This window comes from Sphaeramia orbicularis, chromosome 10, assembly GCF_902148855.1.
Source record: "Sphaeramia orbicularis chromosome 10, fSphaOr1.1, whole genome shotgun sequence".
Classification (NCBI taxonomy): Eukaryota; Metazoa; Chordata; class Actinopteri; order Kurtiformes; family Apogonidae; genus Sphaeramia; species Sphaeramia orbicularis.
In genome coordinates, this window is record NC_043966.1 from 39,942,319 (window position 1) to 40,014,407 (window position 72,089).

General features: G+C 37.5%; 1 long non-coding RNA gene across 1 annotated transcript; it reads right to left on the bottom strand.

Moving 5' to 3' along the window:
• Positions 1–22,934: 22,934 nt before the first annotated feature.
• LOC115427321 (uncharacterized) lies at positions 22,935–32,441 on the bottom strand. Its single transcript, XR_003936477.1, has 3 exons — positions 32,431–32,441; positions 28,608–28,614; positions 22,935–23,054 (listed from the first exon to the last, which is right to left on the bottom strand). It is a non-coding gene; the product is annotated as an uncharacterized LOC115427321 (long non-coding RNA).
• Positions 32,442–72,089: the final 39,648 nt, after the last annotated feature.

Sequence of the window (72,089 nt, forward strand, 5' to 3'; positions counted from 1 at the left end):
ATAAAATACTAATTATTATTAAATATAGAGTAATTACAGTATAATACATAATAAATAATGTGCTAAGCCTAATGTTTGAACTATAATTAATCCTACTGTTCAGTTCTCCTAGCCTATAGCCTATTCTCATGGTCTACACACATTTTTTAATGCTGCAGGGTACCTTATAGTATAAATTTGTACTTAAAATAACTTTGTACCCTTTTTCATATTCTAAAGGTGCAATTCTGGCCTCCTAAAGACCAATATTGTACTTTTGAGAGAACATTCTTAAAAAGTGTACTTATAGGTACACAAATGTTCTGATCTCGTACCTCTATTTTTGAGACTGTATGTTACATATAATGTTAACATGCATAGAATCACTTTTGCATTTAAATTGTGATAAGGATAATTTTAGGTTAAAATATGCTGTCTGGTGAAAAAAAAAAAAAAAGTCAACCTGGATTTAACACAGCAAATACTTCAGAACCTGCCATTGTTGCAGTGAGTAATTGCTACAACCCAAAGGTGAAATATATTTACAAAGGACACCGGAGTCGAAGGGTGTAATTCAAAAGAACATATTTTATTATATTTGATTTATTTTTGTTTCAGTCTTCGTCAATTCACTTCTTTTGTTGAAAACAAGCTGCTTTTAATTGAGCAGCATCCAAACCCCTTTTAAACCCTGTGCCTAAAGTAACAAACAAAAAGACCAGAGTAGACCGGCAAAATAAACATAAGGACAGGCCAATACTATACAGGGGTGTAGAAGCTGCCAGTACACCACTACCCTATCAAAAAAAATCAAACCACAAAATAAGTCCTAACAAAAGAAAAGTGAAAACAGAACATCCGGATCCACCTGGCCAAACAAAAAGAGGAAAGCTAACAAAAGGCTAACAAAACCCCGCTGGCGTGTAGCAACTTGTGTGGAATGGAGTGGAGCGGATACCCGCCTTGACGTGTGCACTCTGGACGCTACATCGCTGGAGGAGGAGAGAGAGTGAGAGCCCAGCACCGGTCCAATTTATTGGCAGGAAAACCAATTGGCCACCTATTAAAAAAACACACTAAATACATAATATTTTACAAAAATGTTATCAAGGCAAAAAAATAACAGAGAGAGCAATAATCACCCAAAAGAGTAAAGTAAGAATTATAACAAAAATCCCGCAATAGATAAAGGGGGGAAAAATAAAGGTATGTCAGAACATAACAATAATATATTTTAGTTCGTTAACTCTAACTGATGCAATAGCCCCTTGTACACAGCACTTCTGTTCTGGGAATATTTCACCTTTATTCCGGAACAACGTCTGTGGAAACGAAATGGTGGGATCATTTGGTCCTAGCTCTGTTATGGCTCTGGAGGTAGTAACAAAGCCGTGATAAAGGTGGGATCATGATTCTGGAACGCTATGTAAAAGCAGGGTTTCTGCGGGTCATTAAAAAGCATTAAAAGTCATTAAATAGATTTTGTGAAAATTTAGTCCTTAAATGGCATTAAAAAGCATTAAATTCAATGTCCATAGGCATTAAAAAATTAAATACACTTGATGGAAAGAAAAACATTGTTATTCATGATTTATTTCGATTCTATAAACATTTAATAATTTTGATCGGAAGTATAGCGTGATGATTGACAGGCGGAACCCTTTAACTTGCTTTTGTTTATGGGCGATACACAAAGCTACCAACAGCAGAAGCTTGGAATGCAATGTGCTGTGAGTGTGCTCATGCTATGGCAAAAGAGCGGAAGGAATTTTAGTAAATGTCGGAAAAATGGGAAACTGCAAATTTCTGCAGAAGTGATTGGAGGAGGAACTATTCAGAACCTGGCTAAAGCCTGTCGACGGTGAACTGTCATAGAACTACCGTAATTTCCGGTGTATAAGATGCTACTTTTTTCCACATACAGTGAACCCATGGCTCTAAAATGATGCGACTAAATTATATTTTCTGGGCTAATGATTGATCCGGCTGACAAAGAAGGAAATAGAGCTGCTTGGCATTAATGAAGCAATGGTGAGACGCTGAAGACAGGATGAGTGCGGCTTATAGTCCGGTATATATAAAACTGTATCTACAGTTGAACATGGGCATTAAATGTGTTTAAAGTGGCATTAAAAAGCACTAAATTAGATTTGCTGATACCTGCAGAAACCCTGAAAAGGAACACCTCTCGTTCCACAACCAAGGTGTGACGTTTTGATGAGATATTGCATGTGCGACCCCTGTGCCAGGGGGATTTAAAAATGAGTGCGGGCCGTGTACAGTAAACAAACATATCAACGTGACCAGAAAGATGTGGAACTGGGGGGACTCTGAGATCTGTGAGCTGTTGTCACTTCGGGCGGAGGACTCTATCCATGCTAACATTTGTGGAATGTGAGCCAACACTGCTATGCTCAGGGTATTTCTGACACACAAGTTATACATCACGCTACACACTGTGCTGCGTCACCGCCCCTTTGATTCTGGAACGCAGGTCCGCTGTGTAAAAGTCCAGCCTGTCTCACCTCTGTTAAGGTGGCCATACACTGTGCGATTTTAGAGACGATTTCTCACTCATGCGACTAATTCTGGGATCGGGCCAGATGTGCCTCTAATTGTGTGTCGTGCTTCGTGCAGTGTACATGGGGTAAGGAGAAGCCATTAACACCTCAAGACCACCTCACGACCAGCCATCATGTGTTCACAAGGAAAACGGAGCTGTTTGAAATCCTGCTCGCTCCTCGTGAGGGTATCGCACTGTCAAAGCAGTGCCACGAGCCGATGTGCCTCAAATTCTCACACTGTGCATGCGCAAATACAATAATATCCAGCTACTGTAAGCTAATTCTAAGCTAACAGTAGCTGGTTACTGGCCTAGTGCAATTTAGCTTTTGCAGCTTACCTCTAGTTCCCTTTGCTGTAGGATTGACAGCCCATACTGTCCACATCTGGCCAACCAATTCCTGCACCAAACACGTCGTCGTCTTTTCTTCTGTTTTGATTCCCCGCAGATAATGGCACATATTGCCAAAGCAGCTCGTTGGTTTTTGTTTAGCACTACCATTTCGTGCCTCACGCCAATACACAATCGTCTACGCACTTCCAGGTTCCTTGGTATTTTAACGTTGTACTTCCGGATACAACACCCAAACGTGTGGTGCATCCTCTGGTGTATGGTCCGACAGTGTGAGCAGTCAGGTCGTATATGAGAATCGGTCCGTACAGTGTGAGAACATGAATCGTGAGCCTGACTTTACGATTGATTTGCACAGTTTGAGATGGAGCTGCGTGCAACAATCGAAATAATCGCACAGTGTATGGCCGCCTTTACTCCTTTGGCTTGGCTGTGGAAATCGGTCAATGGTGGAAAAAGGTGGTATCAGCATCTCACCTTTTTTCCAGGATCTCTGTGTAAAAGTGGCTATTGAGTAGCTTCTCATTCCTGAAACAACCATCAGTTTGATAGAAGCATAAAGACTGGACTGTGTGTCAATGGAAAGAGGTCATGTGGTCTGATGAGTCCAGATTGACCCTGTTCCAGAGTGATGGATCAGGGTGAGAAGAGAGGTGGATGAAGCGATTACCCATCATGCCTTGTGCCTTTGGGACAGTGTTATGATCTGGGACTGTTTCAGATGGTCAGGTCTAGGTTCAGCAGTGTCATGTTTCAATAAAATGGCGTTAGCTGAATGTCTGAATATACTGAATGACCAGGTCTGAACATTAATGTTTTTTTCTTCGTCCTTGATCATACAGGCATATTACAAGATGACAATGCCACGATTCATCAGAGATCAGACCTGAACCCCACAGAGAATGTGAGGGATGTGCCGGAGAAGACTTTACATCGATCTGTCTGTCCCATCATCAAAACAAACTATTTGCCAAAAACAAATGCGTCTCTGAGCAGTATTAAATGTTGTGACATTTATTATGGGATTACATCAGCACTGCTTCGCATGAACGATGCCACTGAGGTCAATGATGGCTAATGTGTCACACAATCAAAGCCATAATGTGTGCGGGACTTTTTTGGGCTCGACAGTGTAAGAAACTACCCTTCGTGAAAGTTCCATCAGGAGGACTTCCTCCTTCTACATGTCTTCAAAATCACAAGCACAATTTTCCACTTCATCTAAGGCTGAACGATCTGATTCCTAATATGTCTTCATTGAGCTGTCATGACTTGAACAGTTCTTGTTTGGACTGTGTTATGTGTAGGGATGAGAATCGAGAGCCAGTTCTTTTTGAGAACTGGTTCCCAGTAGCTCAGTTCTTTGGAATCGTTTGTCTGCCTGCTTGACGATTCTATTTATTGATTCCGCCTTCGTTGCAAATGCTTGATGACATCACAGGTACACTGAATTGTTTTGGTTTAGAATGTAGCCAACATGGCGTTGAGGCAGAAACGCTCCAAAGTATGGTTATATTTCAGGTGTAAAGATAACATCAGTGCCACTTGTAACACTGTCAATGCTTCTGTTTCTTCAAAGGGGGAAATCCCCTCAATATGCTGAAACATTTGTCCACACAGCAATTCATTTACAGGTATGTCATATGTAACCCTGATTACGATATAGTAATAGAGTGCAGGTAAATAATGATCAATAATAGTAACTGGACCAGTATCAGAAGGTTCTAAGTTTTTAAGAGCCAGGAATTTGAACATCAATGACACAGACTCTATTGGTTTGTGTTTTTCTTATGACACTTGTATTATAATTTTATTCATTCATTCGTTTTCTGAACCCGCTTTATTCTCACTAGGGTCACGGGGGTCGCTTGGAGCCTATCCCAGCTACATAGGGGCGAAGGCGGGGTTCACCCTGGACATTTTGCCAGTTCATCACAGGGCTGAACATATAGAGACAATCACTCTCACATTCACACCTATGGGCAATTTAGATTAACCAATTAACCTATTAGTGCATGTCTTTGGATGGTGGGAGGAAGCCGGAGTACCCGGAGAGAACCCACGCAGACACAGGGAGAACATGCAAACTCCACACAGAAAGGTCCCACCCCCATCGACTGGTGTTGGAATCGAACCCAGGACCTCCTTGCTGTGAGGCATGAGTGCTAACCACTGCACCACCGTGTCACCATTTTATAATTTTATAACACAATTTAAATTTACAACATTGTTAGAAAAATAACATTTGTATGGAAAATAAACTAAAATAAATAAGGTCGGCAAAATAAAACCTTTTTTTTTCCCCACAGTTATTAATCCTTGTGTTTGGGCCCTTTTTCCATATTTACAACTACTAACATTCTCATTATCAACAACAGCAAAACCCCCTCCGTCATCACAATGTTTGTTATTATTGACTTTCTTCTTCTTCAGTCTTCTTCTTGGTAGTTAGCCAATATGTTAATTCACAGCTGTGCCCTCTGGTACATTGATTACCAAATGCTCATTCCAATGCAATGGATGCATGGAAGCTTAAAAGTAGTCATGTTTATGCCGCTTGAAATGTGCATATTTATTTAGGTGCAAACAAGTGAACATAAATGGGTCAAACAGGCCAAAAACAATGAAGTTTTGGCAGTCAAATGGAAGGGAGTAGGCAGAGACAGGGTCAAAAGACCTGGAGAAAAAGTTATGCACTGAGAACAAAACACCAGAGAATGATGGAACACATGCTACAAAGAACAAAGACAAACTGACATAAGGAATGGGAAGAACACACACTAAATACACAAGAAGAGGCGGGGGGGGGCTAAATAGTCATGTGTGATCCTGTCCTTTTGGTCCTGCTTTGAGTTGTGACAGAACTGTACATGCACTTTTAACCCCTTATAGAACACTCACATAAATATTAAAATTCAACATTTCAGCCTTAGTGTGTTATTGGAGGACATAACAAGATAACAAGACTGTATTACTTTTGTGTAATTTTTCAAGATTTTTTATTTTTCATGTAGAAAATCAAGGGCCGTGACGTTACCATATTTGGCTCCATACCTGTAAGTGGCAAAAAAAAAAAAAAAAAAAAAAAAAGAAGTATAGATAAGTATATATATTTGAAAAAAATACGAGAAAAACACATGTAAGGTGAAAAGAACATCACTTTTAGAACATTAGAACGTGACTTTTAGAACATTAGACCAACGTAAGTGCTGATCCAGACCCCTGTCCACATCCACATTATCCCTTTGAACATCATTCCTTACATTAGTACCTATTCTTCATGGTACCTAACAAAGCAGGTACACTCACTCAGGGGCGTAGAATTGCGTAGGGATGTTAAGGACACATCCCTACCAATATCCAGCCACTACTGTGTTGTCCCTACCAGTCCAACTGCTGTCTGTACACTGAAAAAAATTTTTTTTGGCCCTGCAATTATTACCTAGATTATTTGTTTAAAATCTACAAGAAATTATCAATTAATTATTTTTACTTTAAAATGTCTCTTTTTATTTAATGTGTTACTTGGTATTTGATCTTAATTATAAATTCTCTATTTGTTTTGTAAATTTTACAACTAATACTAATTAATATTTACTTAACTCCTGAATTGACTGCACAACCTGACAAAACTAAGTGAAATTTGCTCAGATAACAGAAGTAACCCTGGGAGTGACGTCAGAGGAAACTTTGCGCCCTTTTTCTTTTTCTACTTTCAGTCTGAGATTTGAAAAACCCGAAGAACCACAGGACAGACTGTGACCGGTTTTGTTGCTGATTTACGGCTAATTCGTGGATGTGGAGCCATAGAGGTGAGTTATGTGCATAATTTACTCTTTAGTGTCTTGTTTGATGAGATACAATCTGTGTGAATAACGAATACTTACTTATTAGCAATAGCTGACCAGTTTAGCCTGCTAGCTAGTTACCGAAAATACACCTGGTGCTTGTGGCGACAAGTTTGAATGTTTGTGGCTAGGTTTTCAGTTTTAATTATGATAACATAACCACAGTTGTTCTTTTTGCTTACAAAAATATGCTGCATTACTAGTCTATAAAATAATGTGCTGCTAATGCCGCTCGGCCAGAATGGACGGACAGACAACAAAAATGATTACAATACCCCTTTGGCCGAGGAGTAAAAACTAATATATTAATGACATATTAATAAAAATATGATATTATGATTTAAAAAAACTAATAATAATCATCATCATCATATGTGCATAAAGTACATCAACCTTGTAATGACCACCAGTGTGTTTAACCACTTGTTTATTGCGATATTTGACTTGCATTTACATTTACCTTAGATTTACTTGACTGGAGTGAAGTCAGTGAACACATCATCAATAGTCCGTCTTGTTTACCGTGAGCCGTGGAATCAGTGACCCGATTTAGCCGACTGGACGGAGTTCATGCAAGTCTGAGTCAGGAAACTGTTTCATCCGAACCATCTAAATGCGCTGTCTTTCCGTGAGTCCGCTAACTCGCGTTGTGTTCACAGTTGTGTTAGCATCATCTAGCGAGAGGACTCATCCAGATTAATGGAGACCTCGGTCTCCTGATTTCATGATTCAATACGAAGATTTTAATCATTAACCCGGGTGATTCAGGAACCGACTAGTTCTATTTTGTTATCATACAAGTTGTTTTCAGTTGCTACTTGCTAGGTTTAGTCTCAGTTGTGTTCAATGCCTGTGCCTCTGCATGTTACTGTAAAGTAGTGGTCTCATGTCGGTCCAGGGGACACCTGCTGCCCAATTAGATTTCAAGTGAGTGGGATCGTAAAATAACAACTTAATAAGCCCAGAATCACAACAAATCTACAAACATGTGTCTGACAGCATTTTTTTCAGGAATTCGTCCAACTCACTGTTTAATTCACTCTTTTTTAATGTTGATTTGGAAGAGATTGCTAGATGTTAAAATAGTGGTGTGATAGAGTAGACTAATTATCAGAAGTATGACACACAATTATTTTATTTGTTGGTTATTCTGCTATGTTTTGCTTTGTGTGGTTAACAAAAGCAGGGGAAAACTAATTTCCCAAAGCCAAAGTTGACATTTTCATGTGCTTGTTTTATATAACAAATTCTCTCTATATTTCACAGATTAAAGAACGCTGAATAGCCAACAATTTGATCTCAACAGTTTACCCAAGGTATGATTTTAGGGGTTTATCTTAATGTTAAAATTTTCATGTACACTATCATGGTTTAATTTTACATGTTGAATTTATTTTCCAGGTGCTATGGCATGGGATGGAAATGTAAACTATGTACTTTTGAATCAGACAATAGAATAGGATTATTAAAACACTACAGGCTAAAACATGGAAATTGTGGTCGTAGCCAGTCAGTCCCTTGTCTTTACGCTGATTGCCCATGTTCATTCAACACATTTAATGCCCTTCGGACTCATTTATCTAGACAGCATTTGGAATTGTTGCCCCAAAGGGAAGTCATGTCATTTAGTTGTCTACTGTGCAGTTCTAATTATTTAACTTCAGAGAGGCAATATTTTGAGCATCTTGGCAGCCACCTAAGAAGATTTGAAATGGTTACATGTGTCTTTAAAAACTGTGACTTTAGCACAAACATTTATTCTACATTTGCTACTCATAGACACAGAAAACACACTCCTCATTCACACGAAGACTTTAAAAATGAAGTCTTACAAAAGCACTCTGAGCTAGCTGGTCCTCAGGCTGAGACCTATGTACAGAATGGCCCTGAGCCTTTGGATGAGCAACCACAGGACTTATCTCCAGACATAAAGAAATTGTTTGGTCAGCTCTTTTTGAAGTTGGAAAGTACTTTCAATGTGCCAAATAAGTGTATTGATGAAATAGTTGACGAGCTTCAGTTCATATGCAACAGTGCATCTGGTCCAGTGTTAAGAGATGTGGTTGAGTCCACCTTGAAAAGCCATAACTGTCAACTGGATTCAGCTGTTCTCTCAGATTTGGTAAAAAATCTTTGTGAGACACACCCAGTAAGTACAGCTTTGGGGTTACATGGGCCTTTTACTACATCATACAAGAGACGAGAATACATGAAGAAACATTTTTCTGTTGTCGAACCTGAGGAGTACATACTTGATAAAAACGAGGGTAAAACGTTCCAGTATGTGCCAATATTGCAGTCCTTGTTGCAGGTTTTGAACAATAAGACTCAGCAAATGGCATTTGGATGTGAAAGAAATACTAAAAAGTTTCCACAGTACCAGACATTTCATGATGGAGCTCACTATCAGAGCAATGAGTTTTTTTCTGCAGGTGATGACAGAATTGGTCTCATTCTGTACATTGATGACTTTGAGGTGTGTAATCCCCTTGGGACATCGCGAAAAAAGCACAAAGTTACAGCTGTGTATTGGGTGTTGGAAAACATTCCAGCACAACTGCGATCAGCATTGACATCTATTTATCTTGCTGTTCTGTGTAAAGCAGAAGACACAAAGCAGTTTGGATTCCAGAGAGTTTTAGAGCCACTGTTAACTGACCTTCAAAGCTTGGAGAAAGATGGTCTTTTTTTCCCAGGTTTTGGAAAAGTCATTAAAGGCACTGTGGTTAGTGTGGTAGCTGATAATTTGGGTGCCCATTCTGTGGCAGGATTTGTCGAAAGCTTTACAGGATCATACATCTGCCGGTTTTGTCTTGGGGATCGATCTGAGTTTCAGTTAAAAGAAGTAAGATGTGGGTTCTTCCCACGGAGAACTAAAGAACAGCATACCCTCCATGTTCAGACAGCTCTGTCCAGTCCAAATCTAACTCACTGCTATGGTGTGAAAAAACAGTGTCCACTGTCTGAAAAACTTGATTACTTTCATGTAACATCTGGTTACCCTCCAGATGTTTTACATGACCTTCTTGAAGGCATTATTCCAGTTGAGTTGGCATTGTCATTTGATGTCATGATCAAAAAGAAATATTTTTCTCTTATGGAACTCAATAATGCCATTTGTGAGTTCCCCTACAAGTGGAGTGACAAAACAAATCGCCCTCATCTAGTTCCAGCTAATTTTGCCACACGGAGATCAATAGGAGGCAATGCACATGAGAACTGGTGCTTGTTGCGTCTGTTGCCTCTGATAATAGGTTTAAAAGTACCTGAACATGAGCCTGTATGGCAGATGCTGATGACATTGAAAGACACTGTTGATCTTGTCATGTCCCCAGTCCATACGATGGAAAGCGTTTGTCATCTTGACAGTGTCATTTCAGAGCATCGAAGCAGGTTCCTTGAAGCTTTCCCTGAAGAAAAGCTCCTACCAAAGCATCACTTCCTTGAGCACTACCCTCAGCTGATTGAAGAATTTGGCCCTGTAGCTGCCTGCTGGACAATGAGATTTGAGGCTAAACATAGCTTTTTCAAAAGAGTTGTCAGGCAAACTGGCTGTTTCAGGAACATTTTGCTGTCGCTTGCAAACAAGCACCAGCTCATGATTGCATACCATCAATCGCATGCTCCCAAACCATCACTCTGGGTCACAAAAACAACTAAGGTCTCTTTAGATGTACTTAAGGATGACCTGCAAGACTTGGTGAGGTGTAGGTTCCCAGCTGTTACAGCACTACATATTACAAATAATGTTAGCTTTTTAGGCACTAGCTATGCAGTAGGAATGCTGATATGTTGTGGATCCACCGCAGGATTGCCTGACTTTGCAGAGGTGTTACAGATATTGTTGGTTTGTGACAAGCTGATCTTTTTTGTCAGACAACAAAACGCATGGTACCATGAGCACTTTAGGAGCTATGAGTTGGAGAACACAGGCAGTGTGCAGTTACTTGAACAAAGAAATCTTCCAGATACTTATCCTTTGGCTGCTTATACCCTAGCAGGAAGACGACTAGTAACCTTGAAGCACCATATTTGCCTTCCTTTTTAGGAATGGCATGACGACAACAATTGTTGCATTAATTTGAGCAGTATTTACTTCAAGCTGATTCATTCTTTATTTCTATATTTCAGAGACAGCTTCTGCCTGCAGAGATGGCTATTCCTGCAAAGCTTCGTATCATTTTGGGAGATGATGACATTCGCAAACTGATTTTACCATCAGGCATCCCTAGTAAACTTGAGGACCTTCATGATCATATTCAAGAGACATTTCATATTCCAGGAAAATTTACGTTGATGTATGAAGACATGGACTTTGGTGGCCAGTTTGTCACTCTGGGATCCACTGAGGAAGTACAGGACAAGGCTACACTAAAGCTTGTAATGACTGAACCAGTTGTCCTAACTCTAAGTGAATGTCCAGAACTTGAATCACCTTATGCAAGTTCCTCCCACTCATCTGGATCTCACGACACACTCCTGTTGTCCTCCTCAGATGAAAGCTCACCATCACACAGGTCTCAGCCATGGCCAGCTAAGTTTGAAATACCTTCATTTTCATATGATGTTGCCCTTGTGCTGGAAGCAGGAAATCAAGCTTATGAAAGGATGGTACGCTGCTGAACAGTACAAAAGTGACAAGTAGCATACTTGAGAGGCTAGCAGAGGCAATATTTTGCTATACCGCATACCCAACTGGGCTTCAAGTTTTAGCTGTGGTAGAAGCCTTAGTAGAGAAGTACCCATGCCTCAAAGAGCCAGGTTCTTTTAATGGATTATATGGTTGGCAACAGAGGATCAAATATAAGATGGGCAATTATCGAACAAAATTAAGAAGTCGACCATTAGCCATTCCAGAGCTGGAGATAAACTCACTCAAAAGAAGGTCTAATGATGAGCCATCCCAAAAAGGCATCAAAAGGCCGAAGAAAGCTGAAGTCAACTACCTGCCACCACTGCCATTAGGTGAGACTGAAGACACATTAGAGAAAGAGAGACTGGAGTTGCTGAAAGAAGTAAAAAAGAAGAACAATGACAGTGTCATTGCTACAAAAATGGAAAAGTCTTTTTCCTATCGAAGGATAGAAATTGTCAAGAAATGCCCTGCAGTTCAAGACCTTATGGAGCGATGGCCTACTCTGTTCTGTGAAAATCAGGTAAATCCAGTTCTTATTTCTTTACCCCATTGTTGGAATATTGTCATTTTGCAGGCTGAAAGATAATTAACAAGTTTTTGCAACCTGTAGTATGAAAACATTTTTGAACAAATGGTTAAACTAAATACATTTTGAATGTTGTCGCTTGTTTTGCTGCTCAGTATTACATACTGAGAGAATTATTGTACTATTGTGTCTCAGTCATATTGTATTTTTGTCGTCTTGTTTCAGATCAAAGAGGAGTTCAGAAGGATAACAACAATTCCTCTGGAGCGCACATTTTTGTCAGCATTGGACATGTACACTGCCAAACTCCTGGAAGTATTTCAGACAAAGGGTGGGGTTGCAGGCACCAAAATGAGACTCATGCTGAACTCAGTCAGCCAGGTAAAATGTATAATTGTTTTAAAGTATGTTTTAGAAACTCAACAGAAGTGTCTCTATTCAAAAAAATCATGACTGTTTCTTCTTACTTCCTTATAAAAAAAACATTTTCTGTTGAATTTTTTAGATTTGCAGTTTTCCAAAATCAATAGCTATCAATTTGTGTAAGAAGACACATTAATATCTGCAATATACTTATGTCTCTCAGCAAGACACAGAAGGCAGAAGAGAGGTCATCATCCGCTGCTTGATGGAGTTCCTTGGAGAGTCCGGGGAGGAACTCGTCAAAGATTACCAGGTAAATTTCCTGATGATTACCCTGACTCTAGATGTGTGTCTTTTTATCTAATTCAGTAATCTAATCTATGTATGCTAAGCTTTTACAGATACATCACTCATGCCCTTCATGCAGGATTTTTTTTTTTATGTCAGTTTAATTAACCCATAAAGACTCAAACAGCCACTATCGACAACAAAATATCTGCTGATTTAAAATCTTAATTCTATCAATGCATGTAAATAATTGGTGTAATATACAGTTATTCCTCTTTTCATGGTCATCAGATATGACCATATTTGGACGTTCAGAGGCTCCGTAGTTACCGTGGAAACACCGCCATCTTCTACAGCATTGATTCACCAGTAAAGCCCATGGAGTTGGATCAATGACAGTGGATGGACACACTGGGTTCAGTTAATGAGAGATTTTGCTGCAAAACTAATTTTTTCTTCTGTTTTTTTTTTTTTTTTCATATATATATATATAACCTTTTAATTTACTCTTAGATTTAATGAACGTGATTTACATATAGAAAAATACATGATTTGCACAAAAAAAGCAAAATACAGAGGATAGTATAATAAATGGTGATAAATAACTTTACAAAGGTTATATTTGCAGAAAAAATTCTTTGGAAGTTGATACAAAAGTTGCTCTGGGTCTTTATGGGTTAATATTAAGTTAATATTAAAATGTGTGAAATTGGCATTTAAATTACAGTAACAGTGACATTTTGACTGGTATTGTATCTTGAATGTTAAAACGCAAACCTTTACCTCTATATACTTTTTTCATGTTGAGGTTGAGTAAAAGACAGTCTTATGTTTCATTTTACTCTACCCTGACTAGCAAGGTATATAGCAACATTTATCCTTTATATAAGCTGACTACCTTTATATTATGCCGTCACACATAGCCAGAGCCATATGTTTTACTTTTCCATCCAGTCATAGGTGTGTTTTGTTTAATGCATAATTAAATGGCTGTGTTTAAAATGATTGCCCTCTTGGGTTTTCACACAGTCGCAGATTACAGGGTGGGGAAGCAAAATTTACAATATTTTGAAGCAGGGATTGAAAGACAGTGTATGACCACTTAGTTTATTGAAAGTCATGAGAATTTATTTGCCACAAGAAAATTTACATAATAGAAAATGCTTTTATTCTATGTGTCCTCCTCCTTTCTCAATAACTGCTTTCACACGCTTCCTGAAACTTGCGCAAGTGTTCCTCAAATATTCGGGTGACAACTTCTCCCATTCTTCTTTAATAGTATCTTCCAGACTTTCTGGTAATAGTTTTGCTCATAGTCATTCTCTTCTTTCCATTCTAAACAGTCTTTATGGACACTCCAACTATTTTTGAAATCTCCTTTGGTGTGACGAGTGCATTCAGCAAATCACACACTCTTTGACGTTTGCTTTCCTGATTACTCATATGGGCAAAAGTTTCTGAAAAGGTATGGATAATAGTGTTAGGTATGATTATGACATAAATATATGTTTGGTTTCAAAACAATTAACGTAGTGCCTGCTGAGAAAAAACAACTAAATATTCATTGTAAATTTTGCCTTCCCACCCTGTATTTTCATTATCAATTTTTTTTTTTTTCCAATTATCACTACATCATAACTTATCTTTAGATAAACTAATTAGAATCATTAGTTATGTAAATACTTTATCAGTGTCTTGCTCTGACCATTTTATTTGTGCATTAGCCTAATTTGCCACTTCATCCTTGTAACTGACTGACCTATTGTATATTGAGGAACTGTTTAAATAAATGTGTCACAGATTGATGTTTGACCACTTATTCACATGATTTGACAGGATGTCGGCAAAGAAGTCATTAAAGAGGACTCCGATCATCATGTCATGAAGATCGTTGTCATCCACACACCAAAGGAAGACTACACCAGTCCGAATGTTCTGATCATCATCGAGGGAGAAGAGGTTTTGGACAACTGCAGAAGTGTGGTAAAGGCTTGCGTTCTACTCATGGGGTTTATCTATGCCATGAACTTGAGTTATCCACCTAAGTTAAAATACACATTTGAAGTTTTTCAGAAGGTCTTTCTTGAGCTTGATGTCCTGAAGATGTCTCCCAGAGTTCAGGCTTTACACAAAAAACTTTTAAGATAAATGTTTCCATGTGAGTGGGTTTAACTTGTATTTCACTGTAAATACATGTTAGCTAATAATGAGAAGAGGTTAATACGACACACAACATGAAACACAACATACAACACAACACACAACACAGCATGACGCAAAACACAACATACAAATGAGACCACATCACATGACGCACAACACAATATGAAACACAACATACAAATGAGACAACACAACATGATCTACAACAACATGAAACACAACATACAAATGAGACAACACAACAATATGACGCACAACATGGCATGAAACGCAACCTGACACCCAACTCACAGGACACGACACAGGAAGTGTTATGGGTGTTTACTTAAACATTTTCAGGATGCGCCATTTTACAAAATGACTCCCCTTTTCTAGTTACTATGTGCAATATCATTAAGCAGTGTCTGGAGCTTGCTATAACATAAGCCCTCATCATAATTGATCCATAGTGGGTTGAAAGCTTAAATGATAACATAATTAACTATTTGTAAAAGTAGTATTGTTGTGAAGTGGAAACGTACAACTGTTATCTTCTGTTGTTCAGTTTTCAGTGGACACATGTTCTGCCCAACATCTTCTGAAATTAAAAAGATGAACAAAAAAAGTTCAAATATCTTAATTAAAATGTAAAAGTTTATAATTTTTGTGGCACTTTTATGCCTGAGACAGCTTTGAAAAAGTGTATGTTTTGTTATGGCAGCAATTACCAGACTGCGGGGATTGTGTAATAATTGTACTTTATGAAGTGTTACATTGAACTGTTGAAAGTTAACTTTAAAATACTAAAAGAATATGTAATCATTCCAATGATGTGTAGTGCCACTCTAAAGTGTGGATACACTTTCTCCCTCAATACATCAGCACATGGCTGCTGCAGAGGACTGTGCTCACTCCTGGGGGCCCTTTCTGATCCATGCACATCCTCACACAAGAGCTCCGATTCTACCTCCAGGGATCATTACTTTACGTGTTCTCATGTGAGTGGGGACAGGGCCCGGAACAGTTTCTGTCCTGACCTATTGAATAAGAAAGTCTGTCCACACTTCTGATAGACACTGTAACTGCACTTAAAAGTTACATTTCCAGGGTTTGTATGTTCTCTTCAGACCTTGAGAGGTTAAATAAATTAGGTCAAATGTAATAAAAAAAAATAAAAAATAACTAACTTTTAATTGTTTTTCAAGTCCATTTGGAAACACAGTTTTTACTACCTCTTGCAGGAGGTTATGTTAAATAAAAGATGCTGTTTTTTAAAAAAAAAAGTTATTTTGTGTTTTATTTCATGATTTGTTAAAGCCCTCAATTAAGAAAATTAAAGTAAAAAAGTAGACAAATTAAGAGTGAAATATAATTAAATTTTTAAGAGGTAAAAACTTTGAATATTGTGTTAATGTTACTTAAATAATTCATGAAATAAGGTAAATAAAAGCAAGGTAAATAAACTGAAATACATTATTATAATTTACTGGGGTTTTGTAATAACATGCAAAGGTGTTCTAAAGTGAAATTTACTAGCAAAGGATCTGTGTTAAAGGAATATATATTCAAGTAAAATTTACTTGAGTATGTTTGATTAATTAATTGTTACTAGTAAGTAACTTTTACTTAGGAATTTCCAAAGTAAAATTTACTAAGGATTTTTATGTGGAAATTGTTGCCTAGGTTTTTTCAAGTAAATGGCACTCCATTTTTTTTTCAGTGTAGTGTTTAGTCAATGATTATGGCACACAAAGGGTTAACAGTCGGTCTCTGCTAGAAGTCCCGCCTCTAACGTAAATATCGCTCTCCGATTGGCTCTGCGGTTTTGCTAACGTACATGTGATTGGCCGTCCCCACTGTCACTCCATCTACTTGTAAAAGGAACCTGCTAGTTGGACCACTAACGTAAGTTTTCAATATGTTTGGCTTTTTTTCTGCCTGAGTCACATCAGCAAGACGGATCTGAATGTCAGTGGTGTCATTTACATGTACATTTGTGCATGTGTTTGTTTGCCTGTGTGTGTGTGTGTGTGTGTGTGTGTGTGTGTGTGTGTGTGTGTGTGTGTGTGTGTGTGTGTGTGTGTGTGTGCTTGGTAATTTGGATTTGAAGAATGTCAAAGTATAGAAAACTGGAAAGAAGACACTTCTATAGGAGTCAGAGTGTAAGTTAGTTCAAGGGAATAGAACTGTAGAGGCTCAACAATACAGATATTGAATAAAACAGTTTTTAATGCCAAACAGATACACTTTTTAAAAGTTATTTTACTTATTATTTTCATGTATTTCTATGGAAGAGAGCTACTGTTTAAAAAACACAAATCAACCTTGATTTACAAAAATAAAATCAAATTAGAACAGAAAAATAAATCAATATATAATATTTAATAGTTTGAGTTATAGGTGTGCATTTTACGCACACTTGGTGACAGATGCTAGTATTTTTGAACATTTGACCTATCGCCAAAAATAATAATGCAAATTAACCGATGTTGGAGTTAATCATTGACATATGCAAGGATGAAAAAATCAAATAATATGTGATCCACTTTTTATGTAGTATATTGACGAAAAATTATTTTTTGTGTTTTTTGAGTCCAAAAAAATAGTTTGTTTACATTACAAACACGTCATTTAAAGGGTTAAAAAATATGACAATTATTGAGTATTTGGTATTTTTATTTACGGCTCAAGTTGATGAAATAGAAAAAAGTGTAAAAGAATTAAAAACACTGAATGAAAATTTTTTTGACATTATTCCACAAGTGTGCGAAAAAGGCACACTTGGTGCTTAGTAAGGGCCTTTTTGGACGGGATACCAGAGGGTTAACCTTTATTTAACCAGGAAGTCCCATTGAGATTAGGAATCTCTTTTGCAAGGGAGACCTGGTATGGTAGCAGCCATACAAAGTCCAAACAACATAAAACACATACATGATACACAATTAACAATAAAACATAATAACAACTATTCAACCATAATGGCATCAAGAAAAACAGTGGCATTCTTCCTTCACTGCATAATATGTTCAGTGTAATTTTTGCATGTACCAAATTCATCCCACAGGTCGGATTTGACCCCTTGGTGGGGTGGAAGCGTTTCATGTGGAAGCGTTTCAACCTCCAGCTGCACTCCTCATCACCACCACCAGTGTTTAAGCTGTGGGAGTGGGGCTCATTCTCAGGTAAAAAGAACATGATTTCAATTTTCAGGTCATTATGCACTGATGAAAACATAATCAGAAATACTATATTCTATTTCAGCCACTAGATTACTCTAAATCTTACATACTGTAACTGATTGTAACACGTATCACATTGGTTAAAACGGGGCACATTCTGTAGATGTGATGCTATAGAATGGTATGTAATTATGAGCAGCAATAGAGCGTGTACATGAAGTATGAAAAGTGTGCTAGAAACAGAGCAACGCAGACATGAAACAACAAAGTCCTGAAGCAATAAAGCACATCTGATCAGAACATTGGGGGGGGGGGGGGCAGAATGCAGGGAATGAGGTTTCAGTTTTGACAAAGACACATTGACCAGCCTGCTCCTAACTCAGCCTTCACAGATGCAACTTGGACTCCACATCATCTCTCTCTTTCTGCCTCTCTCCTACTTCCAAACTATTTTTCTCTGTTGACAAATAGCCAATCTGTGCAGTGTAGCTCTGCACAGACCTAGAAAGAAAAAAAAGTCAGAAATATGAGTTTAGACGCAGACTCAGGTGTGTCTGGACACATCTGCACAATGTCATAATGTGAACCTGACATACAAACATATACACACACATACTATACAAAACGTTTTAGTACACCTTTAGCTTTGTTATTTTTCCAAGTTTATAATGGACACATCATTATCACCCCACCCCCCAAAGGGGAGGACAGGGGTATTGTTTTTGGTTTGGTTTCTTTGTTTGATGTTAACACTCTAGCAGCAAAACTACTGGTTGAATTCATACCAAATTGGGTTTATAGATTGCCAGTGACCCAGATTAGATCTGATTACATTTTGGGAACAGGAGGTCAAAGTTCACATTTTTTATGAATTTTTAAAATCTTTTTTTTTTCTCCCCATTTACTTATAATGGGCAAAAATTCACATGTCTATAGTAGCAAAACTATTGGTTGAATTCATACTAAATTGGGTTTATAGATTGCCAGTGACCCAGAATACATGTCAAAACGTTTTGGGAACAGTTGGTCAAAGTTCACATTTTTTAATGAATTTTAACCCCCACCCCCATTTACTTATAATGAGCAAAATTTCTTGTGTCTGTAGTATCAGAACTATTGGTTGAATTCATACCAAATTGGGTTTATAGATTGCCAGTAACCCAGAATAGATGTGACTACATTTTGGGAACAGTAGGTCAAAATTTAAATTTTTTTAATGAATTTTTTACATCTTTTTTTTGTTTTCTCCTATTTACTTATAATTGGCAACATTTTTTATTGTCATGTAGACAATAAAAACCCTAACCCCAAAAGTAGGTCAAAGTTCAAATTTTTAATGAATTTTTAAAATCTTTTTTTTCCCCATTTACTTATAATGAGCAAAAATTCACGTCTGTAGCAGCAAAAGTATTCTTTGAATTAATACTAAATTGGGTTAATAGATTGCCAGTGACCCAGAATACATATGGCTACATTTTGGGAACAGTTAGTAAAAGTTCAAATTTTTAATGAAATTTAATTTTTTTAATTTTTTTTTTTTTTTTTCCATTTAATTATAATGGGCGACATTTCACATGTCTATAAAAACATCAATTCTGTTTCAATTTTCTTCAAACTTGGCACATATATAGAGGCAGCTGATACGCTGACATCAGCACATGCATAGACATGATGACATCAGCTGGACTGATGCCAAAATAAGCTACAATACATAAAAGGGGTGGGGTTTGTTTTGCCTGGCACCACTTGTTTATATCTTAATTTTGTTTCTTCAGATACAAAAACATACAGGAAATATATGCAAAGTATCAAAAATGCACAAAACACCAGAACAAAATGTCTTCTAGAGCCTAAAGTCAGGATTTATTTTCACCTCTGTTCCCATAAGAAAAAGTTGCCCAAACAATAGGAACAGTTGAATGGGTAAATGTGAGGCTTTGTAAAGCGCTTTGAGCATCATAAAAGTGTGGAAAAGCTCTATATAAGTACAGAGCATTTACCTTTACACTGCTGCACCGCTGTGATCTTAACGAACATGACTGTGTTTCTGATAAAACGAACACAGAACAGAACGTTACAAACGCTGCATAACAGTTTGGTTGAAATCTTTAACTTTCTGCTACAGAATCCGGGTCTTCCCAGACATTGCCTTGGGGCTGCTGCAATATGTTCACCTTTTAGAGAAAGTAATTAATACTCCCACCTAAAACCCATCCACTATTAATCAGAATGTTAATGTTTTATGACTCGCCCGTGGATATAACTGTGATCTGCACATCCCTACTGTGCAGAGAGGAAATTGATCTAAAATCTGACATGAAACAGATTTTGGACATCACAGCCGTTTGGCCCCAATTGCAGGATTCAGAACAGCATAGAAACCTGAATCTGTTGTGAGCTTTGAGTCTTTAACATGCACTGATACTGGATTTTTGAATGAGCAAAACATATCTGGTGTCTGATGGAATAAATAATACAGCTGAAAGAAGTGAAATTGCAGGATAAAGCTTTAAGAAAGACTGTGATTGTGCCATGTTGGTGGAAGTGATCTTAGGTACTTGAAAGGTATTTCCAACCCAAATGAATGCAAAATAGGAGTCAAATGGAAGCAGTTACCTCCATCTTGTTGCACTGAGTCTGACATTCCTCAGCTTGTTTCTTCTTCAATCACCTTATTCATAACATAACTTTATAACTGCAGGTGTTTGTGTCAGAGGAAGGTTTTAGGGCGTTGTCACACTGTGTACCCAAGTCCGTATCCGAGTATGTTGGATCCCAAAGTCCACTTAATTACCTCCGCCAAGGGGGTTATGTTTTCATTGGGGTTTGTCTATTTGTTTGTTTGTTTGTTTGTCTGTTAGCAAGATCACTCAAAAAGTTATGGAAGGATTTTGATGCAATTTTCAGGAAATGTTGATACTGGCACAAGGAACAAATGATGAAATTTTGGCGGTGATCAGGGCGGGGGGTGGGGTTGTGTGTTATCTAAGAAGTTTACTTTGATGCCCTCAGGCCGGCGCTACCGTGCACCTCAGAGGAGAACCAACAGATATTCAAAATCTTTCATTCCTTCAGCTATCACACTTTTAAATTCAGACAGCAGTCATTTTTGTAATTTATGTGAAATGTTTTAATAATAATAATAATAATAATAATAATAATACATCGGTTTTATATTTTCTAAGTACTCAAAGACGCTTTACAATAAACAACCAAGGGACAAACATACATCAAATGGGTAAACAGATACAAAGTTAACACTAAATGGTAATTGAAGAACAAATACAGAGACAAATACTGACAAAAGAAAAACACACAAAAGAAAGTAGGTGAGAGTGGAGGAGGTTGAACAGGCGGTCAGTTTTCGAATGATGATCTGAAGAGGTGGGATTTGAGTTGGCTTTTGAATGAGGTGAGTGTGACGGCATTCCAGATGTGAATGGGTAGAAAATTCCAGAGGGTGGAGGCGGCGATGGCAAAAGCCCTGTCACCCAAGGCGCGGAGCTTAGTCTTGGTGATGGGGGTGAGAAGGTTAGCATCTGCAGAGCGGAGGCGGCGAGTAGGGGAGTGGCGGTGAAGTAAATCAGTCAGGTAAGAGGGGGCAAGGTTGTGTAGGGCTTTGTAGGTGATGAGGAGGATCTTGAAGTTAATGCGTTTTTAAAGTTAGCAGAACCAACAGGGTTTTTTAGCCTGTATTTGTGTTTATTGACTATATATTGTTGATTATTATTACATTTATTTGTAGTCGCCTTCCAATGTTCTTGTGTTTGTAAACTGATTCATGTTTGTCATATTGCACTTTGAATGTTGACTGAAGTCTGTGGTAAGTTGCAAATGAATTCCCCGTACCCAAGCCCGGATTAACCATATGGGCAACTGGGCAATTGCCCAGGGGCCCGCGACCTCTGAAGGGCCCTGGGTAGCTCGGGCATAACGAAAATGTCTGGTTATCTTTTGCTTATAAATGAAACTGTCCGCTGGCCGGAGCCATTGCACTGCACAGAAACCCTGCTCCTGCTGTCTGTGACCGTGAGCTGAGACCCTCTCCTCATTGGTCAGTCCAAAAAGCGAATCAGCGGTGACGCAAATCAACGTGCATGCGTGCACTGAGCGGGATGTGAGACGTCAAGAACTATGCGACGTACGCGAATCAAAACATTGTAAACATGGAGAAGCAGCTAAGTGGGAGCGCCAAACAAAAATTAAAAAAGGAGAGGGACATTAAAAAAGCTGAAAATTTAAAGAACATACCTAAAATAGGTAATTTCTTTACTGTGGCTAACATGAGAGAAAGCAGATTTCAAGGTGTTTACATTGCACTTACTTTAACTCTCTTGTTGAATTCTGAGGTGACAAGGGGATTTCTGTTTAAAATTCATATCTGATTCTATCAGATTATGTTTGTGTTTTGTCTGTGGGCTTTTTCTGACAATTCAATACATTCGTGTTGGCAAAAAGTGTTCTTAAATAAATACTGGATACTTTGGAAATGGTTTCTTATTTATTTTTTGTGAAAATGGAGGACACTTCCCTCTCTTTCTAATGTAGTGGATCAATTTTAGATTATACTGATGCTAATGTGTTTTGTTTTCATATCATCATATGCGAGTGAGTGGCCTTGACAAGAGGCTATAGTGATGCACTTGTAGTTCTACGAACATTTACACATTTGTACATCAAAATGCATTTGATGATAGTTAGATATTGAAGTATGGGGTATATTTACATATATTCCTGGAACTTATTCTGTATTTTGCCAGATCATAGGGATCCTGGGGTTGTGATGATGGGGCCCTTGAATATTGTTGCCCAGGGTACAATGAAGTGTTAATCTGGCCCTGCCCGTACCTGATAAATAAAGTTTTTTGAATTTGAATCTGAATGCAAATGTTCCATGTGTGAATACCATACGCAACTTCAGTTGAGAAGGTAGTCCTGGGTACAGACTACATGGACTCCAGTACAGTACGTTGCAGTGTGAAAGTGATGCACGCCTGAGAACGGACGTGACCTAACCACCACTCCGGCAACGGAAGTGACTTAATCGCCACAAGACCATAGACAGTGCTTCTAATTGTCTCATGAAAAAGCCTCAGATCTACGTGGCATGGGCTCACCTTACCGACCGAACCACTCGGTGTTATATCAGGGACAACGAAGGTCGCTCCTCTTCACTTTACTTCAACCAGGCTAGCAGATAGAAAAGTGTTGCCGCTACCAATTATGGGCCCGATGAAAGCTAAACGTTTTGGCCCTTTCTTAAAATTCAGTATCTTGTTGATCTGTCGGAGTGTGTGTGTGGGCGGGGGGGTGTTGCGGTGCACGTGGTCCACACATAACGTCCCTTGCGTTACTGTGAAAATGAAAGTGAAACTTAATATGCTTTGAACGTCCAATTCCCGACTTCTGTGCCTCTCTAATACAACGGATCTTACAGAACATTTTCACTACTTCTAACCTGTATCCACTGGACCCCCTCCTCTGCTCTGTGGCCCCCCCACAAATGCTGGCCCCCATGAATTTGTCATGTTTACCCTCCTTTATCAGTGCCACAGATTGCCACCGTTGTAGACAAATGAACAGAACAGTCACTCAGTTGATGATGTGAAGGTTTGTCTTCTTCTGACTTTCGCGTTTATTGGATAGTGACAGAATTCCTTCCAAACCACCACCTACTTTTTGGACCCTGTGAGGGAGCTGTAGTGACTCCCCCTCACTAACCAGGTGTATCCCATCCACCTCACACCCATTTAGTTTAATCATTTAGTATTTGTATTTATCCTTGCACCTATTTAGTTTAATTATTCAGTATAGGTATTTAATCCTTTAATTTATTGATGACCACTTTTTGTGTTGGCAGCTAAGATGGTACCTATTTAGTTTGTCTTCACTTGAAGTTTGCTCATTTTGTTTTCTCTCTCTCCTTTTGAGGTCAGCGGGTGGGGCACTCACATGGAAATGCGCCCATGTGAGTGCAAGCAGGTGTAAAAGATCTGCCTGATCAGTCCAGATCATTCAGCCACCAGTAGTGATGGGTAAATGAGGCGTCATGAAGCATTTCGACACATTGCCAAACTGTATTGATACTGTGTCACTGAATACTGACACCTGTTGGACCTTCAAAATCCCTACAGGCAACCTAGTTGATAGACTCAACTGGCACTGATTTGATGACCCTAGTATATACAATAAAATAATTTAAGTTATTGTATTTTATATTGTATTATTTCATATCTTCATTTAAATTTAAAATATCGTTGATATTTTTAGATACAGTCAAATAATGTGAACATGGATCATAACGTGAAAATCTAAGTGAACGTGTTGTGAATGAGGATGCTTGTGGACTAGGATTTTTTTTTTTTTTTTTTACAAATTTTTATAAAAAAAAAAGTTTTTCCAACGTTTTGAGCTTGATGGTTAAAAATGAAGTAAAGAATAAATTAATAGGAATTAATTATCAATAAAGCAACTTTGACTAAGTTGTAGAATGGCTGTATATCTGAGTTTGTCCTGGTGGATCTGGACTTCATTCTCATGCCTGGTCCTAGAATGCCTCAGCATTGAGGAGGTGCTTTTGTTTAAATAGGAAAGTTTTGTCCAACAAATGTGACATTTAACCTGCAGAAAATAATATGAATAGTAAACTAAGAGTCACTTTGAAATGAATTTGAATTCAGATAGATCAAGCGGAAACTCTGAGAGGAACAGGACGAAACAACAAGGAAATTAAAACAAATACCTTATTTTCCGATATGAGATCCAAATGGTCCCACAAGGCGGAAACCTTTCTTTTGGCTTGAGGCTGCTCCAGAATTCTTGATGAATTTGACGATGAACCACAAAAGATCAGAGATTCTTTTGGCAGATGCATCCCGTTGACAGATGTGCTTCCTTATGAACACAGTTTGGCGCGTCAGTGTCAGTTCCAAACACTTCCTGTATCGGTCACGTGACTTTCTTGAAGTGATACACGCACCAACACGGGGTTTTGCTCTATGAGCTCGACGCATCTGTGTTGCCGGACCCATCACTAGCCACCAGAGTCTCGCCAGGTGCAGACGATCAGCCTGATCAGGCCAGACCACGGAGCCCAAAGGGAGGGGAGGTGTAGCAGGGAAGGAAAGGATTAAAGTTATCACAAGGGGTGCATTTTTTTTTTAGAGATAATACATTAATTTAAATACTAAGGTTGATATTTAGGTTTGTGTTTGTAGATGTGTTTAAGTGAGGTGGATGTTTGTTTCAGGCTTGTAAACTAGTCCGTACTGGATTCACCTGTGGATGAGAGGGTGGTGGAGTGGGCCAGGCCTATTTAAAGGGGGTCTACAGACTTGTAAATGCTCTTCATTTTTTTTCCTGATGCCTGTGAAGGGGGAAAATGCTGCTGGTTTGCTGTATTTTTGTTGGTGTATTTAAAAAAAAAAAAAAAAAAAAAGTTAAGTGTTTTTCCAACTCCTGATGGCTTTTGTTTGACTTAGGTGCTGTGGCTTTCCTGGCTAAAGTAAGAAGACCAACAAATCTTACAGGCCCTGTAACACCCACTTGAACTCGGGCATGACTGCTTGTGAATGTAACATCTGCGGGAAAGGTGTGAACATATCCAGGTACGGCACAGATCCAGATACTCATTCTGAAAACACCTTTAGACTCACAATGGACGTCTTTTCATTTCATTACATGTTGCAGCATCTTATCGCTGTTCTATCTAAACCAGGGGTCTCAAACTCAACTTACCTGGGGGCCACTGGAGGTAGAGTAGGGCTGAACGATATGGACAAAATTTCATATCTCTATATTCATGCCAGATATCTCAGTATCTATATGAAACGATATGACTATGGGTTCGGTGAAAACCACGCATTTATCAGAAAAATACGAACATCATAATACAAAAGAATGTGGAAAGTGCAGTTTTATTTATAAGAACTCACTCCCAGTCATCAACATTAACATAAAGTACGAATAAATAAATTACAAATCAAACATTTTACTGCAGAAAATGTTTTTTTTTTTTTTTTTTACGGCAGAAATCTATATTGTTTATATCATTGCTTTTTTGATATTAACATCTTGAATGTTCATATCTAGATATCGATATGATAATGATATATTTTTATAGATAGTTGAGGTGGCTCGGGCATCTGTTTCGGATGCCTCCTGGACGCCTCCCTGAGGAGGTGTTCTGGGCATGTCCCACCGGGAGGAGACCTCGGGGAAGACCCAGGATACATTGGAGAGACTGTCTCTCAGCTGGCCTGGGAATGCCTCGGGGTCCCCCCGGAAGAGCTGGAGGAGGTGTCCGGGGAGAGGGAAGTCTGGGCATCCCTGCTTAGACTGTTACCCCCACGACCCGGCCCCAGATAAAGTGGAAGATAATGGATGGATAACGATATATCTTTCAGCCCTAAGGTAGAGTCTGGGTCAGGCTGGGCCATATTAAGTATTCCACAGTTTCTTTACTTTACTCACAGCGAGAAACATGCACTTTTTGATGAACTCTCCTTCTTTGAATGGCTTTTCGGCCCTAGCAATCATCTCAATCACCATGTAGCTAGCTTCAATTGTTGCTTCATTCTCTTTGTTTGCTTTCTTGAATATATCTTGTTTCCTCAATAGACATTTTTTCAGATTGGCGACCCAGGTCTTTCTCTCATCTCCCTGGTATTTTGTAAACTCCTCAGCATGTCTAGTTGAGTACTGACGTCAGATGTTGTATTCCTTGTAAACCATAACTTTCTCTGTGCATATGAGACACGTAGGAAGTCTCTGTGCTCCGGGAAAAAAAAAAAAATTCCATCTCCCACTTTTCCTGAAAGTGCCTGTACTTGTTGCCAACCTTTATCTTCATGTTTTGAGAGAGACATGACTGGAACTGGGTGATGGCATATATTTTCCGTCCACTTGGTGTCACTCCAGAATATGTTTCAACTAAGTGACTAATGTTCATACTTCCCCAAGTACTTCGCGCTTGGCTAGCTTGACAATTCTTGAGAACAAATGCCACCGGAAGCTGTCACCAGACTATCTATGGTAGTGATAAAAATAAATAAAATAAAAGCGTGATGAGACTCAGCAAAAAGAACGCTGCACACTAACCCTAAATTTTGATGTCAAGTAGGGGGCCACAAAAGATCATCCCACAGGCTGCATTTGGCCCCCGGGCCGTGAGTTTGAGACCCCTGATCTAAACCATAACTCACGCTGTACTTTCGTTGCCTACAAGAGGACTGAACTCATCTGTATTTTCCTGTCTGTTTTGTTGTAAACATAGTCAACTATCTCCCCTCACATTAATCAGTGTTTTCTGCTGTGGCTCAGTTTTTCTGTGTTGTTATCTTGTAGATGTATTGGTGATTCAGTAGAGGGACCATTGTCCATTGGTTTTATCTGTTGTTCCAACAAAAGCAACTTCAATTTCAGTACTGTCCCAGCAGTCGAAAGCTTTTCTTATTCCCGTGTCACAGCTCCAAACACTGATCAAGAGATTTGCTGCTTTCCACAAGAGAAGATGAAGTTCAATCTGCAAATATTTATCACCCAATAAATCCACCTCTGTGAAAATTTTCAGTATTACAGTGTAAATCAACTATATTTTGTGAGTACAAATAAATACAGGTTCAGTATACTGTCTTCATTTCCCTTAGAATCTTTCACTGTCCACATTTTTTTTACTCTAACATCTTAAGTCAGCCTCATCCCTATTCTGAAGGATGGCTGAATATTTCACCATTTATTGAACTTTCCTATTGATTTTTTTGTCAAATAAAATCATGCCTTTACTAATTAATATTAAAATAGACAAGACTAGAAAGAAGCAGTGCCTATGCTACATTATCAAGACTGGATGAATAAAAAAAAAAAAAGGTCTGATATCATGAAATAAAAGTAGAAACTTGTACTTCCACCTCGATTTTCCTGTTACTGAATCTGTGCGCTGATATAAACTGTTATATACAGGGTGTCCCATAAGTCTCTATACATAGGAGACATAATACATATGGTTCTAACATGTATTTCTTTATATTTCTTCTTTATAGTTTTTCAGCAGTGGAGGACACGCATTGAAATGTGTTCCCGACAAAATGGCAGTCATATAGAGCATACTATATAAATAAAAATGGTTTATGTCAAGAAACGTTTATTTTTCCTATGTATGGAGACTTATGGGACACCCTGTAGAATCGAATGATTATTAGGGTCAGGAAATATACAAAGACTGAGGCTGGTGAACAGGATAAACATTATTAAAATACCCATGTTGATTCATAACTTCATGACCAGTCATCTGCTTCACTACAGAACGTGAGAAAAAGCATAACAAGAGGAAAAAACAAGAGAAACCAGTTGATTCAGTGTTTCTAAACAGGGAAGGTACTGCCCCCCCAAGAGTCATTGGGACACTGCTGGGGGGCATTTGGAATGAGAAAGTTGAGAGGGGGGCTGAGACTGAAATAGGGGGCATTAGTTTGTATAAATATCAATATCAAGCAGCATGTTTTGTCATCGATGAATTTCCGTGCCCTGCCACCAGTTATTGCTAACTTTGCAGCCCTTGGTGAGAAATGACTTGGAACGGTGGGAATCAAGGCATAAATCAATACATTATCCTAAATTCTAGGAGTCACGAATTTTTGCCAGTATAGCTGTGAAATGGGCATTAAATTTAATTCTAAGTCATCTTAAAAAGGTCTTAAAGTCTTAAATATAAGTTGTAGAAACCTGTACAAACCCTCAAACTGTCAGAACTGTTATGTTTGAGAAAATTCAGTGTAAACAGCCTGATTTGTGTTGGATGCCTGATTCGGATTTGTTGAGTTGGTAATTTCAAAATGAAATGTATAGTTTAGCAAGATTTTTGGGGCAGGCATAGAAACTCGGACAAAGAACTCTGTATCCCGAACTAAAAGGACCATGTTTTATGTAATTGTTACTGGGATGAGTGTAAGTAAAGCTTTATTTATATAGCACTTTTTAAAACATGTTACAAAGTGCTTCACATAAAGGGGAGATAAATCAAATCAAATTTTAAGCCAATTTACAGAAACCCAACAGAATCCTCCAGGAGCAAACACTTATGACTGGTGACAGTGGCGAGGAAAAACTTCCCTTTAACAGTAGAAACCTCAAGCAGACCCAGACTCCTGAAGGATGGCCGTCTGCCTTGGCCAGTTGGGGTTAAAGCGAGAAAGTAAACGAGGAGAAAAGAGAGAGCGATAGAGAGAGACTGGGGGAGAGGGTGGAGGTAGGTAGAGACACATGCACAGATAACTGAACTAGAACATGTATAGAACAGTATAATAAACACTATCGTAATTATATGGATAAGTGAGTGATCACGATAAAGGTGGAGAGAGGCAGGACCACAGCAGCAGGTCTAGAGATGATCTTAGGAAAACCTGTGAAGATCCAGGGAAAAACCGGTGATTATCCTGGGAAAACCTGTGAGGTGATAAAGCACAGAGACTCCAGGGAAGAAGTCAAGTCAGTAACATGAATTCACTGGGGCATAAACAGAAGAGATTTAATGAAATGCTTGTTTATAAAAGTGAGTTTTTAAGAGTCGCTTGAAGTGTATGCTTTATATTTTGGTCAGCTTCCTGTTTGGAATGTCAGTAGTGTCTTATAAGCCTTTATGGGCTGGGCACGTAGGTGTGTGACACTTAAAAAAATTGTTCGTTCATTCATTCAAATATTCATTCATACAAGCAACCGACGACTTGCATCAGACATTTTTAGTTCTGCTACCTTTAGTGACTATGATCTCATAATCTTATTGGGTCATTACTGAATCCACTGTTGGTCTCAAATTTGAAGAACATCCTCCAGTCCTTCTTAAGATGTTTTAGTCATTAGAATAGACAGGTAAGGTCACAGGAATCTCGACCTTTAGCCACAAAATCTTTGGTGAATCAAAGATCCTCCATTTATGAAGACAGCGCACAGTGATATGAAACTCTTCTCCAAATTGCACATTTTATCTCAATTATATTTCGCTTTATTTTCCATCTTGGTTTTCCCTCCTTCAACTGAGGTTAGTGTTGTAAGATATAAGACAGTTTGTTACTCAGACAAAAACAGTCCTCACATGAAGTCCATTTTCCCCTCATCTTTGTCTGAGAAATGTCATTTTCATGTCAGAATGGTTAGAGGAAATGCAGCTTGTGAAAAACAGATCTAATATTTACTTGGGTGACTTTAGGGTGACAGTCAGACAAATCTGTAAATCAAGTTCACTTTTCATATTAGAATACAAGGCAGGAACGACTTCTGTTCTCCTAAAGCAGCTGGAGAAACCATGTAACACTGAACATGATATCATGAATTGTGTACAGACAACACGCCACTTTTAATTGGCGTGTTGTCTGTACACATAAGCTTTCTGCATGTATGCTCGCGCCACAAAATGCTATGCGTTTAGTGGTTAGGATTAGGGTAAGGGTTAGCAGTTAGCATGATTAGTAGTTAGCACACTTAGGGGTTAGGGTTACATCTAGGGTTAAGGTTACTGATATGTAAATCAGAGATGCAGACTAATCTCATCAAATGGCGTTGACTGACACACTAAAGGATGAAAAAAAATTATATATATATATATATATATATATATATATATATATATATATATATATATATATATATATATATATATATATAATTTTTTTTTAATTTTTTTAATGTGAAGCCTATCATGAATTCTGAAGTGTTTAACAAAACAGAAATAAATGTTTTCCCGTACATATCAGTGTTTATATCATATTTCATACATCAGATATATCAGGCATTTATGGGAACTGTTTCTGTCCTTGATCAGGTACATCTATTCTATTCTATTCTATTCTATTCTATTCTATTCTATTCTATGCCTTCTGTACACTGCTGTAGATTGGTGCATATTTTGATAACTGCCATATTTTACTCCTGCTGCATTTTGTCTTTTTAATCACTGCTGCTTTTTAATCCCTGCTCCTCATTTTAAATCACTGCTGTATTTTGCACACATGTACACACATTTTTAATAACTGTATAGTAGTATTTTATCATTATTTATTTTATAACTTACCACTTTACATTAGATTCTTGTCCCAAGCCAAAATTAAATTTAGTTCTGTATACACTTTGTGCATATCTGAATGACAGTAAAGTTGGTCTATTCTATTCTATTCTATTCTATTCTATTCTATTCTATTCTATTCTATTCTATTCTATTCTATTCAACAGCAAAACAGGTGTTTTAATCCAAGTTTTCTATTTATAATAAATGTATAAGAATAGGCAATTATCAGCCATGACAACATCTAAGTAACTGAAAAGACAGCTTCTTGCATATATGGGGAAAAAAATCAACAAAAAATATATCTAAAGATGATATAGGTACTCATTTTTAATTAGTTTCAATAGTTATTGTGATACTCAAACAATGTGGCACAGGCACAATACTGATGCAATGATGAATGTATCACATTGACTGTTAAGGCATTTACAGGTAAATTACTAATTATATTATTCACATTTTAAACACAATTTTATGGTAATACAAGGTGCAGAATATTGAACAGTAAAGTTTTTTTTTTTTTTTTTCCATACAGTAAATATCCAGATTAAAATAATAATATAGACTTCATCTCCTGCCAAAAATGAGTGAATCAGAGCCTTTTTTTTTTCTATGGTATTCAAAGGCCTGCTACTGCCTGCAGTGTACAGGTGGCAGACGATGCATCAGATGGTATACGACAGGGTTTTCAGTAAAGCTTTGATCATTTTGATGATGTAGATGTGTCAGAATCTCATTTAGCAAATGTGATGCAACTGGCATGAAGAAAAGTTGGCAGAAAACTGTACTGAGAGTGTTTTAAAATGCATTAAAATCCAATAAAACAGCAGAGGGAAAATGTCCTTAAGTACTATATACACACTGTATGTTATTTTAACAGTTGATAACACCTACAAAGAGTGAGGTGTCGCATCTGAAACGACAACACAGGTGTTTTATTTAACTGTTGTTAACCTGACTACTGGATCAGAGGGTTAATGGACAGAACCTGGCTGCATTCACAAACACTGAGAAGAAGTGTAAAATTTTAGAGGATGTGAATTAAACTGCATATTTTCATTACTGTTTAGTTATTTTGATGCAGATTTTTTTTTTTTCTCCATTTTATTTTTCTTATTTTACTACAAACATGTTTAAATATACATAACACAAACAGCAGGATCAGGGAGTCTCAATGTACATAGGAAAAATAATAAATGAATACATAATTAAATACGCATTCTCACAGAGTGTAAAAATGTGTATAAAAAAATTGAATCTTAAAGCAGATCCTGTATAAACAGTCACAATAAAAATGGAAAAACAGATAAACTGAGTCAAAGCAGAATTCTTTCTATTAACATAATATTCATTAATTCATTCACATGTTGCCTGAGGGCTGACATGTACAGAGGAACAACCATTTGCTCTCACATTCACATCTGTGGATTATTTAGATTGACAAATCAACCTATAGGTGCATGTCTTTGGATGGTGGGATGGCATAGTGCCCAGAAAGAACCCACACAAACATGTGCAGAACATACACAGAAAAGCCCACGCTGACTGCACCAGAGCTGTAGATCCCATTATATGTCATCATAACACGCTTATACTATTACAGTGATACTACATTACCACTGTTGTTGCAGATGAACTCCAATATTCCACTGGTTTTGTAATTAAGAGCTGCTTAACACTCTTTCTAAATATTTAATAATTATATGTGACCTGAGTTGATGGGGGTGGGACTAGGGATGCACCGATACCACTTTTTTCCAGACTGAGTAAGAGTAGGAGTACTTACATTTGAGTACTTGCCGATACCGAGTACCGATATGAGTACTTAATAATCCCATTCCAGTTCTTAGTTCCTTTTGTAAATGTGCTTTATTGTCGTTATCATTAGTCTGACTGGAACAAGGTGCCGCTACTGACATTTAATGTGTTGGAATGAGCGTTTCTCAATTAATCCACCAGGGGGCGCCGCTCTTAGTTAACCATACTGGACAAATACCACGAAGAAGAGTCCAGTTTTTGGAGAAGAAGGTGGTCAGTAATAATTAAACATGTAGACAACAGAGGCAACACTAATGTGATACTAGTATTGCAGTGTTTTTGCTAGTAAGGTTTAACAGCTTCGCTTCAGCAGGTAGAGAAAAGATAAATGAGCGATAACTTTCATTTTCACTTCCGCTGGTGGCGGTCTGCACCACTCCGTAACCCCAGCCCAGCCCTGGGTAGTTGTCATAAAGATGTCAATAGTTTTTCTCTAACTCACACAGTTGCTCTTTGAACAGATCCTCTACCTCCACTGTTCCCACTGGTGTTCTCCATCTGGGTATGCATCCACCATCACCTGGAAAACGGATGGAATGTAGGCAGAGGACAGACAGAACCTTGCGTCTGTATCTGTCTGTGTCTTTAACGTTACTTGCAGTCAGCATTACTTTTATCACCGTCATTTATTTTGAAAAATCTCTACACTCTTCACACTCCCCACACATTATTCCACCGCTGCATACCTGCTGCACTGAACTGTGAATGTCACACAGCTGTAAGTGGTATCGGTGCAGTTGTGTCGGATATCTTTTACGAGTACGAATACGAGTACACACACTGAGTATCTGAGCCGATGCCTGATACTGGTATCGGATTGGTGCATCCTTAGGTGGGACCTTTCTGTGTGGAGTTAGCATGTTCTCCCTGTGTCTACATGAGTTCTCTCTGGGTACTCCGGCTTCCTTACACCTTCCAAACACATGCACTAATAGGTTAATGGGTTAATCTAAATTGTCCATAGCTGTGAATGTGAGAGTGATTGTTTGTCTCTATATGTCAGCCTTGTGATGAACTGGTGACATGTCCAGGGTGAACCCCGCCTTCACCCATAACTAGCTGGGATAGGCTCCAGCGACCCCCGGTGACCCTAGTGAGGATAAAGTGGGTTCAGAAAATGAATGAATGTTTTTTTTTTTTAAATCTTAGATAAAGTCAAAGTTCCTGGTTAAGCTCCTACAGTTAAAATAGACTTATGTAAATCTATGAAAAACTTTTCTGAACCAGTCCTAGTGGTCATCAGTGGTATTGCAATGTTAAAATACTTTTGCATTGAAGTCTTGTTAGACACAGAGTTATTTAACCTCAAAAATATCTTTTTGCACAAAGCACTCCCACACAAATACAACACATTATTTCACTGCTGTTATGACTGAACCTCCCAGAACAACAGCTAATAGCTACGGTTTGGCTTGAAAAACTCCCATAACAGTATGTTGTGTAGTGCTTTATTAACCTGTGAAATACACAATAAAAAAAGGTCACAGTAAGTTTGCTTAGATAATTACAAGTCAGCATTTATATTTTGATGGTCAGTCGGGACATTTAGCTGGATTTAATGAGACGTTTTGGACGGCATTAGCATTAGAAAATACGGCTGTATGCACAAGCAGCCACTGAGCCGTTAAATCTAAATATTGCATCATTCCTGCACATATATTTTGTATTCTGACCAGGAGGCATTCAGAGAAAGTACTCGGTCAATGACTTATTGGAAGGTGAAGAGAGAGATGGAGGGAGGGGGAGGAGAAGGTGCTTTACAGATTTGTCAGTAAGGTTGCCAGCTGAGGAGTTATCTACTCTCTGCTTTGGGAGAGTAATCAATTTCTGCCTCTTCTGCTAGAAAACAGCTTCACACATTCTGTTCTGCAGATTTATTGGCACCCTTAGCCGTACTTTCAGCGGCCCGGGCCAGTCTTAATCTAATGTATGCTTTTTTCGGTTACATTATTCATAGTGAAGCATGGACATGGTCACTTTGGAAATCTTTTAGTTAATATGAGGACAAAGGCAAAGACAAAGTCAAAATGTTTCACGTATCCACAGAATTGTGGGATTTTATCAAGTCAGGCATCAGCTTTCACGGAATTTTGATTTGATTATCAAGTGTTAATTTTCAATTTAGGTCATAGTCAGATCTGTAACTGAAACATAGGGTATCAGCTAGGGATGCACCGATGCAGATACCAGTATCGGGTATTGGTCTGATACTGAGCGTGTGTACTTCTACTCAGTCAGTTAACATTAGCTCACCTCTGACCCCTCATTCTCCAGTAGTTTGTCCCATAATCCCACCCTTTTTGTCCTAAAACAGAGGGGCAGTTTGCTTAACCAAATAACCCATTGGGTGAAATCACAAACTTCTGTCTTCAAAACAGCAGTTCAGAAACAGTGGATGATGTCACAGTTCCTCAGTCCACTAGTTATATACAGTCTATGGTTTCTAAGCTAACAGAAGCTAGTGCTACACACTTTTGCCACAGTAGAGGAGCTAAAGAGAGGCACTGGAGAACTCAAAGAGAGCTTAAACATGGTTGCTGACGTGTCTACACATATCTTCTATGTAGAAATCAGTGTACCAGAAGTCGGAGTCAGTCATTAGTTTATGCCACGTTTCCACTATGTGGAACCAGCTCGACTCAGCTCGGCTCGGTATTCCTGGAGAGCGTTTCCATTACAAGATACTACCGACTTTACAGTACCTGGTCGTCATAGTGATGCAGTGCGTTACTTCCGTGTTGTCTGTTCAGAGAGTTGCTGATAAACTCACTCATTGCGTGTTGTCTCGTCTGAATTGTTACGTCAGCCACCTAAGATTGAATCTCCTCGACCGACCACGGTGTAGTTTTGGGCTGTTATCATGTAGATTAATGTACCGCTATATTTACTGTCAACTTCCACATCTGTTTTTTGTAAAACGGCAGGTCACAGAGACAACTGTCTGACCAATCAGTAGTCTGCAGTGTGTACACGTCATGTTTTAGTGTCTGGTCCCCAGTCCTGGAACCTTGGCGGAGGTGATACCAAAGAAGTAGTACCGGGTACCAGATTCCAGGTCCTTTTTTGTAATGGAAACGCAAAAAAGGCCGAGTCGAGCCAATACCACATAGTGGAAACGGGGCATTAGAAATGGAGTCGTCTAACGTCAACAGAGGGCTGGCCTCCAGCACAAAACAGCCTCCAACACAAGCTTCACATGAGCAGATAAGATGATTTTCCTCAGTGTTGCCCTAATACTTCTATTGTAGTTGTCAAACATTACAAACCAGGATAAGAAGGTTAACGTTAAATCCATTTTAATGAGGAAATAATAACGCCAAAGTAGACAAAAGCCTCATTGCTATGCAGACAGGTTTCCAACAAAGGCAGTTACATATCTTTCATCTGTGCAAATTCAATGCGGAACCATACGTTGTAGGTGTCAGTGTGGACCCATTCATCAGTGGACAGGTGGGATTAGTGTCGAGTTGATGGTGATTCTCATCTTTTAGAGCCAGAGGTGACTGTTTCCTTCATCGTTCATTGTCCTCAAGGAGGACTCAATTTCCTGTTTCCCAATAACAATTTACATGTGAGTTGCAGACAGGCTGTAACAAGAGAAACTCACCTTTTGATCTCACGGTAAATAGTCTGTTCTAAGGATTTCTTTAACCACATCACTTCCAGTAAAATTCATGTGGTTCATTTGGGTTTTATTAGCCTAGAATTTTAAATACAGTGCATCTGTTTATTTTATTAAGGGTGCTGTCACTACCCAATTCCAGGAATACTAATTTCAGGAAGTCGAATTGGCAAATAATTTGTGTCCATCAGCTGTCGTTAGCTAACATGGGCTAAAGGGTGCAGCCTGCCAGTTCAGTCAGAGTGATGGCTAACTATAATGTAGTTAGAAGTTATTTTTTAAAATGAGGCGTTTGGGGCATTTGAGAATAATTACCGACAAAAAAGTTCAATTATATTACAAAAGAAAAGACAGCTAATCCTCTACTCTCTCATTACCATCATCTGTAAGCCAGACATGCCTGCTGACCTGAATTTTGAGGTATGCATGGACCGGGGGGGGGGGGGGGGTCTGTGCCATACCTCACAATGAGTACATGCAGACCACACGACCGTAAAAGTGAAAGTGAATCTCCATAAGTACCGCAACATACCTCCCTCTCTCTCAAAAAATGTTTTTTGCAAGTTGTCTAGATTTTTTCAACTGAATTAGGACCATTTTGCACCGCTAAATCCAAAAATGACATCTGTTTTTCTCAATCAGGTCAGGGTTTTTTTTTTGCTAATTTGATTTTGAAAAATTTGATCTTCTCACAAAATATAATAATTAATACCAAAATAAGATTGGTAAGCACACTTTATGAAACTTGTGACTTGATTCCTGTTAGGTACAATGGTGTATTCATCGCAGATGTAGCAGAATACATCAGGCTTATTTTTGCAAGATCTTCTAGTCGAAGCCATTTCATTCACCTGTAATATTAAAAAAAAAAAGCATTAATCATAAATTGGCAAAAGTAAAATCTTCAGAACTCGTTTATTGCAAGAAATATGAAAGAATTTTGTATCATATGATGTGAAAATGCCCATTAATGTAAGCAAAAATGTTAAAAAGCCAATATGTAGCATAGTTCAGAAAGTTGACCTGATTGAGCAAAATTAATGTGATTTTTGGATTCAGCACACCAAAATTATCCTAAATCAGCTCAAAAAACATAAACAATAAATTTGTTGTTGACCAGTGTTATGTTTGTGGCAAAATACATTTTCTTACATGGAACTGGATTTGCAGTTTGGTTGTATATCCAGGGTTTACTCCGGCTTTTGACCAATGATAATTGGAATAACCTCCAGCCCCTGAGAAGGACCAAGTGTTTCAGGAAAGGAATAAATGACAGAATGAATTTAGCTGAACGTAAATGTAATTTCTGTGAGACAGGGTTGACTGATTCCGATTATAAAATGTATATTTAGAAATAATAATAATAATAAAAAAAGGTTCTGTGCAGTCTGCAGATGAAGCGAAAAAGTGGTGATAACCTGTTGAAGCTCCACAAAGGCCAGCGTTTGAGCAAATGAGTATTTCACAAATTAACGACTTAAATAGGACTTTGATAGACATTATCTGCATGTGGATTATGGATCACATCTACAAAGACACTAAACACTGAGGAAGAGGCAGAAAAATTGTTAAAATTGTGCTTAATTTTCTTTAGATATTTCAGGTTGTTTATATTTGTTCAGATTATTCTCATTTTAGTGTTACAGGATAGTTTGTAAATGTAAATATTTTCATAAGTTAATGTTATTTTTTGCACTAAAACAAAGAAAAAAAATGAAGTTGTTAATTCTAGATTTTTGTGGCTTAATTCAAGATTTTTTTTACTTAATTGAAGTTTTGTTTTGTTTTTTTCTTCAAGATTTTTTTCACTTAACTGAAGATTTTTTTTTTTTTTTTGATTAATTCAAGATTTTTTTTTAATTTAATTCAAGATTTTTTTTGGCTTAATTCAAGATTTTTTTGGCTTAATTCAAGATTTTTTTTTTACTTAATTCAAGATTTTTTGGCTTAATTCAAGATTTTTTTTCACTTAATTGAATATATATATATTTATTTATTTTTGGCTTAATTCAAGATTTTTTGCTAAATTTGAGATTTTTTTTGGCTTAATTCAAGATTCTTTCCTTAATTCAAGCTTTTTTTTTTTTTTTTTTTTTTGCTTAATTCAATTCAAGACTGTGGAATTTTTGCACTTGGGAAAAACATCCCAGGGGCTGAACTGGACCCTTTGGCGGGCCGCATTTAGCCCCCGGGCCGCATATTTGACACCCCTGAACTAGACGGTCCCATCTGGGGCTGATGGGAGATACACAGTCCAGTTGTGTTCCGTAGATCCAGTCTACTCTGGATTCCTTTGGAAATGGAAGAAGGACTTTCAGGGCTTTTGTGTCAATATCCGCATATCCTGCTTTGACTTTAATCCAGAATGCACAGAGGATTGAAGTTGTCTCAAACATGGATGGATGTGTTGGAGCAGTTTTGTGGCGCTTGTGTGTCACCTGTTGCGATGAACCTGTAACTTCGGCAGCAATCCTGATATTTCCTTCTAAATGCAGCTTTCTGTTTGCAGACAGTTTGTGACCCTTCTGCAGCCCCATCGTCACCTCGTTTCTTCCCGAAAAAGTTCTCCAGTCAATTTTGTTTTTGGCTCATTTTTGTTCTTGGCTTGTATTACTACTGATTTAAGAGCAGTTGTGAGGTGAGGGCGGAAACGGTCGCTTTTCAAAATAAAATCTCTGCAAGACTAACGGAAAAAATTGCTTAAATATTAACCACAATTTTTTTTCTTTGCGGTCCGGTACCAAATGATCCAAATGAGCAGGTACCAGCTCGGGGACTGGGAGTTGGGGACCACTGCACTAAATCTTCTAGGAGGTCCTCCACTTTCCTCAGTAAGACCTGAGCTTTTCTGTGTTGAGTTTCCCAGTTAATTCTCCTGTCGGTGCTCCTGACGACAGCGCTGACGAGGATCTGGAGTTGGTCCCCGAGTGCCTTCAGTGTCAGCTCCTAATGTGTGGTATGAGCTGATGCTAATGCTAATTACTGTGTGTATTAGGATGGATAAAATGCAGACAGAAATAGCTGTGGGTTTTTAAGGGTTGAGATGTATCTAACATAGCACTACAACTATGGCCGGTTTCAACTGCTGTGAAAATGTAAGATCTAAATCATGTTTTTATTTTATGGACTTTGGGATTCACATACAAATCCAACGTATCCGAGTCACTGGTGGTAGGATGTCAGACAGCGTCGATTGAAGCTCCTCATGTGGGGTTATCTCCTCATCACTGAACCTCTTCCTGTGGCTGAAACAACTCTGATATTTTACATCAGCTTTGATGTTGGGCCAATTTTTTCTTTACGTCAGCTGTGGTGTGAAATTCCAATCCTGCTGTATTTACAGTCTTAGTCACACTCTCCCACACCATGTTGCTGTTGTTGTTATTGTTTTGACTTTTTTTTAATTTTTTTATTTCATAACATTTTTTTTTTTTTTTTTTTTTTTGGGTGGTCCGATCCAAGAACATCAGTTTCTTATTGGGTGAAATTCTTTTTCCTCTTTAACAATGCTGATGTATTTGCCATTGTTATTATGACAAAAGGTGAAAACATGCCACACATTTCCACTCATTTGCATAATTATTAATGGAAGGAGCTGAGGTGGTCTGAGTAGAATGTGCAGCAAATGAATCAGGATGTACCAAGGAAATGTGCACAAGAACAAGCATACAAATGGATTCCCACATCTGAGAGGTTTTAGGTGGAAGTACTTTCTGAGTTTCAGGTTTATGTCATCTTTCTGGATGGATGGATGGATCCCAAACTGGAAAATTACAGGGCAGTTGCAGCATAACATGCAGTAAAAAAAAAAAAAAGAAAAAAAAAAGGAATACAAGAGCAAGCACACTATACATATTAAATTATAAGTATAAAAACAGACCTGGATTAAAAAAAAAAAAAAAAGTGGTGCCAGACACAACAAACCGCGCCCCTCACACGTATTGTACCTTATTTTGGCATCGATCCAGCTGATGTCATCATATCTATGCATGTGCTGATGTCAGCATATCAATTGCCTCTATCCATGTGCCAAGTTTGAAGTAAATTGAAACGAAATTGATGTTTTTATAGATATGTGAAATTTCGCCCATTATAAGTAAATTGGAGAAAAAAAAGATGTAAAAAATTCATTAAAAAAAAATTTGAACTTTGACCTACTTTTCCCAAAATGTAACCACATCTATTCTGGGTCACAGGCAATCCATAAACCCAATCTGGTATGAATTCAGCTAAAAGTTTTGCTGCTTCAAACATTTGAAATTTCATCCATTATAAGTAAATGGGGAAAAAAAAGAATTGAAAAATTCATTAAAACATTTTAACCTTGACCTACTGTTCCCAAAATGTAATGAGATCTATTCTGAGTCAATGATAATCTATAAACCAAATTTGGTATGAATTCAACTAAAAGTTTTGCTGCTACACACATTTGAAATTTTGCCCATTTTAAGAAAACAGGGGAAAAAAAGATTTGAAAAATTCATTCATTCATTCATTCATTATCCACTGCTTTATCCGGGGCCGGGTCGCAGGGGTAATAGTCTAAGCAGGGACGCCCAGACTTCCCTCTCCCCAGACACTTCCTCCAGCTCTTCTGGGGGGACCCCGAGGCGTTCCCAGGCCAGCCGAGAGACATAGTCTCTCCAGCGTGTCCTGGGTCTTCCCCGAGGTCTCCTCCCGGTTTGAAAAATTCATTAAAAAAAAATCTGAACTTTGACCAACTTTCCCCAAAATGTAATTAGATCTCTTCTGGGTCACTGGCAATCTATAAACCCAATTTGGTATGAATTCAATTAATAGTTTTGCTGCTAGTGTTAACAAACAAACAAACAAATAAAGCAAATCAAAAACAATACCCTTTTCCTCTCCTTCAGGGGGCAGGGTAATAAAAAAAAATAAAAAAAATTGGATAATTAAACTGTAAGGTGCAAAAATAAACTGTAATGTTCAGTGTGTTGAAGGTGCAAAATGACATTGAAGTGCAGTATGAAAACTATGCAGTCTTTCTTAAACAAGGCCCTTGGTTGTTTGTATTTTAGTTCTATTGAATGAGACTATATTGCATTCCTCTTTCCTCCAGTTAGACATCATACCTGAACCAGAGTCTGTGTGAGACTTTCCTACCTGCTAGGACAAAGCACATGTTCATGGATGCATTTTTGGGATTTCTGAACACTTTATGGAGTTAATTTGTCTCTGTAACTAAAACAAAACCATCTCAAAACACTTTACAGAGGCATTTAGAACAGAGGTGTCCCTGCCTATCTTCAAGAAGCTCCTGAAGACCCAACTCTTCCAAGAGCACCTCCTGTCCTAGCACTTTCAGACATTCTATTTTAAATATACAGGGTGACCCAAAAAAACGGGAATTTTTGAAGTGTGTATTTGCAGACATGAGCAAGTGGCAGCACTGCGAGACAGTCACCTTGAGCAAGTAAACACACCCCCATTTTAGTAACCATTGGCGGCTGTGCGAGAATTGTTCGGTAACTGTGTGATCTCAAGATTCGGTAACGTTCCCTGGCCCCCTAGATCGCCAGATTTCTCCGTTTGTGATTTTTTCTTGTGGGGCTATCTCAAGAGTAAAGTGTACACGACTCGACCAAGAACTCTGGATGAGTTAAAACAGAGAATTCAGGATGAAATTCACAGTATCCCAGCTGAGATGTTGCAGCGGTCAATGAGGAATGTCAACAGCAGATTTCAAGAATGCATTCGTACAGGAGGACGCCATCTACAGGAAGTAATTTTTAAAAAATGAAAATTCCGTCATTGTTTCTTAAATGGCATGTTTTAAGGTTTCAATTACTATGAATAAAATATTTTTCTTCCATCACTATTGGTTTTATTGGATTGTTAAAAAGTTCCCGTTTTTTTTGTGTCACCCTGTAGTAATAAGGTTTTTCCCAGGATTATCACAGATTTTCCCAGGATTATCTCTGGACCTGCTGCGGTGGTCCTGCCTCTCTCTTGCCTTCATCACCATCACTTTCTTATCCTCAACTGCATCCATGTGTTTCCCCCTTCTCCCCCAGTCTCTATCTCTATCACTCTCTCTTTTTCTCCTCCTTTACTCTCTCTCTTTAACCCCAACTGGTCCAGGCAGCGTCCATCCTCCAGGAGTCTGGGTCTGCTCCAGGTTTCTGCTGTTAAAGGGAAGTGTTTCCTCACCACTGTCACCAGTCACAAGTGTTTGCTCCTGGAGGATTCTGTTGGGTTTCTGTAAATTGGCTTAGTCTGGTTTTGACCAACTCTATATGTAAAGTGTCATGAGATAACTTCTGTTGTGATCTGGCGCTATATAAATATAATGTGATTGATTGACTGATTGATTGATTTGATTGGTTTTCCCCTGTAAGTCGCTTTGGAAAAAAGCGTCTGCCAAATGCATAAATGTAAATGTTAGTTAATTATTCAGAAAATACTGCACACAAGTCATAAATGCTGTATGGAAAAGCTGTGGTGATTAGATGAGGACAATCTTCTTCTTTGATGAAGATCTCAAATAAACCATTACAGATCACACTGTTGCTGTGGTAACTGCTAAAAGTCCTTAAATGTGTGAGTTACGGCACAAATAAAACAGAATTCTTTATACATTTCTAAATGTGCTGTGACTCAGTGGTTAAAATAACAAATAATCACCGCATAAAATATGCTTTCTCATGGTTCTCTGCCTTTAATTAAAGAAAAAAAAATCAATTAAACAGTATCTCACAAAAACAGACTAAATATAACAGTGTGTTGGAGTGGTGAAAATACAGACTTTTGTGGAACACAGCCACCACTCGAATACTGAATACAGCAGGGCCACAAAACCCCAAATAAAAAGACATTATTAATGGTCTGCATGGTAAGCTAGTCTATCCTCATGCAGACATGTAAACACAACACATTTAAACAGACAAATATGAATGCACACACACACACAGACCCTCGCGGCGCAGCAGCCGATGAGATAACACTAAGTCAAAGAGACAGCCTCGTCTTTCTATGAGTCACAATAAATATCTGCACTCCCAGTTTTGCTGTCGCATTTTCGTACCTCTCACTCTGCCTGTTTCGGAGAGAAAATAGAGCGATATTTACTGCGTCACAGTTCATCCATTAGTCAGTGAACTCACATGTGGCGTGTTTTTCAGTCCGTAATTGAGTGTTGAACGTTATCATGAACACAAAGCAAAGAAGAGATTTGATGGGATATTCTACCACTTCAAACTTATTTGTGACAAATGACCTGTTTCTCTGTGGATGCATTTATGTATAAAATAGATTTAATTCCAGAAGAAGTCAGGGGAGACAGTTAATCTTGTCAAAATCCTGTTAGTAGCAAGTAAAGATGTTATTAGAAGGAGCTGTGGGAGCAGTGAAGGAGCAGTATCTAACAATCACAGAAGGAATTTTGACAATGGAAAAACCGGCACAGAAAATGAGATTAGGAAACGCTCAAATGGACAGTTTACAAAAGTTAAACCAGTGACGTGACTGGATGGATTTAGGAAACCTATTACGAAGCATTTTCAGGACAAATGGCTTTCCCAACCATTGTGTGTATTGTGTAACACTGTTTTGTATGCACAGGGGATTTTCCATTACTTTTTATTGTAATCATTTTGTCGTCTGTCTGTGTGTGTTTGTCCATTCAACAACATAATCACATTATCTGAAGAATGCATTGAGATATCTGCAACAAATTAATACTGTGGATACATCTTGTCTTTACACACAGACAATCTAATCTAAATTATAGGGCAGTAACTTTCAACAGAATCTTCCACTATATTTACACGTTATGTTTTTAACCCATGAAGACCCAGTGTGACTTTTGTGTCAGCTCCCAAATGAATTTTATTCTCTCTCTTTAACTTTTCCTAAATGATTTATTACCATTTTATTACAATATTATCCTCTACATTTTGCATTTTTTCAGTGAAAATCATCTATTGTCCTATATTTTATTCACTGATCATGTAGATGTTCATCAAAACTTAGATTAAAGTTGCAGGTTATTCTATCAAAAACAGAGGAGACTGAAGAAAAAGTGACTTTTTCAGTAAAATATATCATTAACTGAACAAAAACCAAGTGTTTCTATCCACTGTCATTGATCCAACTCCATGCACTGTAAAAAAAAAAAAAAAAGTACTATTCTGGCAGTAGGGGTGCCAAAAATATTGTAAAATAACGGAAAGTAACCATCTCATAAAAATACAGCGATTTTCCATAATTAAAATACAGTTTTTTGCCCTAAGTTTACATGAAATTTTGCATATTTTTTTGACTTTTTAATGTTTAATAAAGAATATTTACATGTATTAAAACAATCAAATTACCTATAAATATATATATAAATAATTTTCTATGAGACTAAGTTGTACGATCCACTGATTAAAAACTGTATTTTGACAGTTTATCAGTGCTTATACATGTTATACATTCACAAAAATACATTTATTCAACATTTTTGTTGTAACTACACAAGATATTTGTCAATTAACAAACAAGTCTTGTTAAACTTACAGAACAAATACTTATTTTACGGTTAATTGTCAGTTATTTTATCTCGTTTTTTTTTTTTTTTTTTTTTTTACAGTATTAAACTTCAAATTAACAGTTTAATCTCATGAATAGAAAAGAAATATTTGTGAAATTACAATATATTTGCAAATGTATTTTAACTGTACTTTTATGTTAAAGAAGAAAATTTATCTTAAAAAATTGAAATTTTATGGGTATTCACAGTTCCAGTTTTTTCATGTTATTTTACATTTTTGACGTGTAAAATCACAGTCTATTTTTGTCATTTCACTAATATTTTCCTGTATCTTAAAAATGCAGGAAAAATATGTGAAATAAACCATGAAAATTCTGTTAAATTACAGATTTTTTTTTTTTTTACAGTGTGGGTTTTACTGGTGAATGAATGTTGTAGACGATGATGGTGTTTCCACGGTAACTATGGAGCCTCAAACGTCCAAATGGGTCATATCTGAGTACCATGAAAAGACGACAAACAGTATTTTACACAAGTTATTTACATGGATGGATAGGATTAGTGGACGGACAGTTATTAAACAGTTTAGATCAGTAGATGGTTTTGGTTGATGGTTGATGTTTGGGTCTTTATGGGTTAAATATTTAAGTGAGAAAAAGAAAGAGACAGGTGAGGGTGAGATGCTGAAAAGGTTTGGGCTGCCTTTAAAGGACAAGGCTGCACTTTTCTACATTTGTCTTTGGAGTTTTTTATAGATTTCTGGATGGCTTAAGTACTAAGTAAGCAGTGTGTTTTTCCTCATATCTTTGCAGACTTTTTCTGTATTAAAAAACATAACGTGTTGTGCACTTTTAATGCCCCTCGGCCAAAATATAGAGGAAGATTCTGTTGAAAGTTACTGCCCTATAATTTAGATTAGATTGACTTTGTGTAAAACTTAATACATATATATTTATTTTTGAAAATACTCAGATATTATAACTGCATAAGGCTGTTTCAAGCAAACATATCACCCCAATAAAGGGGTTTTGTCTCCATTTGACCTTGAAGAAGTAGGTCAAGGTCACCTATTTTCAAAAGGCTTGTGCTCCATGACAAGATGCATCTACAGTATAAATTTGGTGCCGATATCTCACTGCATTCTTCAGATAATGCGATTATGTCGTTGAATGGACGGACGACGAAATAATTAAAATACCCCTTTGGCCAGAAATTGGCCGAGAGGTAAAAACAACCGAGTTTTCGAGTCATGTGACCTTTCACTCCAAAGATGGTTTTAATTAAAACAATCAAATCTTTCATCTTGATGCTTAATTTCTAACTTAGAGCCAAAAATAGCACTTAATAAATTTTGGGAAACTTAAAAGAACCTACAGTTAGGGATGGGAATTGAGAACCGGTTCTTTTTGAGAACCGGTTCCCAGTAGCTCGATTCCTTGGAATCATTTGCCTGTCTGCTTAACGATTCTGCTTATCGATTCTGCCCTCACTGCGCATGTGTGATGACGTCACACGTACGTTGCATTGTTTTGGTCAGAACGTAGCCAACATGGCGTTGAGGCAGAAATGGTCTAAAAAGACGACAGCAGGTCCACTTACTTGGAACACTTGCAAAGCTTCCATGTCTTCAAAAGGGTGGAATCCCTCCAGTCTGCTCAAACATTTGTCCACAGCATGTGAATCATTTACAGGAATGTCACGTATTTGATAATCTACTCAGCGGCGCTTGTGAATGTAGCCGCAGAGTGAACGCCGGGCCCAGTTCCGGTTCCGGTGTGGGCAACAAACGTCGTAACTCCTCAAATACAAGTTTCCGAAGGTAATAAGAGAAAGGAAATGAGGTGCACAACAACAGGAGACAAGCCGAGCCGAGTCGAACCGGTTCCACGTAGTAGAAATGCGGCAATAGAGGAATTAGTAAAGCGTCTCTAGTTTCACTTTCACTCTATGCCCCCCGAACCAGGCCATGCATCATCTGTTATTATTATTTGTCCATACTGTATATGTTATATTTTCTGTGCAGAGATGGAAACATAAAAGACAGTTAATGCAAACACACCCGTTTGCACTATTTTATTCCCTCACCCAATGAGCATCAATAAGAGAATCGATAAGGAATCGGATTGGTAAGCAATATCAACAATGGAATCCCATCTCTACCTACAGTTACAACTGTGGCCAGTGGGATTAAACAGGATAAACAGACTCATTAGCCTTAAATATTCATGCTAAAAACAGCACATATTGCAAATAAAAAAAACCAAAACAAAACAGAATACTCATATGAAATTAAGATTTGATATTATCAGTATGCAGTTATGTTTTTTTCTGAACAATGTAGTCATTTTTTGAAAATATAGTTTCTTTTCCCTTCACAAATCTCAGCTAAATTGTCTTTCAAAAACTCAGGAGGTGGACAATATGCTGGAGGATAAATGCTGGAACAAATGAAAGTCCTCCTTGTCATAATGTTTTGACAAAAGAATCTTTTGCAGTGAGCTTTTATTTTTCCACTGGAGGTCAAGGATGAGGCTTTAGACACTGTCAAATCAATGGACTCTAAGTTTTAAAACGAAATTCACTCTTTGTGGTTTCCTTGTGTAACATTTGCTGTTGTGCTGTACTGGAGGAGTAGTGATGAAAAAATATAAAGAAATGTTTTTCATTTACTTCCAACCATTACATAAAAATTATATTATTACAGCAAAAAAACCATTACAGATTTACGTGTGACATAAGTAGATCTGACACATTTGCATTGAATTATTTTAGTATATTTTTTGCCAGTGATAAACAGGATAGCATCTTTTATTGCAACAAGTCTATCCAGTTAAAAACATTCTGTCTTTTTGACCCAGAAACATCAACGCTAGTGCACATAGCGACTTTTAAAACCCACAAAATGAGTCAAGTGGAGATCATCAGTGTGAGGTCAAGCATTTCAGCGCTCTGCAGTAAACAGTAAATACACATACGGATCTGCAAAGTCTGTTTTTTGGTGAGTCAGGGAAACACTAGGAAATACGTCTCTGCAAATAAGACATAGTAATACTAAAAATCTAAAATAACTGGAAATTAACCCTGTAAAGCCTGCGCCATTAAATCAGTGGTTCCCAACCTTTTTTAACTCATGACCCCATTTTGACATCACAAATTTCTGGCAATCAAAATGGTGCTATTTTTCTCTTGGAGATGTCTTAGCGGGGCCAGATGGGTGAAGAAATCTTTCCATTCTCTCTTTGGTCTGGTTTTGACTGTGTCCGGGCAGGTTAAAGCATAGTAACATATGCAGTCACATGATCAGGTCAATCAAGATATGCCCTCTCAGATATTATATCCTGCATTTTATTTGAACTTGATTTTTATTAGGAAAAATGTGCAGTGTTTTAATTATAATTAAATATGTATTGAATTATTAAAAAATATTTTTTATTAGCAATTTATATACATTTTTTTATCAATTACTAGAAATTTCAGGCGACCCCATATGAATTCCAGGCAACCCCATGTGGGGTCCCAAGGTTGAAAGACACTGCTTTAAATCATTGACAGAAAATTCCAGTTCATTGAAATTGGAGCCTTTATTGGTCCTTCTGAACAACCAAAAAAATGTTTTCAAATATCAGTTTCCATATATGAGTTTCAATTTTGTAGTTTCAACCCTGTAAAGCCTGAGCCATTAAAACACTGACAGAAAATCCCAGTTCTTTGAAACTGGAACCTTTGTTGGTCCTTCTGAACAACCCCAATTTTTTTTTTTTTTCAAATATCAATTTCCATATATGAGTTTCAATATTGTATCATTTTTGATACATCAGGTCTCAATGCTCATATATTATTATTTTTGAACAAACAAAAACATAATATAACACAAACATGTCTAACAAATTGGTAATTCCTTTTCAAAATTGGCAAAGTTCTTCCTCCTTCCTCATTAATGACAGTCTTGTAGTGTCACTGGAAAGGCCTCTGGTGAACGAATTCCTCCCCCCTGGTGGATTATCCATGTATTGCATGTATCTAATTGTATACATCAGGTTTTTCAAGGAAAAAAAATATCACTCTGATCATGTAGAGGGCTGCAAAACTCATGTATTAAATATGATAAGTTTGGTGTTATAGAGTTAAACATGATATGACTATTGTAACACTGTTATGTGATTATCAGAAGTGGCACACATTATGATAATACGTATTAATGTCATTCATTAATATTCCTTTAATGTGGTTTCATTGTTAAATTTGTGCACATACAGCCATACACTTGTTATTGGGATCGCATTCAATGCAATACTTTCCTTTTCCACTCTCCCATGATTCAGAGGTGGGTCACAGCCCAGAAAAAATGTGCTCCACATTCTGTAGCTAATGCAATATTTCTCCTTTAACAGGCCAAGAGTCATATTAGGCCAAACACAGTGTAAGTCATGTGCACATAATTCCTTTATTCATGATGAAATAATGTTAAAACAGTGTTTGTGCAAAACAGACACGTCTTTTCAAAGGGTGGTATAGCTCTTACACAACGAAGCCCACACATATTCTTCTCACATACGTTTAAATAACAGTATTCAGTCCTCGTATTGTAATGTGCGTCACGGCTTCTCTGCTCAGATTTTACACAGACACAACCACCAATAGAAACTGCTTGATTAGCATTCAAATGCTAATGTCATGCATAGTACATGCACATTTAGCTTTCAAAAGGCTCATTTTGAAACATGGATAATCCTCTGTGCTCTCATACTCACAGAGGTCAAGACAGTTTAGATTATCTAGTCCCCAAATGGCAAAACTGACCTGATTTCTCCTTTTGTACAGTCTGTACAGAAATAAGGGCCATGACATGAAAAAAAAAGACACACTTACACAGTTCAGAAATGAACACATACATGAAAAAATACACAATCTAAGAGGTGACATATGGGATCATTAGAACCATGAGTCTATAAAGATATGCAGAAGGTCAAGTTTAATTAAAGCTGCAAGCAGTGTTGATTGGGATCTTGCACTTTCATTGGTTTGGGCTGCAGTAAAGCAATACATAAGACCCGGTTTAATTTTCCAGAGTGCGTAAAGGGCTCAAGTATTGATATATAAGTGAATAGCACTTACGATAGAAAGGTCAAAAATGGGGCTAAATTTGCATATTGATATCAAAATGGTTGACTTTGTGCTGCGTTTAGGATCCCAGGAGGCTTTTTGGTGCAGCTTGACATGACATATACCCCTACATGAGGTGGGGGTTGTACTCCAGAGCATTCAACACAACATTTCCTACATTCTGGAGAAAATTAATTAACCAGTTTATACCATCAGCTTATGGTGGAAACATCTTTTTTTGTTGTTGTTGTTTAGTTTATTTAGAATATTCAAATACACTTAGACCTTTGAAATAAACATAGTAAGGAATCATGGGGAAAAAACTAAAAACAAAACATACACATACATGAAGCAAAGTATGACTTCATTTGCACATTCGAAAAGGAGTGGGAGGAAGAATAACGTATGCAATCCCACCCCTTCTCCACACAACAGGCTTTCCTTTAGCTTCCTATCAGCAGAATATATGAAAAATCACGTCCCTTGGATCTCTTGTGAGTAATTAACCTCACTTATCATCCTCACATACACATATATACACACCCATATTGACATCCCAGAAACATAGATGAATAAATAAATGAGTGCAATCATACATACATAAGTCCTTGAAGGCAACACAAATGGATACACAACGAAGTAAACAGTAAGACAAAGTAGACAACAGCAATCAAACAAAACATAACAATCAACAAACACACAAAAAACAAGGAGTAAACAAGATAAAACAAGACAGAATATTGATGTAACATAAGTATTAGGACCTTCTATCTCTGTACTGGGACCAGACCATCTGTTTATATACCAGTTTAAATCTGTGGATATTTCGGCATTGCTTGTGTTGAATCTTCAGACTGTTCCAAAGTTTCACTCCACATACAGACACGAAAAAACGTTTACGAGTATTTCGAAATTTTGGTAATGTAGAGTCTCCCAGACCTCTCAGATTATGTAAAAATTTTACAGATTATGTACAATTGTGACATCAGACAATGGTATTTTACCAAACAAAAGTGTTCCACCTGTTTCAAGTGTTTGTCAGGAGGACCTATATGTCCCTACCAACTTCGAGAAAGGGAAGTGAAACAGGGCTCAGTTTGGTAAAATTATTCTAGGGGATGCTAAACCAAAGCATCAGATGTATATATACTGTATATATGTGACATTAGTGTCCATATTTGATGTATGTTTTCTAACATTTATAGGCTTCGATTGCCAGGATGTGTAAAAGTACACCCAACTTCTGGTTGTCAGTAGGTGGTGCTACAACTCAGACTCATGTAGATGTGTTCAGAACAGACTGAATAATAAGGATCTGAGTTATAACAATATCCTGTTTCAGGGGTTAAGAATCCAAATTCACCCACACATCAAAATTCCCTGGATCACCAAAGCAACATAATTTAAATTCAGCTTTTTACTACAAATGACCAAATTTTAACTCCCACTGAAAATGTTGTTAGGAGTATGTAAACACTGAATACAACAAAAAACACACAAATAAAAAAAAAAATAAGGAAACAACAACAGAACTTCAGCTTTATATATAACATATATACAGTTTCATTTCTGTGTATGCATACATATATATATATATATATATATATATATATATATATATATATATATATATATATATATATATAGGGAATAATGTCAAAATTATGACTGATCAATTGTGAATGGTTGCGATTAGGATTGATTTGTTCAGGCGTTACAGTGTGTCTTTGAATGGTAAATTGTGTAACATTCCCCCAAAGTGTAAGGAACACCACAGCCTTTGCAATAGAATGATGTCTCTGTCCCCAAGTCGTTTTGTACAAAAACCCAGCGTCTTCTGTTCGGGTGCTGTTTGTTGGGTGTTGGCAGGATGGAAACAAGTTGATGGGCTGCAAAACTGACATCCAGCCTCATCCTAGGGCCAGTGTTGTATGGTGCTCTTGGGGTCATCTGAGCTGGAGGGTCATCTCTAACTGCTTGAGGATCATTTTTCTTACCCTCAGCCTGTCTCACTGGTTCTGGTTCTGTCTGTGACGTTACAACACTTTGAATGAATAACACGCTGCATTTGTCATGTGGGTTTTTGACTTTGTAGACAACAAAAGCATTGAACAAACTGATCAAACAACTATGTCACAACTTTCTTTGACCTCATGTGAGACTTCCTGACAAAGGGGTAGTACGCAATGTTTTGCTTTAATTTATCCAGTCATTGCATTGTTATATTCAACAATACAAGTTGACTTTGCAACCGTCTCTTGGTGGCCTCTTTGCCGTACCTGGATGTTTGCCATGTTGCTCTGGTGGAATGTTGTCACCATTTTCATTACTTGTTTATTTCACCAAGCTAAGGTCATGACATCTTTTGTGACAAACAACAGGTATTTCCTCCCTCCTAAGGTTGGCATTTCCAACATCTATAGTTGGTGGTTCACCTCTGTTCTTCCTAAGTGCACCACAGCAAGGGTTTTAAAGTCAACATGGTGCTCCCATAGAGTGAGAGTTGTAATAATTATCCATGAACAATCTGTAGCCATGACCTCCTGAACAGTCAGGGAGGCAGATGACTGTGTCTGCGAGCGGAGGACTTTCTTCATAGAAGGGTTTTACATTACAACCATACCCTGTCTCCGAATCGCAAAGAACCTAGGACTTGATACCTTATTTTATACATTTTTGGAGATTGTGCAACAATCTATGCAAACATTTGTGTTGCACTGCAACATTTCCCAAAATTTAGACACAAGGTATTCTAGGACAGGGTGGACTTTGTACAGCTTATCGAGACTGTCGACTGGCCTTTTTTCAGAATCATTAAAGTGAATAAATCTCCAAATAATTTCAAATCTGTTGTGAGACATGCCCTGGCTGAAGTAGGGGGTAGCTAACATTTCATCTACTGACCAGTAGATTTAACGTTCAGGTTCTCGAATGATGTTAGTGAGAAAAAAGAGCCCCAGGAATGTTTTCATTTCTGACCCTTTTACTGGTTTCCATGCATCAATATGAGCATGTGGTGAGGTAACAGTCTCCCTCACAGTATAAGGGCTCATTTATGTTCTACGTTAAAGATGCAGACAGATATGGACAAAGCATTCTATCTGTCCTCTGCGTACATTATGTATGTAATTCTGTCCAGTCCCTGGGAGCTTGCAGATGTGTACCCAGGTGGGAATACGGAGCAGTACCACCGGGAATTGTGTAGGCAGCGTTGAGATTTCAAGAGAATAATTTCCATAAATAGTGGAACTTTTAAAAGAGCAACTGTGTGAGTGAAAAACTACTAACATGTTTATGACAACTACCCTTCTCAATATCAACATTAGTATCCACATCAGCAAAACCTCCTCTGTTGTCGACACGTTTGTTATTATTTATGGACTTTCTTCTTCTTTCAAAAAACTTTACAATTCTTTGTGGTATTGGCTGGTATGATAATTAAGAGCAGCGACTTCTGGTGGATTGATTGAAAAACGCTCATTTTGAAGCACTGGACACAGAGGTATGAAAGCAGTGATGCAGGACAACATTAGAAAAGGATGTACCTATTTAGGTACGTAAAGTGAGCATCAATGATCCCTTACAGTGACAACACAGATTGCCGGAAAATCTTGTCAATGACAGAGAAATAGTTCCAATATTGGATAAAACATGAAGGAGGTTTTTAAAATACAATGTGAAAGGAAAATTCAAAATGAGCATGGAATGTAAAACTGCCAACTTCCTGTCAGGCTGAGGTCATGTTGGTAAAACCTGCAGAGAACAGTAATCTTAAAGGGGCACGAATGGACGATTTTTCCAGGGCTGTTTGCAAATTATTTTGCAGCTTTAAGAACATCAAAGTCTCCAAAAATGCATTTTTTCAAGAGTAACACTAATAACTGGAAGCACTCGGAAAGCGCAGACCTCCACCAAGGCAGATCAGTGGGCCCCTGTAGCCCCCCCAACCCCGATCACCACCAAAATTTAATCATTTGTTCCTTGTGCCAGTGTCAAAATTTCCTGAAATTTTCATCCAAATCCATCCATAACTTTTTGAATTGCACACAGACAGACAAACAGAAAAAACCAACGCTGACAAAAACATACCCTCTTTGGCGGTGGTAATAACCTTTACAGTTTGAACATGGCCTCTGCACACGATGTGTAATTATAGGAGTGTTATGATGAATCATAATACTGGTTGGTTATCGATCATTTCTAATCTAGCAGTAGTAGTAGAAATGAGCCATAGTTCTGTATATTCCTGTACTCTCCCTCTGTCCTTGTTGGGTTGGATGGACCCTAAGAATCCCAACTTTGCATATAAACCGCTCTCCTGTTGCCCTCGTTAGCAGTGGTGGCAACAGCAACTGCTGGGCCGAGCAAGTGGAAGAGGTGTCAGATCTGCCCCTCAAAACATGACTGTAAAATATGTACTGCGTGCCACCAAGGTCTGAAATTTGTCTGCAAAGCCCGTTCATTTGCATAATTCCATACTGCCCTGCTTGTGCTGACCAGGTGTTTAGTGACTAAACTCATTGTAGGGGACAGTTTGACCACACCAACCCAAAAAAACTCTACGGACATGGGAATGAGGGATGAGTGGCAGAGTAGTCTAATTTAAGGCAACGGTTAACAAAAAGTCGGATTAGCAAAGTCTTTTAGGTTGTCAGTTTGATCAAAACAAATGTTCCAATTAGTGGTGTGTTACATGGACTATAATGACACAGAGTCTGCACTGTTATACTGATCCTTACATTTGTTCGACATTGATTTCCTGTCAGTAAAGATCTTCAGTGTAAACATGATGTTAATTGCACACTCACATGTGCAGCAGTAGTATACAGGCAGCATATATAGTGTATGGAGTATGTGTTTGTATGATGCATATCATTATACATGATCAATGACCGTTTTTCTGTCCAATGGCAGATTTACCTACAGGTGCCCTTGAATTAAATGAACTATACATATACAGGGTGGGGAAGCAAAATTTACAATATTTTGAGGCAGGGATTGAAGGACAGTGTATGACCAATTAGTTTATTGAAAGTCATGAGAATTTATTTGCCACAAGAAAATTGACATCATAGAAAATGTTTTTATTCTATGTGTCCTCCTTCTTTCTCAATAACTGCCTTCACACGCTTCCTGAAACTTGCGCAAGTGTTCCTCAAATATTCGGGTGACAACTTCTCCCATTCTTCTTTAATAGTATCTTCCAGACTTTCTCGTAATAGTTTTGCTCATGGTCATTCTCTTCTTTCCATTATAAACAGTCTTTATGGACACTCCAACTATTTTTGAAATCTCCTTTGGTGTGATGAGTGCATTCAGCAAATCACACACTCTTTGACCTTTGCTTTCCTGATTACTCATATGGGCGAAAGTTTCTGAAAAGGTATGGATAATAGTGTTAGGTATGATTATGACATCCATATATGTTTGGTTTCAAAACAATTGACGTAGTGCCTGCTGAGAAAAAACAACTAAATGTTCATTGTAAATTTTGCTTCCCCACCCTGTATAAAATAATTTCTATAAATCTGTCGGTATTTTTGGTTTAATTAAAGTAATGTTTACTACAAGTATGTTATTAAATATTTTTAATGATAATAAATACATATTATATTCTAATAATTTTAGTTATTATACATGGTAATGTTATACCTGTACTGTATCCTATTGTTTTTAATTCAAAATTGTTTGGAATGCAATGGAATTCAATAGCAAAACTGAGGCCAACCTTAATAGAGTGAACTCTCGAAAGTGGTCACATTAAAGCTATACTGTATGATGTGGCATTTTTACACTTCTCTTTTGTCATTTTAAAATGCTCCTAATAAGCATGTGTCAAACTAAAATGTAAAAGATACCCACAAGGTATTGAAACTCAAGCTTGACCAACCAGCCTGCCTGCGGGCCGAAAAAATTATATTAATATTCATCTACTATAAAAATATAATAAATCAGGACAATGTATGTTTTTTTCAACTTTTGCTCAAAGTTTAGACCCTAATGTTAATAAAAGTACATCAAAAGTGTATTTTAGTGTGTGGTGGAAAAATTTACTTTTTATATTTTATACACTTTATATTTTATACTTTTAATATTTTATACTGTTAGTACATCTTCTTTTAATGCTGAGTCATTCTTCATGCATATGCTTATGTGTGATGGTTACCACTCTGTAACACCCCCGACTCGGGAACGGAGTTCTTACCTTGAGTTAAAACCCAAACACCTAAATGTTTGGATATGTGATGGCGCCTGCATGCTAGATATTATTTAAACAAGGTAAGGGGTAAGAGGCCAATATGGCCTCTCCCCCCCCGGAACCGGAAGTACTGGTATGGAGTGGTATGATTAACATATGGGGTTGTCATTTGGGTGTCACCATTGGGGGGGGTTGGATTTTTGGTCTATATAATCTTTAATATTTTCATGGTTAATCAGACTTCATTTACAGAGTTTCTCTGTGATTGACTTCTCAATAAATGCATTTATTTATTTTAACTCTAACTTTCTCTCCTCCTCTTTGTGTGTGGGTTATCAGTTGAACATTATCACAACAAGTGCAAACTTTAATATTCAAACTCGATTTTTAATCTTTGTGGGGTGAAATATATGCTATTAAAAATCTCCGACACGAACAATTAATTTATGCATATCATCGTCAATCCAGCCGAAAAAAAACAGGCGAGGATAAAAAATTCTAATTTCTCTTTTAGTTTGTTACAGTTTACTCAGGCATAGTAATAGATACAATATTTTAGACAATGGGAATAGAGTCTGTGAGGTCTCTAAATGTCCATAGACACCAAGAACATCCAGATGAACCTTATTATTGTGAAGTAATTCTTCATTTACTTTGGGTATGTCTTTTTAGGCGTTCTTCCCCTGAAAACATGGTCAGGGTTAAACAGGTTAATTCTCATATATTGCTCATATTTCTGATCAAATTCTGACCAATCATTTTATTCGGTCCAAATGAAATAATTGGCCGAACCTTGCTGAACCTCCTGTCAATCATCCATTATCGCCGTCCAGCATCCGATATGTGTACCTCTGAATCTGACGCTTAACTCGCGCTGCTCCTCCTGTCACTGACCACAGTCTCCTGTCTAGGATGTAAATGGATAGAACTGAAATGCACATGAAAGGAAAACATGGATTTATGAACAGAAACAACAACCAAGGGGAACAAACAGGAGTCCGATGAATGAAGGGTGGAGATAAACAATGCATCCAAGGAATAACTCATCATTATACTGTGTGTTTTGTATACAGGCATAAACAAACTGCTGGAAAGTCAATGCACACAGCAGTTTAGCAATGGGTACATGAACAAGAAAATAGCTCTATCTGTTTGCTTGGATAATAGTTCCATTTAAAGCTGCACTAATCAATATTAGTATACCATAGACTTCAAGAAGTAGCTACGATGCACAGGAGGTGTGCAATGGTGGTTGGGGTCCGATTTATGTAGTTGTCCTTACATTTTCTTTTTTTAAAATTTAAACAAAACATATTGCTCCATACACCCCATCAGTGATTATTAAACTGTAATTACTCTATAGTTCATCTCTCAGAATACAAACTGTAGAGAAGCTTAGCCCTTAGAGACAGCCAAGGCCTTCCAATTTTCCTGAAATGGTTCATTGCCATCTCCTCATGCCATGTAAATGAAAATATGTGGAACTTATTAAACCAATAGGAGGCAATTATTAATAGATCCTATAAAGTACAATAAATAATAATGAAGATATAATGTCAGATAATGTATAACCTCGTCTATGGACTTTCATTTTCATTGGTGTTTTCATTTTCATTTATTTCTTTTAGTTGTTGGTTTTTGATTTCACCAATATTTTAAAGGGGTTATATGTATTATCAGTATTAACAACTGCAACAGACACAGCAGACAGACACACACTCATTGTTGAAATATATTTGTATGGTTTCATCAAGAGTTTTCCTTCAAACAAACTCACAATTAGGCCAAATAACTGTCAGCTGATAGTTCACATTATAGCTCTGTTAGCTTAGCTGTGTTTTTAGACACAGCCACAGTAAAGTAGCAGTGGTGAAAAATTTTACCACGTGTGAGTCATTGATAAAGAAAAATCCAGTCCAAAATGCTGGTTGGCTGAAGTTTCCAACATACAGTCTTTGGTTAAAATGTGAAATTTGAGAATGTTTTTTACTTAAAAGGAATATTTGTTTCAGAGCTACAGAGTGACCCACTTTTGGGTCATGACCCACCAGTTGAGAATCACTGCTCTAAATCTAATCCTTTATCGGGCAAGTGACTATTTTTGATCATTTCTGCATACATTCCCAGACAGTAGCAGCAACAGTTACAGTGAAGACAGTGAGTCAACAATCTCAGGTCCAATGTGGTCTCCAGGGTCTGTAAGGTCCGCCTCTGCATGAACAGTGAGTGTACCTGCTTTGTTAGGTACCATGAAGTAATGGTACTAATGTAAGGAATGATGTTCAAAGGGAGAATGTGGATGTGGACAGGGGTCTGGATCAGCACTGATGTTGGTCTAATGTTCTAAAATACATGTTCCTTTCACCTTACATTTGTTTCTCTTGTATTTTTATTATTTACTTTTTTTTTTTTTTTTTGGCACATATGGGTAAGGAACCAAATGTGGTAACTTTATTGACACTGATTTTCTACATAATAAAAAATTGGAAAAAAATCACAAAAGTAATTAAGTCTTATTAGGTCCTCGAAAAACACACTAAGGTTGAAATTTTGAATTTCAGGTATTCCTATAAATGACCTATAAAGGATTAATTGTGGTTAAAGTTTCGGAAATTCTAACAATACAATGACTATGCAGGACTCAGTTCTTTGATTAGAGATGGGAATCGAGAACCGGTTCTTTTTGAGAACCGGATCCCAGTGGCTCAATTCCTTGGAATCGTTTGCCTGCCTGCTTAACGATTCTGCTTATCGATTCCACCTTTGTTGCGCATGCGCGATGACGTCACACATACGCTGCATTGTTTCGGTCAGAACGTAGCCAGCATGGTGTTGAGGTAGAAACGGTCTAAAAAGACGACACCAGGTCCACTGGAACACTGTCAGAGCTTCCATTTCTTCAAAAGGGTGGAATCCCTCCAATATGTTCAAACATTTGTCCACAGCATCTGATTCATTTGATACGCTACTTAGCGGCACTTGTGAATCTAGCGGCAGAGTGAATACCTGGCCGTCATCCGGACCCAGTTCCGGTTTGGGCAACAAACATCGTACCCCCTCAAATACAAGTTTCCGAAGGTAGGGGAAAGGAAATGAGGTGCACAACAACAGAAGATGAGCTGAGTCGAACCAGTTCCACATACACAGCAAAAATTGGAGAGTTGAAATTTCAGGGTTAAACATTTGAGAGTCAATTTTCACTCTCAAAGTGTAGTTTTAACTCACTGTGAGTTAAATGTCAGTCAGAGTTGGGGTTAATGAAAAGAGTTAGTCAAGCCTGTGGAAATTAACTCAGGAGAAGTGTTGTTTTGCATCTCTCCATAGTTAATTTGCCTGGCCCCTGCATTTCAAACCAGGTGAACCTGAGCAATTTCTATCAGACTGTCACTGTCAGAGAGAAAAAAGAGGAAAAATACATTTCTAAAAATCCTGTTCACATTGAATTTTAAGTCATTTTTAATGGATTCACTTTTTTATGATTACAATTAACACTACTTTCAGAGTGAAAATTAAGTAAAATGAGTGTTATTTTTGTTACTTTCATGGTGTTAATTTAACTTTGAGTTAAAGGAGAAACTCTGACAGTGTAAATAATAAATCCATATGGGTTAATTTAACCCAGGTCGGTGAGATTATGAAGGGCAGCTGTGGCTCAGTTGGTAGAGCGGGTCGTCCAATGACCAAAGGGTTGGCGGTTCACATCCTGGCTTCCACTATCCATGTGTCAAAGTGTCCTTGGGCAAGACACCGATGTCCCTGTATGAGTGTGTGTGTGAATGTGAGGAATTTTAAAGCGCTTTGGACACCATGAAGGTGCAGAAAATGCACTATATAAGTTCAGTCCATTTATGAACTCTTGTGAGTGTTAAGAGTTAAATCAGTCAGTGTTAAGTTAACTCAGGTTTCTGAGTTAGAAAGGCAACTCTGGCATAGTGTTAAAAAATTAATTCCGATGAAAATGTTAATTTAACTCTGTAAAGTGTGGACCTATATAAACTCTGAAAAAGAGTTAAAATCAACTCTGTGGGAGTTGATTCAACCCTCCAATTTTTGCTGTGTATTAGAAATGTGGCAGTGGAGGAATTAGTAAAGCGTCTTTAGTTTCATTTCCCGGCATCATCTGTTATTATTTTTTGTACATACTGTATATGTTATATTTTCTGTGTAGAGATGGAAATATAAAAGACAGTAAATACAAACACACCTGTTTATACTCTTTTATTCCCTCATCCAATGGGAATCGATAAGAGAATCAATAAAGAATCGGATCGATAAGCAAAATCGATAATGGAATCGGAATTGTTAAATTCTTGTCAATTCCCATCCCTATCTTTGATTAAGTTCATGAACAAAAACCGGAATGGTGAGTTAAATGACATAATAAGTCCTACCCTGATAGTTTTTTTGCGTATTTATTATTTGGTCGAATGAATCTAACTTGCTATGTCCGTTAGCTTACGTAGCGTTTAGCTGCTAGTCCTCGTGCAGTGATTATATGTCAGGTCAAGTGAGGTTTGTCTGAGACTTCACAGCCCACTCTGCTATTCCTTCTACAGAGGAAAGTGTGTGGAAAATTCTGTCTAAGGTTGCATAATATAATTTTCCTCTATGGTTGGAGGTGAGTAAATCAGCTAAAAGGTTTTCCTCTCGCTGCCCGAATGAGTCAAAGCCAGTGATTTTGTGTGTTAAAACTGTTCAGGGAAGATTTTGTGGCAGACTCGGTAAGCAGCTGTCTTTGCTTTATTTAGCCAAGATTTAAATAGCTGTTGGCCTGTGAGCTGGCAGGTTGAATTTTGGAATTCATCCTCCTGAAGCGCTCGGTTTGTCTTTGCTCTGATTACAGTTTACTTCCAACTCTACCAGTGATGATACACACTCCTCACGGTTTTTTGTGTTTTTATTCGTGTGTTAACCGGTGACCGTCGGCCAAACACGTTGGTGGTTGGTTGGCTGGTGGTTCCTGCAGCTGTTGAAAACATGTCGCTGTGCCTGTGAATGCCACGGGCAAATGCCTCTTTGTCTGTTTGATTTTTTTTTTTTTTTTTTTCAGAATTGTCAAAATGTCTTTGGAGTCTTATGTGAGTAAATATGCCATGTACAACAAATTTAGTCCAAGTATGATCATTACAAATATGGGAAGTGGTGAAACCAGGACAGCAGGTAGTAGCTCTCTGTCTACTTTTACATATACGGCTAAAATTTACTTAGGGGGTCAAATGAGTGACCATTTTTGTCAAAAAAAAAAAAAAAAAAAAAAAAAGGTGTAAGAAATGCATAGAACTGTGTTGAAATAATGCTAATACATTTGTGCACAGACTACTGATATTATTTGACAGTGGAAGCTCTATTTTCAGAAATATTAGATTTTGAATAGCACGTGTATGTGAAAACTTTTGCTGGTGGACGGACGTGACATTACCTATTATGATCTGGTCAGTACCAGTACTTTATTAGGAATAAACTTATAGACTTACTATTGCTAATTCTCCTCTTATTCATAAATGTTAGTATTGTGGATCTAAAACAATAACAGCTGACACAAAAACACAAAATGTGGCAGTGGACGGATGTGACATGGTCGTTACAGATCCCATCATACTGATGCTTGGCAGCCATGTCACCGTTTCCACAAATGATCCCTGTGCAAAAACTAGGATCATAATTTTTTATTGTATAGTTTATCATCATACTAAAGAGTAAATAACAATGTAGAATTGTTATTTCTTCATAAAAATGCGTATTATTTGAAAACTGTTGATTTAAAAAGTGACATGTGACATTCTTAATGTATGTATTGGCATAACATAAGCAGGATGGATCCGCACCATACTCCATATTGCAACCTGTAAAAATAAAACATGTGATATGTAGGATAGAATTTGGTAAGAAAAACTGGGGAATCTAAAAGAATAGAATATTTGTTTTTCAGGTAAATTCAGTTAAAACATAACTTGGCCATTTGTGACATGAAAATATAGCATTAATTGTGATGAAATTAGACATTTTTGACCATCAACATGTTGCAACAGAACTGAAATCCTGTAACTTTGCATTACTTGTATTTACCAACACAAAGTTCCTTTGGGGATTCACTTAGATTGATTTCTTATGCACAAAGACATAAATAAGACCTCTAAGCAAATTTTAGCCATATAGTATTTTCCAAATGCACTGGATTTATTTCGGTAGGGCGGGTGGCAGTAAACGTGTCTTGTAAAAAAAAAAAAAAATTGTAATTACATTTTAAATATTGAAATAAAGCTGTAAACTGAAGTAAAAAAAAACAAAACGAAAAAACAACAACCCTAGAAAGTAGAATAACCAGTAGATATAACAGTTAAATAAAAAAAAAAAAAAAGATTTAAAAACATTATTATATATTTATTTAATTAATTGGGTTGTAAAACCTTTATAAACTATTAATTGGGTGTTTCAATACATTAAGAACAGCACACAATGACTTATTTAAGGAACAGAGACCTCAGATTTACACCTTTGAAATAATCATTAAACCTGTGAAAACAGCCACATATTATAAAGAAAACTATTGCATAGAAAATTGATTTAAATGCAGCTTTTTTTCTTCTTCTTCTTCCTGTTTGTTTGGAAAACATTTCACATAGTGTTTGCAAGATTTTCATGCAACATTTACAGACACGTAAACCTTAATCCTTAAACACATGTCAACATACAAATCTCAGATACTTTTATAAGTCACATTTAAGTAAACTCAAAAATGACGAGTTTCAATGTGTTCTTAAAACATAATGCACAACTGAAAAACTGTTGTTTTCACCCATAGATGGTTCATGAGTTAAATAAACCAAAACATGTTTTACCAGCAATGCCTGGTGAACCCCTACTGATGAATATGTAATCACAAACCCAGTTGTCGAGCAAGAAAAGGTCTACGGAGGAAGCTCTAATCTCATATTTACCATTCAGGCATTGTTTGTGATGTTCAAATCGCAAAAACCTAATTTACTGGATAAATTCAATATTTTTCGGCACCCTATTGGAAGGCTGTAATTTAGCACCAGGTGCACTGTTTTTCCATTTCTGTTCCTGTTACTGTTGCAAAGACAGGTAGTAACATACAGGGGTTGGACAAAATAATGGAAACACCTTAAAAAATCAACAAAATATAATTTAATATGGTGTAGGTCCGCCTTTTGCGGCAATTACAGCCTCAATTCTCCGAGGTATTGATTCATACAACTTGTGAATTGTTTCCAAAGGAATTTTAAGCCATTCTTCAGTTAGAATACCCTCCAACTCTTTTAGAGACGATGGCAGTGGAAATCGACGTCTTACTTGAATCTCTAAAACTGACCATAAATGCTCAATAATGTTGAGGTCTGGGGACTGTGCCGGCCATACGAGATGCTCAACTTCATTAGAATGTTCCTCATGTCATTCTTTAACAATTCTAGCTGTATGGATTGGGGCATTATCATCTTGAGGTGAAGGTGTTTCCATTATTTTGTCCAACCCCTGTAGAGAAAAGTGTGTTCATGATGCAAGCATGGGCGTGTGAGTGCACATGTGACATTTGGCGTGCTATACCTATGTATTTTCAATGTTTTGCGTGTTATTCCACACCATTCAGCCTCCATTTGGCCTCCATTAACTAGCAATTGTGTGACAATTTATGCCAAGATATCTGGTTCACATAACCCTAACCCCCAGTGCGTAGTATTTGACATATTGATTAAGGCTGGACTGGGGGCTAATAACAGAACATACATGCAGAAAGCTTAGAATGTGTACAGATAACACGCTAATTGAAGTGGTGTGTATATTTACGCAGAGTCATGAAATTATGTCTTTTATTCATTGTATATGGTCCTGAATGACTTGGTTTGCCTTTTACGTCACACTGTTATTTAAATATTAATGATGCAGACGCCAGTGTAATTCTTTGGCCTAAATTTGACTGGATGGAGGCTACTCTGAGACATGGACCTCATGCCTTGCACATGTGTTTACACTGATATATTTGCATATATTTATATATTATCTTTTTTTTTCTATGTATATTTAAGATTTGTATATGTATATTTATGTATGTATATTTAAGATTTTCTTACTTTGTCATACAGTATATCTCTATCTGTATCGCACACTATTTATATTTAACAGTATCATGTATATGTATAAATTCTTCTTTTACTAAATGTCTGTGTTTTATTGTGTTGTATAGTTGCATAGTGCATGGTTGCTGGCAGAGACCTTGTATTGTATTGTATTGTATTGTATTGTATTCTATTCTTGGCATACATGCCTGTATTTTTAATCTGGATATGGACTATGTGTGAAAATAGGGACTGTAAAATAACACCATTTTAACCCTCCGGTATCTGGGTGCGCCTTTTAGGCCCACTTTGGACTTCGTTTTAAAAAACTTCATATTATTTTTCACAATTTAAATAAGGCTAGAATTCAAAAGTTGCTAATTTTTTCATGATGTTTAAAATTCTGGCCACCAACTAAAATTTGCACATTGTAAACAAAAGAAAATTACAAGACTAGCATCTGTCTCCCAAGTGTGCCTAAAACGCACTATTTCTTCCATTTGATATGTATGATTAGGACTGACCTTGATTTACAAAAATAAAATCAAATTAGAGCAGAAAAATAAATCAATATATAATATTTAATAGTTTGATATATAGGTGTGCATTTTACGCACACTTGGTGACAGATGCTACTATTCTTGAACATTTGACCTAGCGTGAAAAATAATAATGCAAATTAACCAATGTTGGAGTTAATCACTGACATATGCCAGGCTGCAAACATCAAATAATATGTGATCCACTTTTTATGTAGTATATTGAAAATAATAAAAAAAATTTTGTTGTTTTTTGCATTCAAAAAAAGGTTTGTTTACATTACATACACGGCATTTAAAGGGTTAAAAAATGTGACAATTATTGAGTATTTGGTATTTTTATTTACGGCTGAAGTTGATGAAATACAAAAAAGTGTAAAAGAATTAAAAACAAACTGTATGAATTTTTTTTTTTTTTTTACATTATTCCAAAAGTGTGCCAAAAAGGTACACTTGGTGCTTAGCAAGGGCCTTGCTGGATGGGATACCGGAGGGTTAAGAAAACTCAAAAATGAGGGAGTTTCAGTGTGTTCTTAAAAGATAATGCACAATTGAAAATCTGTTGTTTTCACCCATAGATGGTTCATGAGTTAAATAAACCAAAACATGTTTTACCAGCAATGCCTGGTGAACCCCTATCGATGAATATGTAATCACAAACCCAGTTGTTGAGCAAGAAAAGCTCTACAGAGGAAGCTCTAATCTCATATTTACCATTCAGGCATTGTTTGTGATGTTCAAATTGCAAAAACCTAATTCACTGGATAAATTTAATATTTGTCGGCGCCCTATTGGAAGGCTGTAATTTAGCACCAGGCGTACTGTTTTTCCATTTCTGTTCCTGTTTCATACGAGAGCCATCTCTAAAACTATGTTCAGCTGTTCCATTTTGCCGCTATTGTTCATATTCGTGGCTAATTTCAGACCTCCGGCATTGCACTGTGATATTTGTTCATCCTATTACTCACCTACACTGGAACATAGATGGGTTGTAGGTAGCTGAAATGAGGATTGTAGGAGAAAAAAAAAAAAAAATCAGTGCTGTGGCTCAACATCCAGCAGGGATATGTCTGTACTGGTTTGGCCATTCCACCAAAAAAAAAAAAAAAAAAAAAAAAAACAATTTAATGAATGGACAAAGACAGGTAATCACATAGAGAACAGAGTGGGTTCATGGTGGAAGCATGGGCGTGTGAGTGCACACACTGGGCACAATGTGGAACTGTGTCATTTACGTTTCCCGCTGGTCTGTTGTGTAGCACAGTCGATTTTAGGCTTAAGAGGATGCAATTTTAAAAGATTCCATGGAAAGGAAGCCGCACATCCTCACCACATGCCTCCTTTTCTTCCGTTCTCCTTATTTCCTCTTATTTCTGTCATTCCCTTCCCTTTACCCGTCGCCTTTCTCCCCTTGCCACTTTATCTCTCGCTACTATCTTCCCCGTCTTCTTTCTTTTTCCTCTGACACTGCTCTCTTTCTCCCGTTCTTCACTCCTCCCTCTAAGGAACCAGATGTGTTCCTAGTATGATTTATTCAGATGCAGAGATTGGGGACTGAGTGAGTGCTGCAGGCAGAATGCACTCCGCCTGATTTCAGATGTTGAAAATACTTCCTGTCATTCGTTATGCAAATGAGTTTATCTCATTTGGTTGAATCATGCTTTTATTTTCCTACTTTCTTAACATTGCATCGTCAGTGAAGCCATGACACAATTTTTCATATTTACCAGCAAAAATAATATTAATACATATAGATGAATCAAAGATAACAGTTGAATTTTACAGTCTGGAGCTGATATTAATGGTCCACGATGTAAATTTTTTTTACTAGTAACAGTAAAAGTGTTTGATTTTTACCATATCGTTAGCCTCGTAGCATAATAGCATGATTGCCTAAGTCTTTTTTTTTTTTTTTGGGGGGGGGGGGGGGGGGGGGGGGGGCGCAAATTTACCAACACTGTTGCTTCATACAAGATTGACGATGATCTGAAAAAAAATATGATTTATGCAGTGATGCTATGAGACTAACCATATATACATTGGTATTGCCGTGGCCTAGAATAAAACTGTAGAAAGCACTGTCGGACATAAGGGGGAACAAAACATTCTCTGCTGTAGAGTTTAAAGGTAAATGGCTCTTTTTTCTACACCTAAGAGCAGAAATTATTAGTTTTGCCACTGGAAAACATCTCCAACAGATCTAAGTAGGGATGTCACATTACCAAAAATTCAGGAATTGATACCGATACCACTAGAAGTACACGATTCTCGATACCAAATCGATACCAAAGTAAAAAAAAAAAAAAAAAATCATAAGAACCCTTAAACTTAAACAAGAAATATTTAAAGTATTTACATATAAATGAATATTGCAAAAAAGTGTATGGAACCAAGCATAAGGGGGGGTACAAGCCCACGTAAATATTTTAAATTAATAAAGCTGCATGGAGTGGTCAAAGAAAGCCTGAGACGAGAAAAATGAGCATTCATAAATTTATTTATAAAGGTTTATATCATTAAACAAAACGACCTTTATTAAAAACTAAACCCTTAAAATGGTAAAAAGAATAAAACCACAAAAAGAACACAACACAATAAAAGGTCCCAGTAATATAAAATGCTAGGGACTGGCTGACCGCGGGTGCACACGGCGAGAGGCAGAATTAAATGGGGGCAGAGTACTCACTACACGCTCCGTGCAACACACACACACAAAACAAGAAAACTACAAGGACAACAAAAGCATGCAAAGGTGAGTGAGGACGTGCAAAATACCACACACAGGGAGTGATGGGGCGGCAGTGAGGAACTCTATCACCGGACCCTCCACCGGCTTGGGCAACCGCGCTCAGACCAGAACCTGCAGCGAAAGGAACACAAGTTAAAATCCATACAAAGGAAAAAAAAAGGGTTCCACACACACAAAAAAGGGCACTGCTCGGTGAACAACCAACTACATAAATCACCAGAACATAATGCATAAACGTAGCCCAAACAAACAAAACAAAAACAAAAACCAACACGGAAACGCTAGACCCAAATCATAATAACGAGACCCAAATAAAAACAGCAATGGCCGGACTCCTAAGAAAAACAAAGCGACAGGTATGTGTGACCCACAGGCATCCACCGCAGCGACCCAGGCTGGTGTCTACAAGGTGTCCAGCTTAACGCAGCACCAGTCACATCAACAGCAGGGGTAAAACAGACAAAACGGCAGCTTACCTGTGCCCTGTCCGCCCGCATCTATATACTCTATCTAAATGATTGGAATGCGGAAGGTAGCGCAAACCGGGGCGGACCTGGTACAGGAGCTGCCAATGGACAATCTACCTCCCGCTACATATATATATATATATATATATATATATATATATATATATATATATATATGTATGTATGTATATGTAATATATATATATATATATATATATATATATATATATATATATATATAAGTAAGTATATATATATATATATATATATATATATATATATATATATATATATACTTTTTTTTTTTTCTTTTGTTTTTGCTTTTGTAAATCCATTTTTGTAAATTTGTTCTTGTATTTTTGTCAGTAACAACTGTGCACACATGCTGTGGTGTTTGTCACCACATTCAGATGGACAGTATAACTACATGGACCTGTAGAAATTTGATCAATATCTGTTTAGAAATATGAGTGCAAAGCAGTTTGATCACTAAAAATTATGTGTATTTGCAGACATTTGAAACATTTCACGATTTATGATTGATTGTATGTATGACAAGGTTTCATAAGTTATTTTCTGCTCTTCTAAGATGACGTATATTGCATTTCACGTGCTATTGTGGTCGGACACTGCATATAAAACACCTGTGTATTTTGTATTTGTGGACACTTGGAATGTTTGTCTGTTAATCATTTATAATTGATCATATGTTTGAAAAGTTTTAATAGACTTTTTTTTGTTATTACAAAATGACGTATATCGCAGGTCACATGTTGTGATTAGATGCTACATATAAAACACCTGTGTAAGTTTGTCTGTCCTCAGTCTGATGAAGGGCCTCAGTCCGAAACGTCACTGAATAAATGATTTGGGAGCTCACAGGTTGTGCAGACCTTCCTTTATTTTTTCATGTTTAACTTTTTGGGATCCTGCACACCTCTTATTTTGGATGTGCGTGTCGTTTACCTTTTTTCATGGTTCTACATGCATGCAATTAATATGTGCGTTTCCTCATCTACTCTACTGTGAGCTGTGCTGGTTAAAATAGAAGCGCCACCACCGGCTGTTGGTCTGGGCCCATATGGGACGGCTTCTGGGTCCAGACCCGGACCACGGTCCACCTGTTAGTGAGCGCTGGTGTAGTTTGTTGTTGTCAGGATTTCGTTTCGGCAGTGGTCCGAACGGCCCAGACTGTAAAAACTGTGTCAGACAATTGGACCAGTGCCAGTGTGGATCCCTGATAGTATCGCGTGTTAAATGTTTAATGCTGAATAACAGAACTCACCTTGAATTCTTTAAAGGCCCTTTTTTCTACACCTAAGAGCAGAAATTATTAGTTTTGCCACTGGAAAACATCTCCAACAGATCTAAGTAGGGATGTCACATTACCAAAAATTCAGGAATTGAAACCGATACCACTAAAAGTACACGATTCTCGATACCAAATCGATACCGAAGTTAAAAAAAAAAAAAAAATCATAAGAACCCATAAACTTAAACAAGAAATACTTTAAGTATTTGCATATAAATGAATATTGCTATTGCCTCTAACTCCCATCTGTTGCATTGTCAGTCACAGTTTACTGCTTTAAATGCACAGACCTGATTGGCTGAATAGTATCACATGGGATGGTTCTACATGCATGCAGTTAATATGTGCGTTTCCTCGTCTACTCTACTGTAAACTGTGCTGGTTAAAATAGAAGCGCCACCACCGGCTGTAGGTCTGGGTCCATATGGGACGGCTTCTGGGTCCAGACTCAGACCAAGGTCCACCAGTTAGTGACCGCTGGTGTAGTTTGTTGTTGTAAGCATTTCATTTCGGCAGTGGTCCGAACGGCCCAGGCTGTAAAAACTGTGTCGGACAATTGGACCAGTGCCAGTGTGGATCCCTGGCAGTATCGCGTGTTAAATGTTTAATGCTGAATAACAGAACTCACCTTGAATTCTTTAAACAGATCTAGGTGCCTGTCTCAAAGGTGCTTTGCTAGGTTCGTGGTACCCCCCCCCCTCGTTTGAATTCTGCTGTGTCAGCGTTTACACAGTGGCTTATGCCATAACCACGTCGTGGTCGTCTACCTGGAATACCTCCACACACAACTTTTGGTCCTTTTTATTAGCTTACCGGCCAACGGGACGTAAGCTATTATCGTCATGCGGCGTCCATCGTCGTCGTCATCGTCTGTAATCATCTGTCGTCCGTTACAAAAATTTCAATCGTCTTCTTCTCCAAAATTACAATTCCGATTGACTTCAAACTTGGTATACAGCTTCTTTATGATGATGTCAACAAAAGTTAGTGAAATTATTTGGATCCTGATCTGAGTCTGGATTTGGTGCCACTTTGACAAATTTCCCCATTATAACAGATAGGAAGTGGATTGATTGATGCAATAATTCAGTAAATATAAATGACATCAAGTTGTAATTTCTACAGTCCAGCCCTGATGGGGAGATGACCAAAACATAATGTCCACATGCTGATCAGGATCTTCTTCTGGATCCGGGAACTTATGGAAAATTTCACATGGGCTCTTATGGGGAAAAAATTTCTTTTTCTCCCAAACTACAGTTCGGATTGACTTCAAACTTGGTATACAGCTTCTGTATGATGATGTCAACACAAGGTATTGAAATTATTTCCATCTGGATCCGATTCTGGATTTGGTGTGACTTTGAAACATTTCCCCATTATAACAGATAGGAAGTGGATTGATCCAATAAATCAGTATCAATGATATCAAGTTGGAATTTAAATTTTTTACAGATCTGATTGGAATATGACCAAAACATGGGCTATTTCTGTAATATAATAAATACACAGAACTGGGTGATAACAAATGGCATCTGGATACATTTCCCAAAACTTTTAATTTGGCCGGTAAGCTACAGGGCCGTTGGTCCTATTTTTTGTCCATTAGACGAGGCGGAGCTTTAGCTGCAGCTGATCCCATTCTTTCATGAGTTCCTGTACCTGTTGCATGTGAACTATCGGCATGTAGTGTGCCCATCAATCCTGAAAGAGTAGTAGCCTACCGATGGTATCGATTCTGAAAAAAAATTAGTATCTACGTTTTTTTTTTTCATCATAGTATCGAATGGTATTGCAAGTATCGGTTCTCATGACATCCCTAGATCTAAGTTGACTTTACGTATCATATTGTATGGAGGAGTTTGCTAACACAGATGCAGATATTAAAAGAAGCGTTAAGCTCACAAACATGAGATGCACCAGGAATGAATCATAATTTCCAAATCTGTCCATTTTTCCAGATTGTAAGAAAATAAATAAAACAAAAAAAACAGCACATGTATATTTGATTTGACATTTAAGCGGTCTGAGGGTCTGGCCTTCAGATTCACCTTCTGTGAAACAATTGCTGGTTCCTGAAGAGACACAATGCTACTCAAAAATAATTGCCCCTTTTGGGGATGTCTCCTCAAGTCTAAAAGTGTATTTACACTTGATACAAGGAATCCAGCAGCATGTGTGGCTAAACAACAAACGCCTTCTGAACCACATGGAGAGATTAAGGTTATAAACTGGTTGGTGGGATTCAAATGAGTAGTAGTAGTAGTTTATTTCGAGCACATAGAATCATCAGGTTACAAAGAATCATGCAACATGGTCAAAAATAAATAAATACATACAATTTTTCTACACTTGAAAAGGAGTGGGAAGAAGTATAACTTATTGACTCCCACCCCATTTTTACAAACTAATAATGAAACTAGATCTGCTTCCTTTGCTTTGTTAACACACATTTTCCTTTGTATATTTTTACAATGACACTTACTATCCATACAAACTATTCACATACATTTTTTCAGTCAACTCACACACAATCAGATTTGCATAATCAACCGTTTTTAATATAAACTATAATATTTATATGCACTTTAAATATTTACTCCAAATATAATGATCAATAAATATGATAGTATCTTCTTATCATGACAACTAATTAATTACAATAATATCTCATTTTATGCGTATTTCTATAATGTTCTGTATTTTGTTATTATAGTGGATTTATACATCCTTTTAAATGCACAAATTGAAGAAGAAATTTTTAAGTTTTGCTCCAGATTAT